The 72089-nt window shown below is 44.3% G+C and overlaps 1 protein-coding gene and 1 non-coding gene across 9 annotated transcripts; both read right to left on the bottom strand.

Moving 5' to 3' along the window:
• Positions 1-5657: 5657 nt before the first annotated feature.
• Trnap-agg2 (transfer RNA proline (anticodon AGG) 2) lies at positions 5658-5734 on the bottom strand. Its single transcript has one exon. It is a non-coding gene; the product is annotated as a tRNA-Pro (tRNA).
• A 10354-nt stretch (positions 5735-16088) lies between these two features.
• Kmt5b (lysine methyltransferase 5B) lies at positions 16089-65459 on the bottom strand. Of its 8 annotated transcripts, NM_001108512.2 has the most exons (12): positions 65147-65459; positions 64551-64856; positions 47466-47701; positions 41130-41277; positions 37377-37445; positions 32246-32411; positions 31592-31701; positions 29835-30001; positions 29581-29600; positions 29363-29499; positions 27000-27196; positions 16089-20314 (listed from the first exon to the last, which is right to left on the bottom strand). In NM_001108512.2, the coding sequence occupies exons 3-12, from the start codon at positions 47623-47625 to the stop codon at positions 18837-18839; spliced, it is 2652 nt and encodes an 883-aa protein (NP_001101982.1). In that variant the 5' UTR covers positions 47626-47701; positions 64551-64856; positions 65147-65459; the 3' UTR covers positions 16089-18836. The 8 variants fall into 8 exon arrangements, with proteins under 8 accessions (NP_001101982.1, XP_038939567.1, XP_038939570.1 ...); XM_039083639.2 differs by lacking the exon at positions 65147-65459 and having other exon boundaries at positions 64539-64676; XM_039083642.1 differs by lacking the exons at positions 64551-64856; positions 65147-65459 and adding an exon at positions 64197-64333.
• Positions 65460-72089: the final 6630 nt, after the last annotated feature.

Genomic DNA, 72089 nt, shown 5'->3' with positions numbered 1-72089 from the left:
ACACCGGCTCCATTCATCCTCCTCACATCCTTAAAAACACTCTTGTCGGGGTTGGGGATTTAGCTCAGTGGTAGAGCGCTTGCCTAGCAAGCGCAAGGCCCTGAGTTCGGTCGCCAGCTCCGGAAAAAAAAGAAAAAAGAAAAAAAGAAAAAAAAAAAACAACTCTTGTCCTTCCTGGATGAGATGCTGTGGGGACTTTTGCTCTCTGGGTGCATTTCTCCTTTCTGAGCCTGCCAGGAGACTGTCCCCTCCCAGTCTGCAGTGAGGTAGGCTTGCTCATTTCATGTGGCTTGCTAGGCTGTGGCTTGCTGTGTGGGTCACCTCTCTCTCTTGGCAGATTAGCAGTGCCCTCTAGAATCTAACTAGTGTCAACAGACAGCGGTGGAAGGTGTAGCCGGGTGTTAGAGTGCTGGGCTCACATGCCTGCATGAGATCCTGTTTGATGTCAGGTCTGAGGAAGTGGTAAAGGAAGGGCCAAAAGAGTTGCCAGTCTTGAAAGCCCAGGTGCTCACCCCATGGAGGGGTGTCTGCCCATCATCAGAACAGGCTAATGGAGAGAGGTGACTGAGAGCTATTGTACTTTCCCTAAACTTTCCCTTCTTAGGGGCCCAGGCAGGTACAAGATGAAGAGAAGGAGTGTCATGGAGTCACCAGAGGACAGGTACCTAGCCAGGAGCACCTGCAGGCAGGGATTCTGGGTGAGCTAAAGCAGAGGTCTGTGACATTCAGCCATTAACAATGGGGCTCCTGGGGCTGGGGATTTAGCTCAGTGGTAGAGCACTTACCTAGGAAGCGCAAGGCCCTGGGGTCGGTCCCCAGCTCCGGAAAAAAAAAAAAGAACCAAAAAAAAACAAAAAACAAAAAACAAAAACAAACAAACAAAAAAAAAAACCAATGGGGCTCCTGTTACAGTAGAGGGTTCTTTCCTCTGTCACGCCTACCTGACAAACCTGATGCCTGGGGAACAGGCTGTGACTGTCTCCCTTCTCCTCAGTTCCTTTCCTGTCCTCATCAGTTGAGGACAGGAGGGAGAAGCAGGAAATGTCCTTATTTCTCTGGCCAAGAATGCCAAAAGGGAGCACCTGGTTTCTAATCTCCTCCTGAGTGAGCACCTTGCCTGCCTGGAGCTTTACGCAAAGGTGTGGTTGAAACACTACTCCGGAGACTGGTCCCTTCTGCTGTGCAGCTTTGGAATTGTGTGGAAACAGGTTATCTATTTTCTCCAATTTCAGCTCTTTCTTGCGTCTCTCCTCTCAGGGAGTGTGTGTCACAGCAGTCTCGAAACTACTGCAGATGAATAGCAGGGCTCTATAGAGGCTGCTAAGTGAAAGTTATTTCCCCCCAGATCAAAAGAATGGAATCTACCTCTGGCCCCAGGGTGAAGACCTGGCATTCTGTTCCAAAAAGAACATTACATACTGTTGCTTCATTTCTCAGGAGTTAGTCCATCTGGGCCTGTCAGTCACCTAGCTGGGAAACCACTCCTGGGGAAGGCTGACTCCCTGAGGCAACACTGAGGAGATGACAAGAATAACTACCCCTTAGTAGGATCCTGGACCCCTCTTCCCAGACACCTCACTCTCCCCCTTTTTCTTCCTTCTAGTCTTTTCTCAGAGTCTAAGCACACTTCCCCTAATGCTCTGAGTTCCTCACACTTTCTCCCCCCCCCTCCATGTATGTGGCTGCTTATGAGCAACATGGCTTCCTCTCTTCCTCTTCTCTGTCTTCCTCCATGCAGCTGCCACGAGTCATAGCTCACCTATTCTGGTGTTCCTCTCTCAACACTAGTAAGCTTGTCCTTGAACATCTGTCCAAGTCCATTTCTAAATTTTTTTAAAAAGATTTATTTATTTGTTTATTTAACATATATGAGTGCTCTGTCTGCATGGCAGAAGAGGGCACCAGATCCCATTACAGATAATTGTGAGCCACCATGTGGTTGCTGGGAATTGAACTCAGGACCTCTGGAAGAGCAACCAGTGCTCTTAACCTCTGAGCCATCTAACCCCTCTAAATTATTTTATTAATAAGATTGAGTGAGAATCCTAAAGAATGTGTTGTAACCAGTTAAAACTTGTTTTGTGGGGCTGGGGATTTAGCTCAGTGGTAGAGCGCTTACCTAGGAAGCGCAAGGCCCTGGGTTCGGTCCCCAGCTCCGACAAAAAGAACCAAAAAAAAAAAAAAAAAAGTTTTGTTTTATGGTTTTATTTTTCCTTATCTTGTATTAGAGACAGGATCTCACCATGTAACGTTAGCTGGCCTGTGACTCACAGAGGCCCACCTGTGCCACATATCCTAGTTTTTATAATGGGAAACTAGATATGTCCCCATACTTCCCTTGTATTAGTCAGCTTGCTGTCATGGGACAAAATACCAGAGATTTAAAACTTACAGGGAGGAGCAGTAGGTCCTGAGGGAGAGGAGCCCCTATCTACAGACACTGCATCTTGCTCTAGCCCTTTCCTCTGCCTCCCAGTTGCCAGGGTGTGAACAGCTCTGTGCTTCCTGCCCTGAAGGACTGAACCCTCTGAAACCATGAGGTAAAATAAAAATAAGTTAAAAGGGAAACACAGGGCCTTGGCATGGCGGCACACGCCTTTCATCCTGGCACTTAGGAGGCAGAAGCAGATGGAGCTCAGTGAGTCCCAGGTCAGTTCTGGCTCTGTGAGATCCTGTCTCAAAAACCAAACCAAACCAAACCAAACCTAAAGCAGTAAAGACCCAGGCCCTTTACAGAGACACTTCCACTGAGCATTGTACCTACCGGGGACGGTCCCTACCCGAACCACAGCATCAGGCATGTAGACCACTGTGTCTGTGGAACAAGACAGATTCCTTTCCTCTTGGTCCTGGTGCCCGCAGGGATGGAAGGACAGGTCTCCGTTCCTGTTGGAGTTTCCTTGTGAAATGCCCCCTAGAGGCTACATGTTGAGACTTTTGTCTGCACCTCTGACACAGCATTGGGACTGGGACAAGGTCCTTAGGGACTTTATCTTGTTCTGACTCTGACCCCTCTCCCTCTGATTCCTGGCTACTACAAAGTGAGAAACAGCATCCCTGACACTCTTCTGCCTTCAGAAACAGCAGGGCTGAAGGGAACAGAAATCTCTGAGAGCATGTGCCAGCTAAGCCTTGCTTCCCCTGCCTGTTCTATGCTAGCATTTAGTTGCACCAACCAAAATCCGACTGACATAGGCCCTCACTTCCCCAGGCCAGCACAGTGGAGAATTCCACTTCACAGACAGGGCATTAGGAACGGGGCAGCTAAACAAAGCGGTTGAGGCTCCTAGCCAGAGCATTGTGGTCATTTGACCATCAGAGCAGTGCATGTGTGCTAAGCACTCACAGGCACCCAGGCCCTGTGCTTAACTTGCCGTACACAGTAAACACCATCCTCACTTTGCCCTGTAGGGAGGGCATGTTGTCATTCCAATTTTCCAGATAACCAGACAGAGACAGAAGAGTTTGTCCAGGGCACCAAGGGTTGGGTTCAGCATGCCACCATACACACACATGCCAGGTTGGCAGACCTTTATAGTCCTGTAGAGCCAGAGGACCTGCTAGTAACTCAACTGTCTCTGTAGCTGCCTGCCAGTGAACCACATTTCCCAGAACCCCATGCTCTAGTGTTCTGGTTATAGACTGTTAACCACAGGTTCTTGTCTAATCTCTGGAAGGCTGGGACAGGTGATGGCAGGCACAAGTGTGGGTCTTTCCAGATGTGACACTACATCTGTGACCTCTGGCAAGGTGGATCTCCCCTAAGTCATCAGCGTCCTTTTGAAATACTCTAGGTTTAGGGCTCACAGGTGACACCGAGAAGGATTGTCTTTTAAAAAGCATTAAGGAGAGCTCAGCTATTTCTTTTTCGGTTTTTATTTCTTTTTATTTTCTGCGTATGGACCCTTTGCCTGCATGTATGTGCCGCATTTGTGCGTGGTGTCTGCAAGGCCAGAGGAGAGTGTTAGATCCCTGGACCTGGAGACAGATAGTTGTGAGCCACTATGTAGGTTGAACCTTGGTTTTCCACAAGGGTAGCCAGTGTTCTTAGCCATTGAGCCATCTCTCCAGCCCCGGGTTGTCCTTCTATTAGAGATTTATTATAATTAGTAAGACATACTAATGCCATCCACAGGCAGAGAGCAAATGGCAGGAGAGGTACAGAGGGACCAGGCTCATATGTCAGACTCTGTGGGTCCCTTCTTTAGGGTTCCAGAGAAATAGGGGAAGAGAAGAAAGTTGAAAAGTTTTGGGGGGGGCACAGTTAGTTGTTGTTAGGGTAACCAGGGGCGTTCAGTTGAAGCATGTCAGATGACTGCTTACACCAAGGCCAGGAAGGCAAGTATAGAGAAAACTTCTTTAGTCATGCTAAAGTCAAGTAAGTCAAGACAACTTACCATCAATGCAAAGTGTCTTATCATAGTTCAACCAAAGTGGAGTTGTTGTTGTAAAAATATAAAAAATAGGGGTTGGGGATTTAGCTCAGTGGTAGAGCGCTTGCCTAGCAAGCGCAAGGCCCTGGGTTCAGTCCCCAGCTCCGAAAAAAAGAAAAAAAATATATAAAAAATAAAAAGCTGTCTTTTATCCCGCTCCAGGTCTTGAACTGTAGTGCTCCAAGATATCTGGTAGATATCTTGCCAGAAGCACACATTCCAATTCCATGGTGGCCTAGACTCTCTAGTTACTGCACACTCTCTTTCACTTAAATCGCTACATGAAAGAACACACAGCACAACCTCTGATCCAATTGATAAGATATAATTGCCCACCTAAACATACAGCCCAATACACATCCACCCCTTAAGAACATTCATAACAACCTGTAAAGGTACTAACGTCAGCTTCCATATTGTCCCGCCGCAGCTTCTCTCTCTGTCCCTCCTGTCTCCTCTTCCCTTCCAGTCTCCTGGAATGACAGGCCTCCTCATATCCTGTACCTGCCCTACCTATATTTTACAAATTAAATGGGGAGAAGGTTCTGGTGAATTCACCTGAATCCTAAGTACGGGACTAGGCAGCCATCCTTGAGGCAATGAAATTAGCATCAAGATACAGATAACTCCGGGGCAAATCACAACATGGAGGAGCCTTACATATGTTGTCACCCTGGCTGCCACCTTGGCTCCTGGATTTAGGAAGGGGTCTAGTGACTCTCCCTATTCCTTCCTTCTATGAGGGAACATCAGCAGGCCTCAGCCCATACCCCTCACCATGCCTTGTGAGCATGTGTACTCCATAGGACAGGGCCATAGCCCATGGTTGACAGAGCTTTAGGACTGGACAATGAATGCCTGGCTCTGAACCACACAGACAAGCAATATCCAGGCTGACCTATGGCTCAACTTGGGTTTCTGAATCCCATCACCAGGGCTGGTTGTGGAATACAGGTGAAGGATTTCCTCTGTGGTGGTATTCAAGGATCAATGCTAAGAAGCAGATGACCCCAGTAGGAGAGGACTCTGCTTCCCCAAGCCCCTGCTAAAGTCCCAAGATTGTATCTGTTAGCCCATCTTGTTTATGTGTTCAACCCTGGACCAATCATGGTGTTTAAGTAATGCTCCTCCCTCCCCCTGCCCCAAAGCCTGGTGTAAAGCCAAGTAGGTGGGAAGGCCTGTCTGTCTCTCTCTCTCTTTTTTTTTTTTTTTTTTTTTTTTTTGTGGGGGGGCTGGGGATCGAACCCAGGACCTTGTGCTTCCTAGGCAAGCGCTCTACCACTGAGCCAAATCCCCAACCCGGCCTGTCTGTCTCAAACCACATCAAGGAGAATGTTGTGTGGCTTTCCAGAGAAGGAAGAGCCCAGCCCAGGAATCAGACCCCAGAGGGAAGTCAGAATGGAGACCACTCACTGTTTCTCAACCCTACCAACGGGGGCTAGCCTGTTCTTTACCAGGTTGGCAGAGGCTCAAGTAGGGGTCGGGGGCTCTTCTGAAGCTGAGTCCAGGAGACAGGAAAAAGCACTGTCCTCCTGTTTGTCTCCTTCCTTATAAATGAGAAACCTCCCAGGCCACCTGTGTCTCCCACCTCGCCCAGCAAATCAGATGCCAGACACAGCTAAGAGTCATCTCATTTCAACCCCACCTAAAAGCAAAACCACCTGTTTCACATCTGCAGCCACTAGGACACACAAAAGCAAAACCAATAGCCAAGGACTGGATGTGGTTCCACAGTGTAATGGGCCAATGTCTGAGGGCTTGGACTTGACTCAGCCCGCAGCACTGATACCGAGTAAGATAATACATATTACAGTATGGGAGCCTGGGTAGATAGATAGCTCAGTAGATAATGTGCTTATCAAACAAGTACAAAGATCTTCATAAAAAGCTGGGTGTGCCATGCATTGTATGCATGCTTATAATACGAACACTAGGGTGGGGACAGACAGGCTGACCCCTGGAGGTCTCTGGACATCTGGCCCAGCCAAGAGCAGGAGCTTCGGTTCAGTGAGAGATGTAACTCAAAACGTAAGGTGGGGGAACTGGAGAGATGGAACCGTGGTTAAGAATACTTGTTCTGGAGGCTCACAACCCTATGTGACTAATCCCGAGGGAGCTGACATCCTCTTCTGACCTCCTGGCACTGTACACACATGGTGTACAGACACACATGTAGGTAAAATGCCATACACATAAAATTAAATAAATCTGGGCTGGAGAGATGGCTCAGTGGTTAAGAGCACTGACTGCTCTTCCAGAGGTCCTGAGTTCAAATCCCAGCAACCACATGGTGGCTCACAACCATCTGTAATGGGATCTGATGCCCTCTTCTGGTGTCTGAAGACAGCTACAATGCACATTTATATATAATAAATAGATAAATAAATGTTTAAAATAAATAAATCTTAGAAAAATCTAAAAAGGAAGAGTGATAGAAGACACCAGGCATCAACAATGTTCAGATACACACACACACACACACACACACACACACACACACACACACACACACACACACCTAGGAGCACCTACACACACCTGCTGACAGCCTTGGGCAATTGTAGCTTTATAGTCAGAAGCAGAGTGTGTGTGGGATGGAAGTCCTTTACAGTTCCTGAAGCCAAGTCCAAAGTCAGCCTGTCTGACTGGGTTCCCATCAGTCCAGCCAACACAGAGGCCTTCAGAAGTCATTTGGCAATCACATTCTGCACCTCCATTGCCTCCTAGTTACCTGACCTAGTGACTAAGGACTGGAGGGCCATGACCTGGTGCCTGCCACGCTCGCTGCAGTTTTGTCAATTTGGAACCACATTCTCTGCCTCCCACTTCAGGGAAAGGATTTGGGGTGAGGATAGAGAGCAGGTTCTCTACTCTCTTGCCGCATGCCCTCCCTTACCCTGCTTAGTTTCCCTCTCTGCGTTTATTGGCTATAAACAGGCAGGCCAAGAAGGTTCCTTGCATTTGGATGATGCTGGGTTGAAGGCTGTGACATTCCCAGGAATCTGTGTTGAGAGGTGGGCCAGCAGAGGACACATCCTCCGGCAGTGCTCTGTCAGGCACCAGGGCTGTGACAGTGACAGGGTGAAGTGAGAAGGTTATAACACAGAGCAAACTTCTAGTCTCTCCTCTGCTGGGATTCAATAGTTAGAATGGGTTCTGGATCCAGTCCTTTACTCAGAATGGCTTTCTGGACAACTGCCTCCCTGGGACAGAGGGACAATGACAGGTGCAGGGCTCTTAACCATGTAGCTATAAGACTTTGACATCAGGTCTTTCTGAGCCCTGTCAGGCTGTGGTGTGGAGACACTGGGGAGCTGGGGTTGCTGGAAGTTTCCATCTCCAGTGAAGGTACTTGGATGTATGTTTACCAACCCACGTATGCTTCCCTGGGTCAAGGCCTAGCCAGGCCCAAAGGACTCTGGGTATCTTGTGATATCACGACTGAGTGGGGGGAGGTGAGTGTGTTTGAGAGACATGAAGTGTGGGAAAGGGAATGTTTCAGAAATGATACTGGGAAGGCCCAAATCAGAGAAAATAGGTAGAAAGCCGTTTTTGAGCACACCTCAGACCTGTGTGCCATACCTACCTCCACCTGCACCACAGTTCAAGTGCCAACCAGGGTCCCACAGAGCTCCTCGGACCTCAGGTCTTCACAAGGCCTGTGAATTAGAGTCTGTGGGCTGAGTGGTACTGGGTCACATGCCACTTTGAAGCTCAGGTTTCTTCTAGAAACAGGTAAGGGACCCACAAGAGGCTTGTCTGAACTTTAAGGCACACTCTCTCTCTAAGGCAAGAGCTGACTCATGTCTCTGTTACCATAGTTAGACCCTGTTGCAGCTCCAGGGTCTAGAGGAAGTTGAATATTAACTCTTCTGGTGGGTGGCCCCAGGTAAGCAAACATAGCTGTCACATGTCAACAGCAGTTTCCTCCTGCTGACCTGGCCACTTGCCTGGCATTGCCTGCCACGCTGGCATAGGGTGGGTGGCTCAGGCAGCCAGATAGGAAGGGGAAAAGACTGTCTGCATCCAAGCCACTTGCCTGGCCCACTCAGCCTCACTACTCTAATGACTCTGGGCAGATAGAATCATGGGCTAGAATGGCTTCTGCAGTCAGCCTTTCACCCGACGAGGCCTCCTGTGGCAGGACCAGGCTCCCATGCTGGTGGCCCTGAGGCTGGGGCTGGGACAGATTGTGTGAAAACATAGACATAGGAATTAGGTCACAGGAAGCTGTGTGACCTCCCAGCTTGTCTGGGCACACAAAGCCAAACATCTTTCTATTGTGTGCACCTTTTTTTTCTTTTTTTGGTATACCGGGTTGATTTATTTTTAAATATTATTTACTTATTCGTTAAAGTTTTCTTTATTGTTATTTTATGTAAAGGGATGTTTTGCCTGCATGTATGTATGTATGTATGTATGTATGGTATGTATGTATGTATGTATGTATGTATGTATGTATGTGCACCACATGTATGCAGTGATTGAAAAGGCCATGGGAGAGCATTGGATCCTTTGGAACTGAAGTCATAGGTGGCTGTCATGTGGGTGCTGGGACTCAAACGCTGATCCTCCGCAAGACATTTAGGCAAATGTTTTGTTTTGTCTTTTAAAACTTTATGTGCACTAGTGTTTTGACCATATGCATGTCTGTATGAGGGTGTCAGATCCCTTGGAACAGGAACTACGACAGTTGTCGGCTGCCATGTGAGTGCTGGGAATTGAAGCTGGGTTCTCTGGGAGAGCAGCCCCTACTCTTAACCACTGAACCATCTCTCCAGACTTAAGCAAGTGTTCTTAATCATTGAGCCATCTCTCCAAACCCTTAGCTTTTGCTTTTTTTTTTTTTTTCCTTTTGGAGACAGGGGCCTACATCGTTTAGGCTGGTCTTAAATGTGCTATATTGTTGAGGATGTCCCTCCAAGGTTTTCACCATCATGTGAGGCATTCTCTTGTTTTAGTTATCACCATCATCTTCATCACCTTTGTGTATGTGTGTGTGTGCACATGCACATTTTAAAAAATTATTGGGGTTGGGGATTTAGCTCAGTGGTAGAGTGCTTGCCTAGCAAGCTCAAGGCCCTGGGTTCAGTCCCCAGCTCCGAAAAATAGAAAAGAAAAAAAATTATTTATTTATGTAGAGGTCAGAGGAGAACCTCAGGGATTGGTCCTCATGTTCTTCTACCTTGTTTGAGACAGGATCTCCTATTCAGTGCTTTGTATACCAGACAGGCTGCCCTTCGAGCTACAGGGCTTCTCCTCCCTGAGCCTCCTGTCACCATAGGAAGGCTGTCATTACAGATATGAACTATTTTACTCAGCTTTTCATGAATTCTGGGCATCCAGACTCACTGCTCTTTTTCTTAGTCTCGGTACGTGGGCTGTGCCGTCACCCCGCTCACAAGCTGTGATCTATCTCACAAGCTGTGATCTATCGCTATGCCATATTAGGAAGTGTTGGAGAGTCATGTGCCTCTAGGATGTCTGACCAGGGTCCCCACCTTTCCCTTTGTCACCCAGTCTCCTGAGGGCCCCAAGCTGGGCTCCACCTTCTGTCCTGGACAGCTTGTCTAGCCTTATCTCCAGGACTCTGCACACACCCCCTGCACCTCTGTGCTGGTCCTGGACTCCTGGAGTTCCAGGGGGTGGCAGATAAAGAAGGGTCCCACCTCTTAGGGCAGCAGCAGCCTTTCCCTTCCAGGAGATGCCAGGGGCACCCAATGTGCCTCCCCCACTTTGTGGGCTTCTCGGTTGTATTTGACTAATGGGTGGGTCGCCCTTCTTTATCTGCACACTGACCTTTGGACAAGCTGCCCCTGGCCCCACTGAGCCCACGGAAGACAAGTGGAAAACAATGAGCGGTTCTTAAAAACTGTTACTTTGAAATTCACTTGCAGAATAGTGAGTTCCCACGTGTATGTGTTTCACCTTCTTAGCAAGTCACTTTGGTTCACTCTTCTTCTAGCTTGCCTCACGAAACCTTGTCTTCTTCTTCTTCTTTTTTTTTTTTCTTTTTTCTTTTTTTCGGAGCTGGGGACGGAACCCAGGGCCTTGCGCTTGCTAGGCAGGAACCTTGTCTTCTTTTCCTACCTTATATGTCTCCCAGTTTCCCATTTATTATGGATGGGTGGTCAAGGTCTGGACAGGATGATGCTAGGTTCTTTTTTTTTTAATATGTATGTATGTATGTATGTATTTATTTAATGTATGTGAATACACTGTAGCTGTCTTCAGGCACACCAGAAGAGGGCATTGGATCCCATTACAGATGGTTGTGAGCCACCATGTGGTTGCTGGGAATTGAACTCAGGACCTCTGGAAGAGCAGTCAGTGCTCTTAACCGCTGAGCCATCTCTCCAGCCCTAAGTTCTTTTTTCTTTCCTTTTTTTTTTTTTGCTTTGTTTTATTTTTGTTTTTGTTTTTTTAAAGATAGGGTTTCTCTGTGTATCCCTTGCTGCCCTGGAACTCTCTCTGTAGACCAGGCTGGCCCTGAACACAGAGATCCTCTTGCTTCTGCCTCCTGAGTGCTGGAATTAAAGTGAGTGCCACCACCACCTGGTGAATACATTCTTTTTTTTTTTTTTTTTTTTTTGGTTCTTTTTTTCGGAGCTGGGGACCGAACCCAGGGCCTTGCGCTTCCTAGGTAAGCGCTCTACCACTGAGCTAAATCCCCAGGCCCTGGTGAATACATTCTTGACCTCTTATCCGGGAATGAAATAAGGGGAGACAGCCCATTGTTTAAAACACTTGCCATTCCAGTAACCCCAGAATGCATACAATGCCAGGTGAGGTGGTGTCTCTTCTGTACATTGGTGACCTGGCACCCTCAGATGTTGTAGCAGTTTCTTCAGAGATAAAACCCCTCAGTGGGGAGAAACCCTCCTTAAGGCATTTTCTTCTAGAGGGAGGTAGACCATTGCATCCTTCAGCAAAGCCCTATAACCTGAGGAACCCTGGCATGGAGGGCCCACCTTTACTCTCAGCACTCCAGAGGCAGAGGCAGGGAAATCTCTGTAAGTTCAAAGCTAGCCCGGTTTGCATAGAAAGTTCCAGACCAATCAAGGCTGCAGAGTGATACCCAATCCCACAACAACAGCAACAACAACAACAACAACGACAAAACTGAACCAACTTTAGGAAGTCCCTGAAACTGACTAGATCCTCTCCGGACTTCCCAAGTAGTGGGGACTGCTGAGAGATACGCTGAGACTACCTGGAAGAGATGCTGAGTACTGAGCCCCCTGGAGTAGATGTTCTCCAACCTGCTGATCTGCCTGTGGGCTGTGCAATGAGCTACAGGTTTCCAGTCTTCGTGAGCTGTCACCCATGCTGGAGTGGACTCTGGTGATACAGCTGTCCTTGAGTCATATCTGCTCCTGTGAGTAACCCCAATAAAGTCACTTGTTGGCCAAGGCAGACTCTGGTTGTGTTCTTCCTTTACTCTGTTGTCAATTCCCTATCTGGGGTGAGTAGCCATTTGGGTCACATCTTTCAGGAATTCGGACATACAACATCAGAGTAACCTGGACTAGAGAGACTAGCTTGATTTGATTGAGAGAACCTGACTAAGTGCTTAAGGCAGAAGAGCAGTGGATGAGGATTCCTCACATCAACCTGAGGGCGGGAGGGGGGTGGGAGGAGGAAATAAAAGCCTGCACTGGCTTGGCGGGTGGTGGCGGCGCTGGCCTTTAATCCCAGCACTCAGAAGGCAGAGGCATGCAGACCTGAGTTTGAGGCCAGCCTGGTCCATGAAGTGAATTCCAGGAGAGTGATGGCTACATGGAGAAACCCCGTGTCCAAATAGCAAACAACACAAACAAAAACCACCAACAAAAAAACCCCTGCACTGTTTGTAAAGTTGTGAGGAAATTTGATTTAAGCAAAGCAATGGAAGATATCCAAATGTACTGGGGAGGAGCAGTGGCCTCATGAGTGAAGAGACAAGAACCTCATTTACCTTTAAGAGTGCCTTTTATGGGGTTCAAGAGTAGGAGTTTAGTAACTAGAGACATACTTTGGGGGGCTCTTCATTTTGATTGTCAGGCTTCTACCACATAGGTCTTCACTCACTGCACATGCCCTTCCCATAATGCATCTGACTGTGATCATATGCACACCCAATTATGCATAGGCATAACCTGATAAATAAGGGGTTCTCCTTAAAAGTCCACAATTTGCCTCATTTGAATACACATCCAAACCAGTTTAGGCCAGATTGGCCGTTCTATTCTACCTGGATATATATGGAGTATGTTTGACTATAAACAGTCCAAGTTCAAGTGTCATTAAGACAGTGGTTCTCAACCTACAGTTGTGACAATTTTGGGGTCACATATTATGATTCAGTAGCAAATATTATAACAGTAGAAAAAATACAGTTGTAAAGTAGCAAGCAGGGCTGGAGAGAAGGCTCAGCGGCTAAAAGCACTGACTGCTCTTCCAGAGGTCCTGAGTTTACTTCCCAGCAACCACATGGTGGCTCATAACCATCTGTCATGGGATCTGATGCCCTCTTCTGGTGTGTCTGAAGACAGTGACAGTGTACTCACATATATAAAATAAAGACATTTAAAAAATACATAAAATATAAAGTAGAAATGAAATAATTTTCTGGTTGGGAGTCACCACAACATGAACTGTATTGAAGGGTCACAGCATTAGGAAGGTTGAGATCCACTGCATTAAAAGGTTCCAGTGTGGATGACAGGTTGCTAGGCACATTGTCTGGAGTAAGATGTTGTCATATATGTGCAGGTAAAACTCAGGTTGCCAAGTGCATTGCTAGAAGGTGGATGTGTGCACAAACCCATGCAAGCTACGGAACTGCTTCTACTACTTGTCTGCCTCATTTTCACTTAGACTGTCTGTCCCTTGTCAAAATTTATTCCCACCTAGACACTCATATTTAACAGGCAGAGGTTAGAATCTGAATGTGAGGGCTAGAGAGATGGTTCAGTGGTTAAGAGCACTGACTGCTTTTCTAGAGGTCTTGAGTTCAATTCCCAGCACCCACATGGTGGCTCTCAACCATCTGTAATGAGATCTGATGCCCTCTTCTGGTGTGTCTGAAGACAGCTACAGTGTACTTATATATAATAAATAAATACTGAGGAGCTGAGAGAGAGAAGGCCTTCTCTGGGAAATTTAGGCAAAGACCTCCCCCTGACTGCAATCCTTGTTGAAGGAAATGGCCCTTGCTTGTCCAAACTGCTTTATTTTTATGGTGGATGTGAATGCATATGGCTTACTAAGGATGAACCAGGGACTAAATACTGTTGCAGGAAGGGAAGCTCATTGGCCAAACACTTGGGGCCTATCTAGCCTCACATTAGCATAGAGAACTCTATAGTTTTTATGCTAAGTGACCAGTTGTCATGGTTCTCTTAGTGGGGTGTCATGGTTACATGTTCCAGGACAGGTAGAGTCTGGCTGGGCGTTGGTTCCACACCTGCCATTCTCACTTATGAGATTTACTGGGGGCTTTTGAACCTGCTTTGAACTTACCAGTTCTTCTGTTTGGTGGCATGGTCCACTTGCCCCCACAGATGTGGAGTTTTATGCCTGGCTCAACGTTTTTGACACCCTAACCTCTATGCCTTCTGACCCCACTATCTCTGGAGGCTCCTGCTGGTCTTAGATTCACTGATCAGTGCAATCAGTTGGAACCCCACGGATGTTTGGATGCTGACTGTAAATACTTAACCAATTATACTGGGAATCTATAGCTAGCTTACATTCCTACTGTCCATTTCACACTTCCCAAAACCTCAGACCTCACCTTTCCCTCAGATGACCTTGCCTATTGCTTGTTTTTTTTTTTTTTTCTTTTTCTTTTTCTTTTTCTTTTTTCCTGGAGCTGAGGACCGAACCCAGGGCCTTGCACTTGCTAGGCAAGCGCTCTACCACTGAGCTAAACCCCCAACCCTGCCTATTGCTTATAGACAGGGCAGAGCTCTGAAGTGGCCTGGCTCTCCTCCACGCCCTTAACCTTTTCCTCTTGGTAGTCTCATGGGAAGCCTGTGCTATCCTGGAAAGGTGTGGACCTCCCACTTACACCTGCCTCATTTTTGTATTTTTGAGTCTCAATGTAGCTCTGGCTAGCCCAGAACTCCCTACATAGACCAGGCTGGAACTGAACTCAGAGATCTGCCTACTTCTACTCCCAAGTGCTGGGATTAAAGGCATATGCCAACACACCCACTCCTTTTTATACAAAGATGTATATTGTCATTTTGCTTACATGTATGTATATATGTAGTGTGTGTGTGTGTGCACATGTATGCCTGTTGCCCATGGGAGCCAAAAGAGGGTATTGGGTCTCCTGGAGATGGAGTTACCTAAGGTTGTGAACCACAATGTGGGTGCTGGAAACCAACCTGGGTCCTCTGTTAAGGACAATTGCTCTTAACCACTGAGGTATCTTTCCAGTCCCGTGGACTCCTCTTGTAGCTGCAAGCCAGAAAGACAGTTTTTTTTTTTTTTTTTCGGAGCTGGGGACCGAACCCAGGGCCTTGTGCTTGCTAGGCAAGCGCTCTACCACTGAGCTAAATCCCCAACCCCCAGAAAGACAGTTCTTAATCCCTCCGTTATTCTTAGCTCTGAATAACTAACTCCTCTCACCTCCTTTCTTACTCTGTGGTAACTTCCATTGTCCTTGGTTAAACTTGCAGTCTTTTAATGAAAGTAGTGATTCCCCAAGCTAGACTTCTCCACTCTCCCCCACTAGCCTGGTCCTCCTAAAATGACTCCCAACTGCTATCTAAGGTCACAGAGGACAAATGGTGTCCAGTGCAGCACTTCCTGTGTGGGAGGCCTGGGCTGTCTATCCTAAACAACTCTCATCTTTAACTCAAATCTTACCTAACTTCAGATGCCTAAAAGGTGCTCAATGTATTTGGAAAAAAAAAAAAAAAAGCCATTACTCGTACTAAAAAGGACTTGCCTGTTCATGTCTCAGACTGAACCTATGTGACCCAGCAAAGCATGGTTTCTTTTCAGTAGAGCAGACTATGGTGGGCCACTCCCATCTACCATGGCTGAGCCTGGGCAGTAAACTGATAAAGACACAGAGAATCTCTTAATCTGTCCTCAACTGGCAGTCTGGGTTATATAAAAAAAGCTTAAGTGATCTGGGAGGGTGAGTGTGGCAGAGGTGGGTTGGAGGGTGGTCATTCATCTACCCTCTGGTCATTCATTTGGTCCTTTGCTGCTTTCTGGGATCTATTGCTGTCCATCGCCCACGGGATCTAGGACACTGGGGAGGGAGGCTATAGCCTTCTCGTTCATGCCAAGAGCTCACTTGCCCTTTCATAGGGGCTACAAAAGTTCCGACCCACCTGAATCTGACTGGCAGCCTATGTAGCAGGACATATACTGGACACAAAAAGTTGAGATTTGAGGAGGGAGTCTCAGGGTTTCCAGGCAACTTGGTGAACTGTGGAAGCCCGGTAACACACTGAGAAAAAAAGCCCTGATGTGTCTGGGGTGCTGAAAGCAGCCTTTCTGGGGTGAAAGACATGGTCCCTCCATTCTGAGGGAGTGAGTCAGGCCCCTCTTACTCATGGTCACAGGTACAATGGCTCACCCCAATTCACAAACTGCTTCCTGGAAGCACCTGGTGGAAGACTTCTTAAGACACAGTGGACACTGACCAGATCATTTTAATTTCCGAATTTATTAAAATGATTAACCTCAATACTGCAAGTGCATGTACAAAATATTTGTAAAAAATGTTTTTTAATGAAACGTTAAAGAACTTACCTCAAATGCTGAAAAAGTCCTTTTTCATTCTTTCAGTACAAGGAATACATTGTATCTCAAAAGTATTACAACTCAGCAAAACAATTTAAAACAGTAATTTGAAAAATGATTGAAAATTGAATACTTTACATATATTTCTAGGATCATTTCCTAATTCTTACAATTGCCAAAAACTTTACCAATCATTGCATAAGCTCGAGCTGAGAGTTTTATTGAGTGTAACCTCTTCCAGACTGGTCAAGAGTGTGGGGTTCTGGCACCCCCACAGTGAAGTTCTACAGCAGATCGAGAACAGTCTGAGGCCCCTGCCTTGAGAAACGGAAATAAGGTTCCCTAGACGGCATCAGCAGCACTGCTGAATGCTTGTGCATACAACTCCTGAGAGGCAGCAACTCCTCACAATGTCACTGCTCTTAGACCCATGGGAAGGTCGGCCTCCAGACGAGGCCACAACAAAACTAAAATAAACATCATAAATAAGTTACTAAAATTAAGCTTAAAAATGGAGAAAATGGGAAATATGTTATTTTGTTACTTTTTCCTTAAGATTGAAATTCCTGAAATGGCTATTGTTGGTATTCAAAGAAACGGGAGGATTTAGTCTCAACAGCCCAAGAGAACATGGGAATGCAGGTGACCAGCTGCCCTGTGCAGGCTCCTAAGCTCACCTTCAGCTTCCTGGAGGTGGCACGTGGCTCACACTTACACTTGGGGATCCCATGGGGACTGGAAGCATCATGGAAGGTGTTCTGGATGCCTTGACACAGGAGATCTTGAGACACAGGGCTGCCTTTCTTCACGGCTATAGCAAATGGGTGTGTGTGTGTGTGTGTGTGTGTGTGTGTGTGTGTGTGTGTGTGCGCGCGAGCATGCTGTCTTCCCTTCTGCTTACCAGTGAGATAGACACCCAAGAGGGTGAGACCGCATGGCAAGGACAAGACTGTACAGGACCACAGCAGGGATTCTATCATGCACAGGAGCAAAGACATCGTATCCTAGAAACACTCATGAATCTTACTAATTTGTAACTGGAACCTCTAAGCAACGGTTTTAAGGATCCAAGTGTCCCCAAGCTGAATACCATAGTGTCGTCAGCAACAGGGAAGCACTGAGAAGCTCTTTGTTGGACCTTTCCCTCCCTGCAGGTCCCTTCTGACACGCCGGAACAGAGTCCACTAGCTTGTGTCGTTTAGGAACACTATGTATCTATCTGAAAGGGTACCTACATATTTCCCAGGAAATAAACAGACCCACTGGTGTCAAACACCTGCTACAGACTGACTGATATTCTCAAATTCTTTGATTTGTAAAATAATCCAGAGAAACAAACAAGCCTGTATCGAACATAAAGCAGTAATCAAAAATTGCTCATTAAGTTAAAGTTAATTTCTCTTCTCAAAGTGCTTCAAAAACAAATTAAATCTGACTCCTCTTTTTGTTTGACTGATAATATAATCAAAAAAATCTGATACTTTCATAATAAACTAACATAAGCCAAGAACGCCCACTGATGCAGTGCTTACACTATATATTTATAATTTCCTATTTTATTGGCATGAATATTTCTAAACTTAAAAACCTTCCTGGTAAGTTCTTTTAATTTCTTATGACAAAAATTTCTCACAACACACAAATATTTACAACATATACATCGTTTTCAGCTCTTTACATTGAATCCCAAAGACAAATGTTTGTATAGGTTACCACAGAACAAAAGCTGTGACTCAGGTTCTTATTTCATAAACTATTATAAGTTAAAGTGAATAATTTCTTTTAATATTCCTTGTAGCATTTTACAAGTGCAACAGAAACTTGAAGACCCAAATTAAGATAGCTGGAGTTCATCAGACAAACGCTGCTCGCTGTCGCCACGCTGTTCACAGCAAAGGTTTGAAAAAATAAGCACCAATCATTCTTGCAAAGAACAATTTTATCTAAAAGGATTGGAAAGTGTTAAATACACGGTCTTTAATTTACAAGACAAGCAATAAATAAGTTGCTCTGAAAACTCATCCTGCACACCACCAGCCCGTACATATAATGTACTGAGAAGGAGCTGTCACGCAGAAGACTGCATTTAAGTTAATTTTTTCTTCAAAGAAATCAATCTGACTTCCAGCCAATGGTCTGCTATGATAACGAAGGCCACGGACAGGACACCTGGGCCGGTAAACAGTGTGAAACCGACACAACTCCAAGGGGGAAACATCTAGCAAATAAACCAAAAGCCAGAGGTCAATGCTGGTGATAGGAGCAGATGCTGGAAACCCTTCCCACAAGGCTGCTCTGCTCCGCCCTAACTACGGCTTAGTCATCTACGGAAGAAGGCTGGCTGGCGCTTGCTCTCATAGGTGACAACATGGTGTAACCACATTAGTGTCTGAAGGTCCTATGTGGAGAGCTGCTGTCACTGGATAGTTTACTGGAGCCTCTATCTTACAACAGGGCTTTCCCTCGGAATTGCACATAAGAAGGCTATTTAAAAAGTACAATAAAAATTTGCACAAATCAGACTTAAGAGTCAGGATGCTGTACACTTTCTACAGTATTATGCCTACAGGTGATGAGACCACAGAAGTGCTGCGCTGAGAAGCTGTGGCTGGGATTTTTACTTTTTAGTTCCCCAGGACAATGAGTGAGCGCTCATGCGTTCAGTCTTAGAGACTGATCTTCTCTTCTCCTTGAAGAAATGTCGATATCTATGGAGTCTTTACCAACAATTAGCCTCAGCCGCTTTGCGGGAGGAAGAGGGATGAAGTCATCATCGAAGTCATCCTCACAGTCCTCCTCTTCCTCCTCCCCCTCAGAAGATGACGAGTCATCTGTGCTGTCCTCCTCATACTGACTATAGTCATCCACCTCCATCTGGGACTCTAGCAGGGACAGGGGGTCACTGCAGCACACACCGTTCTCATGAAGCCCTTCTGCACATGGCCCCCTGCTCTCCTCATCCCGCTTGAGTTGAATCTTGAGCTTAGTAGAGCTGCTGCCTGGCCCCGAGCTAACCCCATTGCTAAGCTTTGCAACATAGAGGTTACTGTCACTTTCATGGTCTTTGCTGAGCTTGATGCTGATTTTTGAGGAGTTTACACTATCACTCTCATGGTCATTTGTCTTGCTGCTGCTGTCATGCCGCCTGCGAAGCGTCAACTTGGGGATTCCAGAGCTGTTCTCTAGGATCAGCTGTGCATCGTACCTGGTGACCCGCCGCTTCTTTTTACTTTGTGCAGTTCTGAAGCTGTCTTTTGTTGTGAAGCTGTCGGGTGTGACAATGGAGCAGCCAACAGGTGAGGGAGCAGAGTCTGTGTAGCTCACAGGCACCCTGACCGTGCCACTGGGCTCACCCTGGTCGGGATGGGGCCCTGGCAAATCTGGCAGCCCGTCTTTCCCAGGGAAGCTGTGCTCTGGACTGCAATCCTCTGTCTTTGCTAAGTGTTTCACGGGTTTCCCTTGTCGAAATTTCTTTCGTGAAGGGCAGGAGTCACTCTTGGGACACTCCTGGGATGCTTCCTCCCTGAGAGCAGTCTCAGGAGCCAGTTCTTCCAGCACCTCTGGGGTTGGCTGCTGGCCACTGTCTGGGTAAGGTTCCAGTATACCATTTTTATAGCCATCCAAGGGACTTGGTGCAAGCTTGATGTCAGTGGTCTCCTTCAGACCTGTCCTTGTCCTCAAAGAGCGCCGGGTTGTGTAGGTGCAGGGCAAACTGTCGCCCTGCGAGTGAGCACCTCTCCCAGGGTTCTGCCTGTGTTCTCTCGCAGCATGTCTAGTCAAGCACCCACTCCCCACTGCAGCATGGACTGGTCCCTCTGCCTCCCTCTCTTTCTTAATTGGCAAATTTTTATATAGCACAACTTTGGGCTCCTTAAGCACTAAGTTCCCCATCTCGAGCTTCCGGGATGTGCTCTTCTGGTCCAGCCGCTTGCAGTGATTCCTCAGTTTGATCTTGGAAAGTAAAGGCTTCGCCGGCTTTCTCAGTTTCTTTGGTACCCTGGAATTGTTCATGTGCACTAGCTTAGGTGAGGTAGAGTTGGAAGCCGCTGGGACTCTTGGCATGGACTGCCTCGTCAGTGCTCTGCTCTTGCTGTTCTTTTTCACACCAACTGAAGACTTTCGGTTAGAAGCTGTGAAGTTTACAAGAAAAAAAAAAGATGAAACCAGCTTGGTATTGCAACAGGACATAAATAATCTATCCCCAAAGCAGACCACCGGCCACAAACTGCTGACACACACATATGCAAGGCAGCCCTCCAGGGGCAGTCTCAACAGAACCCCATATTGTCTCTACTATGGTTCAAGGGTCTTAGCATGTATCTCCCATGTCAGTGCTCACTGGTCCAGACTAAGTATTTTTCTTACATAAAAGATTTAAAGGGAAAGCAAATGAGTTACAGTTTCTACTCTCATCCCCCCCCCAACCCCATGTGTCTTATGTACATATATCCTGGCTGGTCTGGAACTTGACAGACCAGGCTGGCCCTGAACTCTCAGCACTTCTGACTGTCTTAAGTGCTGGGAGCATAGGTGTGAACTGTAATGCCCAGCTTCTCTCCTGAACTCTTAGCCACTGTTTTAAATTTTCCCAAAGTATGTTATTACTGACTCAGTATAGCAACAGAGCTAAGATGCATTGAGTGCTGGACTCTAGAAGACACGTTCTCTCCAGTGGTTTTAACAGAACAGATTCTAAGAGGTATACATTGTCCTCGCTAATACTCATGCATTAGTAACGCATGCTGTTTGCATCACAAGATGGGAAGCTATGCAGGTGGCTATTAGCTCAAGAGCTGCAGAGATAGTGTATTCTTGATGGTAACTTGGGACAATAGATCTAAACAGTACAAAGGCTGCAAGACTCAGTTGACAGCTAAGTGCCTCTCGGGAGGCTGTGACCCAAGGACATGTTGTCCTTGCCCTGTCTTAACGTTTCCCTTTACATTTACACAATCATGAAATCTTACATTAGTCAAATTTTTTGTCTTTTTTTGAGACAGGGTTTCTTTGTGTAGCCTTGGCTGTCCTAGAACTAGCTCTATAGACCAGGCTGGCCTTGAACTCAGAGATCTGCCTGCCTCTGCCTCCCAAGTGCTAGGATTAAAAGTGTGCACTACCACTCCACCCATCCCTAGCTCATTAGTTAATTTTTAATTATTTAATTCTCTGAGTTCTGCAGGTAAAAATGACAAAAACAAACAAACAAAAACACAAAGCAGCAAAAACTCCTTTATTAAAACTAGTCAGCAGAAAGGCTGTGGTGACCAAGTGATCAGCACCCTCAAAAGGCCAGGGGCAGCCCACAAAGAGCCTACCCAACAGTTGGTTGGGCAGCCACTCCTTCTTTCCACACAGCAAAGCAAGGAGCTAGCAGTGCCAGTACTCTCATCACTAGAAGTGAACGAGAATGTCTAACAGACACTCTGAAATGACCCACCAGAAGTAGACGACTTTCTACTTCAGGGACTGGTTTGCCAGTAGCTACAGTCTACCCAAACCATCTGAGCCCACAGTGATGAGAGCTGCTGAACGGACTAAGAATCCACATTTCTGTGGGTTGCTGCCAAGAATATGACTTATTCCTAGAGCAGTTCAGTCCAGTCTGGATGGGATTCCACTTGAGGCTGAGTGACTTATAGATTGGAATGACTCACACCTGTGTACACTTACACTCCTGCTCTTTCTCTCATGTTAAAGGTAGGATGTCTAGGGAATACTTTAGCAAACAGATGGCTCTAACAAACCACATAAACACATTAATGTTCAATGTTCTGGTTGCTTCCAGGCACAACCCAAGGGACTGCTTTTCTCATTTGTCATGCTTCCTCAAACATGGCTTCTTCCAGAACTATGTATAACCAGGCTCTTCCGTCTCCAGCCTTCCATTTTCCCATTTCCATCCCACTCTTCCTTTGAATATGGAATTGATCCACACATTGACCCACAGCATGCTCTGGTCAGCACCCTCTGCAGCCTGAGCCCTGCCCCTCTAGTGGACTGCAGCAGGCACAAAGCAGTGTGTACTCTGCAGCCCTTTTCTGTTTTTATTTCTATGAACTCGAGTCTGGTAACCGCTTTCTTCTCCCCTAGGTGAAGAATATATGATCCTGTCTTCCTTTAGCCCTGGCAGGCCATCAGTCATCCGCCAGCCCAAGCCCGTTGAATATAATTTTCCTGGCCACAGTTGCTTCCATTCAGATGCTAGCAGTCCCTAAGCCTCTAGCCCTGCCCTCCTGAACCACAGGTCTAGACTCATAAACACTGATTAAAGCTGCTCCAGGGCTGATAGGCCTACATTGTCCCCTAGAGCTCTGGCAGGTTCTCCCTTAGTTCTCCACCCTGTCAGTAGTAAATACCATCTGCCCACTGCACAAGCAAGGAAGCTGATCATCCCCGATTCTTCCTTCCTTAACTGCCTCATAAAGTCCTGCAGTTATCTACCTCTGCAGTCACTGAAACCTACTGCTTCTGTTCCACATGCCACTACCTCCTGTTGGACCACACATGGCACTTGTCCAGTCTCATTCCCTCCAGAGCCAGAACGACTTATCTCATGTCCTTCTAGAAGGTAACCCTTGCAATAACCTGAGACTACTAAGACTAAAGCCTGAAACCTTCAACTAAGTCACATTCCTTCTTTCCATCTGTGAAGCAACAGGTTTCCTGATTAAAGGCCTTCCCACTCGTGTCCCTCTGCTGTGGACATGCCTCACCTGGCCAGTTTCATCCTTTAGGAGTCTTTTCTGACTCTTGGCACCAAAGGCTCTCTTTACTTAGTCTTTAATGTAACTCATTAGCTGAATTCCATTTTAAGGTGATTCTGAGTCTGATGTCTCCCAGATCCTCCCTTTCTTAGAGTCCCTGGTGGTAGCAATGCCAATCACTGACAAAGTGGTTCTTACGTTTGTGATCTGAGCACAAATAGACTGCACTTGATAACATAGTTCCAGAGAGTATTGTTGTGTCTGTAAAGTATTATGTGTCTGTAAAGGGACTCACAGTTTATTTGAAAAGCATCGTCTCACCAAAAGTCCAGTGAAAAGGCAAGCTCACTGAAAGAATGAATCAGAAAAGTGTGACTGAGACTCTCCTAGAATGCCAGGGCGAGTTGCTATGCAGACATTTAAGGGAGATGGGGCATCCATGTTAAATCTAGAGGAGGAAGTTATGGGATACAATGGAAAACTGTGAGTCAACCACTTCAAAGAGTATTGAGACTCTGTCAGGGTCTTGAAATCCAGAGGCAGGAGTGTCCTAGCTGCCCCTGCTGAGGGCACTTTCTCTCTTTTGTAATGGTTAAGTCCCAAATGCATAACCTGGATGGTAACTTTGGTATCGTGTACATTTCTTCTGACTGCTACCTGCTGGACACTGCATACAAGTCACATGATGACCTAAAGTGATTCTTAACATACCTATGAAGGAGCCAAGCTCTCATGGGCTAGTGGGTCTGCTGAGAAGTGATATTTGTAGCTCCAGAACCTGAGTTCCTTATCACTGTTATGCTACCTGCATTATAGCTTCAGTTCCAACTCACAGAGGACACACTGGATGGCCACTGACTGAGGTTGCTCCAAGGTGTCATTTAAACCATAAGGTAGTATACTCTGTGTGCACCATAAAGAAGCATGACGAACGAACACGAGTGCTGCCTTGAGCTCTTAGGCGATGCTGGCAATGCATGCGGATCAAGTTTGTACAAGGGCCATTTGTAGCTTAGAATCCAGAAAACCCTAGGCAGCACATGAAAGGCTCCCATTATCAGGCACAAGGACATTTGCCTGTCATGACTGACTGGCAAGGCCACCTGAAAGGAATGATGAGAAAGGCATAGAAAGGCAGGCCTGGCAGGAAAATGAATCAGTGAGAGGTAGCCCTGTCACAGAGAAGGGGTGGCTCTACCTTCAGGCCTAGCCAGGTGCTCCTTTAGTCCACATAAACTCATTCTACTGCCCGTGTCTGCTGGGTCCTGCATCGGCTTGTAATAAAGGTAGTGACTGCTGGTTTTGGGAACCGTTTGAGTCTTCATGTCTCACATACCTTTATCACTAACTATAGGAGACAGACAAGCCAATAAGGCACCAAGGCCTAGAAACCCATGACTCTCCAAAGGGCACTGGAACTCAGATTGGAGGACTCATTTTTTGGACATGGAATGTCTTGTTTTCATTCCTGGGTGCTAAAGCAGAAAGCCAACTTGGACCTTCTTAGATACCATCTCTCAAGCCTTGTTTAGAGAAAGAATGTTTTCCTTGTGCCTAGGGAGCAACGCTGCCTAGTACACCTGTTACAGCAGTACCTCTACCAGCTGCCAAACTGCAAGTGAAGGCAGGAGAAAGAGAAGCATGCAGGCCAACAGCAGGCCGTGGCCACACGCTAGGCGTGCCTGAAGCCCTGGGAGAAAGTGTGATGCTCTGAACTATGACCTGGACATCCTAGTACAACCTTGACTTTTAAAACAACACTAACTAGGTGACACTTGCAGGCACTTGAGTTCCACTGCTGAGAGCAGCATAGTGGAAGGACAGCACCGACCTGTCATCCAACCCCCACACATGTGCTATGGCCACTCTCCAGGGTCAAAGAAGTAAAAATAAAAAAAATTCACAAAAGAGATAAAGCATAGGTAAGAACAAGGGCAAAGGACCCACTATGTGCCTGTCCTATACACTTCTAGATGTACTAAGGCACTATGGCACCATTTCCTGCTAGGCAGGAGAGTGGCAAAATGATACTCAAGCATTGGCTCTTGCTGGGACCTGGGCCATGCCTCCAAGTCACTGACAATAAGCCTTGGCTTACTTAACACTCATGTTACTAAAAGGCATTCTGACTAATAACCCACACACCTAACACGAGCAGTCGCTACCAAGGTTGAGCTTCCTATTCTAAAGTGCTGAGCTCAAAGTGCTGCTTATGCTTGAGGAAAAGGAGTCAGCTCTGCAGCAACCCTGCCCTTGTCTTGGAGCTGAGGCAAAGGTTTCCCAGGAAGGGCCAGAAACACCACATCTTGGTATCTCTCTAAAAACTACTGGATTTAGTAATAACTATTTCCCATGTTGTAACAAGCTACTAGTATAGATAACAACACCTCCAGAAACTATTTGTATTAAGTATTTAGGCTCAGTGGTATACTGAGTTTATAATGGATATTCTAGTGATCAAGTTCATCCACAACAACAGGGACTCTCTCATTCATCAGAGCCATTCTCTGAGGATAGCTTTGTGGCTGTCTAGAGGGCAGCCCACACCTCAGTGTTTCCATGTAAGCATTTATGAAATGGGCTTCACAAGCTACAGTGTCTTCAAGGAACCAGACTCAAGAAAACGAAGTTCATTACACTGCCTTTATTAATAGAAGCAACAGTCAACAGTGAATGAGAGACTAATACTTCCTCCTCCTTGTTCACTCTGGGCCTCAGCTAAAAAGTGTGAACTTGAACTACACTATTGCTTTCATACTAGAGGTCACGCCTGGCCTTGGACTTCAAGTAGATTCAAATATCCACGCAGTGGCATTTACCATCATGGAGGAGACAATTTCCCTTTTCTTCAAAATTTGCTGTAAGGAGGAGTACCCAAGAGTGGGTTGAAAACAGCTGAAGGCATGGAGAAGATCCTGGAACAGCCAGTACCTGAGGAGGATCCTAAGTGCTCAGTTACTGGACACTAGAGTGCTAGAAGACATACTCTATAGGCAACCAAGGCCAACCTTTCTCACAGATGACTCTAGCAGAGACAAGTCAGACAGGAGAACCTGCTGTTGTAGCGACATCACAGCCGCCACAGAGGTCCCAGCACTTCAAGCTCCACCGTGCCATCTTTGGCCTCTGTGACGTTTCTTCTCTTCCTTTTTTTTTTTTTTTTTTTTGGTTTAACCCCCTCCCCAATTTCCATTAGATACACTACCAAGATAAAACTGGCCTCTTAGAGCCTGCTACCTTCTGTAGTAGCCATCACACACATCCTACAACAGCCACATCCAAATACTCATGGCACATTTCTGAGCCTAGTGAACTAGCTTGATTCACTTCAAAAATGCTAATCAAGCAGTTAAATGATGGAAGTCTTGAAGCTATAATGAACTCTGGGTCTATCTTGTTCCTAGATTGGCTGGAGATGAATATGGGTAGCCTGATGAACCAGCCAAGCTCTTTTCTTTCTTTCTTTCTTTTTTTTTTTTTTTTTTTCCGGAGCTGGGGACCGAACCCAGGGCCTTGCGCTTCCTAGGTAAGCGCTCTACCACTGAGCTAAATCCCCAGCCCCCCAGCCAAGCTCTTGCAGGGCCTAAAACACTATTACACAATCACCAAGGACTTGAAAATGTTTTCCTTGAGCACAATAGTCCTGGAACATATACTGAATATTTCAATGTCAAATTACCAAGTATTCAACAATACATATAGAGGTTTGCTCTAAATTTGGAGTGGATGAAAACTGCTATGGACTAAAAGTGTATACTGCCAAGTGCATTTCTAGCTGAAATGCCTCAAGTCTCAGTTTCTATGAATTTGGGACTTCAAAACTACTGATGCTGGGCTGGAGAGATGGCTCAGCAGTTAAGAGCATTGAACTGCTCTTCCAGAGGTCCTGAGTTCATTTCCCAGCAACCACATGGTGGCTCACAACCATCTGTAATGGGATTTGATGCCCTCTTATGGTGTGTCTGAAGATAGTGACAGTGTACTAACAAATATAAAATAAATAAATCTTAAAAACAAAACAAAACAAAACAAAAAACCCAAAAAAAACTTCTGGGGCATTCTACAGAACTGAGGAGTGTAACCGGCACCTTACAGTAGCTCCCTTACTTACTTGCATTGTCTTTTTCCTGAGTGGTGTCTGCGTCTGTATTAGAGCTGACAGACTGACTGTCTGAGCTTTTGCTGCTGTCACCTAACTTTTTAAGCCTATTTAAGCGTTTATCTGTTTCTCTAAGTCCGTATTTGCTATTGATAACAGGAGCAGGCGCAGGCAGTCCTACTCGTGATTTAAAAGCACCAGTTCCCCGTCTGAAAGAGAAAACAGCAAAGGTCAAACAAATGGAGCACATTATTTAAAACAAGCTTAGCTGCTGAGGGTGTGTGGCCAACAGGGCTGACATGAACTGATAAGGCCTCCACCACAGAGAACTGCTAGCTTTAGAGCTCTCAGAGAGGGCCAGCACACATCTACCAAAACTCTTTTGAAAGTATACTTACAATGTCTGTCTCATTCATTTTCTGCCTGTGGACCTGATCTGTAGAAACACTATGTAGCGGATTCTTCAATTTACATTATTTCTTTTAGGAAGCAAAACTAAGATCCTACATCACAACCATCTTACCAAGCATTCAATTTTCTGGCACCATGTCTGTCTAAGAGTAATCGTGCATTAAACACATGCTTTGAAAGCTCACATTTACACAGAACATTCATGAATGTATTCAATGTTCTATGACGTGTGTGTGTGTGTGTGTGTGTGTGTGTGTGTGTGTGTGTGTGTGTAGATACTCACATATGAGCCTATAAAAGCCAGAAGTGGCATCAGATCTTTGGAGCTGGAGTTACTGGGGGCTGTGAAGAACCTGACACAGGGGCTAAGACTGGAACTTGGATCCTATGAAACGATCAGTATGAACTCTTAGCTGCTGAGCTGTGTATTCATCTGACTTTGACTTAACTGGGTCATTTGAGCATTTTTTTTAGATTTACTACTTAAGTCATGACCTTTAAAATCCTAAAGTTAGGTAGGAAGAGCTTTCGGGATGTGTGTCTGTCTCTGTCTCTCCCTCTGTCCCCCCCCCCCCTTTTCTTCCTTTCCCTTCCTTCTTTTCTGACACAGGGTCTCTAGTTCTAGCTGTTCAGGATCTTTCTATGTAGACCAGGATAGCCTCTAAGTCACATGAGATCTGCTGCCTTCTACTTTCTGGGTATTGGGATTAAAGGCATGTGCCACCACATTCGGCTTTGGGTAAAGATTTATTTTCTTTTTAATTGTGTGTGTGCACGCAAACACACACAAACCCTCAGAGGACAGGAAGGTTGGGTGTCAGTTTCCCTGGAGTGGCTGAAACAGCACAACATGTGTGGTGGGAACTAAACTTGGGTCCTCTGAAGAGCAGCACATGCTCTTACCTCTCAAGCCCCTAGGCAGATCTTTTCCTAATCATTTTATATTGTTTATTTAAACTGTATTTGGGAGTTTAGCTTGTTTTTTCCCCGGAAGCAGTAGTACTCACTTCCCATATGCACTTTGCTTGTTTAGAACTCTGCTCACTATTGTTCATTCCTAAGCAATGTATCTATCAATCTGACCATAACCACTTTATAATCATCTTTATATCTGTTAAGACAATTCTCTTGTTTCTTAGTCTGGTCTCAGATGCTCTATGACCAGAACTTCTGATCTTCTTGCCTCACTTTTGAGTACTGGAATGACAGGCATGTGCCACCACAATAGCCACTCATGCAGCTCTGGGATCTATCCAGGCTCCCTGTACTTTAGGCAGCTCTGTATCTACTATATCACCAACTCTCCTCTAACCTTTGCTGTGGTCGCCATTGTTCAGTGCCAAGGACTAGATTTCTTTCATGTTTGTTTTGAGAATGAGCTTGCTATGTGGCCTAGATTTACCTACTTTTCCCAGTGCATCTGGCTCAGCCTCCCAAATATTGTAATTATCGGCATAAACTACCTTGCTGGGCTACCCCAATGTTCTTTTTTGTTTTTCTTGGTTTTCATCAGGCATACTGTTTCATAAGCTTTAATATAGTTTTGGTCAATTCCAAAAATAAATGTATTATTATGAAAGGAGTGACATCTATGTGCTCACAGCTAACATCACAGTTCTTTTTACTCAGATACTTATCTTGAGGGCCTGTCATCAGATTTTACCTTTTAAAATTCTTCTAGTGAAATTAGTACAACTTAAGTAGAAACTTGTAACCTCCACTGCATCTCTCCTTTGCACACCTTCAGAGACTACATTTATTGTTGCTTTCTCTTAAGCACTTCTGTATCGTGACCCATCAGTAACAGTTCTATCGCATCTAGTCCTGCTTTTCCCACTTCACTGGGTGCCAAGCTACAGAGCACATGCTAGCTCTACACTCAGTGATGTGGGCGGTTGGGCAGGGTAAACAGCTCACCATCATGATAGCTACATGCTGAATAGGAAGGGAGTCTGATCCTTTACCTTTCGCAAGTGTAACATTCGCAGAACTCATTATTTTCTCCAAAAAACCCATCTCCATAATAACAAGAAATTTCTTCTCCAGGTTCAATATCTCTCAGAGCCTTAACACATGCTGTATCTCGGCCAGTTGACACAAACTGAAATAGAAGTAACTTGTTAAGAGTCTCACACCCAAGGCAAACAAAGAATCTCTGGTATTTGGCTTCATTTATGCTTACCTTACAGTTAGGTCTGCAATCTGAAAAATGTCCAAAAGAGAAAGTCAATTAACTGCTGATAAGATCTGAAACACGAAGTTACAGAATCTGAAAAGGCTTTCCAGACAACATCACAGTTTAGGTCTCAAGTCACACTGGGCATATTTAATAAATCTGAAGATAACGGCCATTCCAAACTCCCCTGAGTATGGCCAGGCCACACTAGCTGTGGGCAGCCAGCCCACACAGCGTAGACGCCTCAGAAGGCAGCTTACCATGATTTATAAATGCAGCAGGACCGAGCCAGAGTTGAGCACAATTTTTCCTTGTGGAATACATGACACTGAAGTCGTTTTCTCCGTGTCTAAGTAGCATGTTCTCCTCAATTTCTGAAAGTTCGGCAATACAACCCACCAGTAATTCTATTTTGTCATTTCGTTTCCTATTTAAAATATGTGATAAAAATTACTAGTAATTATAATAAGGCTTCTTTTAAAAAAAAATAAGCCTTCCCACTAAATATCAGAACTGAGTAGCCCTGGCTCCACATACTTTGCTGACTGACCGGAGTTCACCTGAGCATGCTCTTCCTGATTTCTTATCTACCTTACTCCCACAAGAAAATGGAAGCTTCTCTAGGTAAGGCACGGTTCTGCTTGTAACTCTCAACTCCCTGCAGAGCCTGAATCAGCATCTCATGGGAGGCAGGGGCTCAGCTACTTGCTGTTGTGCACTGTATTTGCAAATGGGTCCCACAGCAGTGGGGTCATGGAGGCCCAGACTGTTGTCATCCTCCAGTAGGGTGCACCACTCACTAAAAGTGATAAGTGATAAAAGTGATAAAAGTAGTAAGCCCAAACTACAAGCTCAAGTTTCCTAGTAGTCACGCCAAGGAAGAAGAGGTGAAATTCCTCTTAATAATGTACTTTAAGTCCACATATCCCAAATAATACTTCAGCAGGCAGTTACTATAGGAACTATGAAAGAGAAAAAGAACACAATGTGAACTCTGGTGAGGATGTATACAGCACCTCTTCATTGAGACAGGCTATATTTCCAAGACTCCATGAAGTTGGTGGCTACTTAATTGCAAAGTACAGTCCTTGGGCCCTAGATCTCAAGCCTGCCATCTGCAACACTGGAGCCACAAGAGTCAATCAGTAAGTAGTTCAGTCCAAATCTGAGGCAGAATACCTTTGTGTACACCCATCCCAGGAGTCTACTTGGGAATAATGCTCTTTTGCACATTCTATTTTTAGGTACCTGACCCCTGAAATTTTTGCTATTAAAATACTAAAGAACCATTGGAGGGACTGCCTATTTCTCTTGGAATAAAAGGTAAGGAACAGGCACTAACAGGGAAGAGAAAAACACCTTTCTTCTAATCTATTGAGACTTTTAAGCCTCAAACTGAGATTTGACTTTACTTTTGAGACGCGACATCACTGTGTAGCTTGGCTGGCTTGGAACTCACTATGTAGATCAGGCTGGCCTCGAACTCAAAAAGATCTGTTTGTCTGTCCCCTAAGTGCTGGGATTAAAGGTCATTACTACTTTTCTTTAAGCATGCATGCTGGGGTTGGGGATTTAGCTCAGTGGTAGAGCCCTTGCCTAGGAAGCGCAAGGCCCTGGGTTCGGTCCCCAGCTCCGAAAAAAAGAACAAAAAAAAAAAAAAAAAAAAAAAAAGCATGCATGCATGTTTTAAAGCAGGTTCATGTATTCAAATGTTTCTTCTGTAATACTTAAGACCTGTCATACTGACCCTGGAAGTAGGTCATAAACCTTGGCACCCTTCTTCAGCAGTCCAGCACAGAACAGCTATTTAAAATCAACATGCTGTGGCTTAGAGATGGGACCAGGTCACCCAGATTTCTGATTTCACTTCTCCCTGAATCAACAGGTCAGAGCTTGGAACTGTACTGATTCTCAGGGAAAGACTGGCTCACCCTGACCATGGTTTCTTAAGTACTTCAATGACAATTTCAGAACTTTAAACAGATATACACTGAGTTTTGACTAGTGTAATAATTACCACTCTTTTGTTGCAACTATCTTGGCTCCATTTTGTTCTGAAGAGTATCTATTACAAGGCAATATTTCAAATCCACTGTCAGTTGCAAACATCCGCAAGTAAATAAAGACCTAAAGCAGGAAAAAACGTGACTATTATTCATTCTGCTAGACTTTCTCAAAATCATAAAAGTATATCACCACCAACAACAATGTAAACCATTGGATAGCCAAGTGAAAACCTTTCCTGTTAGTCTTAGTGTTCACACATGTAAGTACTCAATGGCTTGGCTTTGCTGCTCTAGAAGTACACAAAGAACTTCACTCCAGATGAGCAGCCAGGTCACCTTCTGTATTACAGATCTTTACATTCACTCTTGGCTGGTGACTAGTCAAGTGGCAGAGCATTTACCCAGTGTGTGCCCTGGATCCAAGCTCTGTAAGCCATTGCCACCACTGTTAGACATAAAACCTCAGTGCTTACAAACATTCAGGCTTCAGTTTATATATAAATCTTTGTTTTTCTGAGATAAGAGTCTCACACTGTAATCTAGCTAGCTAAAACTCGTGTAGCCCAGTCTGGCCTTGAACTGGTAGCAATCTTCCAGCTTCAACTACCACAGTTAGCTCCTACTTATCTGGACAGAGGTTAGCAGCATTAATGCACTTAACTTACATGTTCTTTGAATAATTTCTCCTGCATTTTGTTTTTGTTGAGAAAATAATGTCGTGCCCATTCACCTGAAGTCAAACATTTAAAAGCTTTCTCTAAGTGTTCATCTTTCTTAAAGCGTTCAATTACTTCCTTTAGCTCTTCCTGCCTTCCTTTTATAGGTCGAAATCTGAAAGAAATCAAAATAGCAAGTTTAGTTATCTATCATAATTCTTTAAAAATTTTAACTGACTTATTTTATAAGTATCATGTATTTGGCCTGCATGCATATATGTGTGTCTGGTGCCCTTGGAGTTACAAGAGGACGTCAGATCCCCTGAACTGGAGGTACAGACAGTTATAAGTGCTAGAACTGAACCAGAGTCCTCTGCAAGAGTAGCTAGTGCTTTTAAACTCTAAGCCATCTCTCTAGGCCATCTATCACAATTCTTGAGCTACTGATTCAATTGAAGAGAACTTAAGGAAGCTGGTATTCTACAGACAGTGTGGTTATCACACCAAAGATTTAAAAAGAAAAAAATAATCTTGACAGTTAAATCATCAATTAGTACTACAATCACCTGAAAAGATCTTCCTTTTTTCTCTTTTCCTCTGTATGCATGTGGTATATATGCATGTTTGCATGTGTAGATGCATACATGTGTGCATGTGAAGGCCAAAAGTTGGTACTAGGCACATTCCCCCATCGTTCTCCATTTTATGTATCTGAGTCGAGTCTTTTGCTAAATCCAGAGTTTGCTGATTGGGCTAATGCAGTGAGCCACCCGACTCTTGAGTGTTAAGCTCACAGTCAGGCTGCTAGATCTATCTGGCTTTAAATGTTTTAAATGTGGGTTCTGGGAACCAGAATACCAGTCCTCATACTCATATGGCAAATTCTTTATCCACTGAGCCATCTCCCCAGGGCTCAGCTTCCTTTTTTTCTTCAAACAACACTTTAATCTTTTGACTGTTATCTCAGTCAAATGAGTGGACTCAAAAAACTGTCTTGCCTCACACATCCACTAATCACCTATTTTGAAAGGCACAAAATGAAAGGCCTATGATAGAAAAAAATCCAAGTAGAGGTAATAAGGGTAAGAGTTTGATGTAGACTTAAGGTAAAGGACTTAAAAACAGAGCAATGAGTTCAGAGATACATTGACATAAACAAAATAAAGTTATAATGTCTTTGTGCACAGCAGAAAACTCCATGCATTTCAATAGGACTTCTTTTTTTTTTTAAAACATTTATTTATTTTATGTATCTAAGTACACTGTTGCTCTCTTCAGACACACCAGAAGAGGGCACCTGAGCCACCATGTGGTTGCTGGGAATTGAACTCAGGACCTCTGGAAGAGCAGTCAGTGCCCTTAATCACTGAGCCATTTCTTCAGCCCTCAATAGGACTTTCAAACACACATTCTAACCACCCACCTGATGTTGGACAACTTCATCCAGAGAACAGGAGAAATGCCAAAATCTTTTTTTTTTTTTTTTTTTTGAGACAGGGTTTCCCTATGTTGCCTTGGCTGTTCTGGAACTTGGCTCTGTGAAACAGGGTGGCCTGGAACTCAAGAGACCCAGCTGCCTCTGCCTCCCAAGTGCTGGGATTAAAGACATGTGCCAACACTCCCTGGCAAAATGCCCAAATCTTAATTTGGAAAATGAGACTATTTACATTGGTGAAATTTATTTGGGTTAGAATTTTAAAGGATTTAGTTGTAAAATTAGCCATAAAAAAAAAATAGTTGGGGATTTAGCTCAGTGGTAGAGCGCTTGCCTAGAAAGCGCAAGGCCCTGGGTTCGGTCCCCAGCTCCGAAAAAAAAAAAGAAAAAAGAAAAGAATTTTTTCAGAGGCTGGAGAGATGGCTCAGTGGTTAAGAGCCCCGACTGCTCTTCCAGAGGTCCTGAGTTCAATTCCCAGCAACCACATGGTGGCTCACAACCATCTGTAAAGAGATCTGATGCCCTCTTCTGGTGTGTCTGAGGATAGCTACAGTGTACTTATATATAATAAATGAATAAATCTTTAAAAAAAAAGAATTTCTTCATGTCAGGCAGTGGTGCTGCACCCTTGCAGAGGCAAGTGGATCTCCTGAGTTCTAGACGAGCTTGACTTATAGAGTGAGTTAGGACATCCAAGGCTACACAGAGGAACCCTGTCAAGAAGCAAATAAACAAAACAAAACAAAAATAATTTCTTTGTATGTCAATTTCATTTGGTTAATTTTCTCAAATAGGGGTTTCCTGTTAAAAACAACCATCACCACCCACCCAACAGAAAAAAAAACCTAAGGATTTCTGCTCAAATAAAACCCATGAAAAGATAGAGGTGATTCAAGAGAAAAATATTTGAACTATGCACTTATGATCTAAAGTGGTGACTTTATGCCTGACAACACTGAGATAAGACCTAGCACAGACTCCAACCAAACTCAGCATGCAACAGAACTCTATTCAAACTAAGCCATCACAATGTAATAACTTTTTTTTTGAGACAGGGTCTCATGTAACCCAGACCAGCTGCTTGTCTTGATCACCCAATGTAAATGAGGATGGCCTTGAACACCAAATCAACTTTCTTCTACCTCCCAAGTGCTGGTGTTACATGTGTACTGCCATGCATAGCTTCCATTAACATTTCAGTAAGAGTTTAAACTGTAAGATTTCACCAAGGCTTAGTTCTTAAGTTTTCTATGTACAGCAGCATAAAAGAGGCCAAAGTGGGAGAGACTAGAAGAAAAGGACATCATCATTGTTCTGGTTTTGACATCACTGTTTTTGATTTTGTTTTGTTTTTTTGAGGCAAGGGTTCTCTGTGCCCTGGCTGTCCTGGAACTTACACAGTGGGATGGCAGTGGGGATGTAAGTCCAGGTAGAATATATGCCTAACCTGCAAGGTCCTCAGTTCCATCCTCAGCAACATGGAAAAAGCTAAACTCACTCAAAGACACAGAAAAATAAGCTAGACATGACTGAAATGAAGGTAGTGCACATACACACCGAGAGTCAGTAAGAAAGTAAGAGTGGTGTGTGTATGTAGGTCCGAGGACAACTTTTTCCTTCCATCATGTGGATTTCAGGATCAAATTCAAGCTACCAAGTTTCACAGCAATTGCCTACCACATCTCAAGCCATCTCATTTGACCGAGGTAGGCATTTTTTAAGATTTATTTATTTATTATATATAAGTACACTGTAGCTGTCTTCAGACACACCAGAAGAGGGCATCGGATCTCTTTACAGATGGTTGTGAGCCACCATGTGGTGGCTGGGAATTGAACTCATGACCTCTGGAAGAGCAGTCGGGTGCTCTTAACCGCTGAGCCATCTCTCCAGCCCCCGAGGTAGGCATTTTTAACAGTTTGTATGTCCTTGACTTTCTGAAACATGTTCATTCCAACCTTAAATGTCCTTAAGTACCCTAGTTTTCATTGTTCACAATGTTAAACTACTAAAAGCTAAAATCAACATAAAATAACTCTACTCATACTATTTTCCCTGGGATGTATCTCTCCTGAGATGATCTCTGTCTCTCATTCTCTAGTTCTGTCTCCTAAAGGAAACCACAGCATTATCCTTTGTTATCCCCCAGCAGGAATGTCTAACTCAGTTAAAATGTGAAAATTTACTGCCAAAGCTGACTCCTGTATGAAGGAAAGACGATGTGAGGAGGTCCTCTCACACGCCTTTGGTCCCAACACTCTGGAGGCAGAAGCAGGCTAATCTCTGAGTTTGAGGCCAGCCTGCTCTACAGTGAGTTCCAGGACAGCTTGGACTACACAGAGAGACTTTGTCTTGAAAAGTGAGGGGGGAAAAAGGAAAGGAGACAGTATTTCAGTGACCCTTCAGATACATAGTAGTAACAGCTGGCCAATACTGTGGGAGATAAAAATTATGCAATGACACAAAACTGTTAACAAACATTAAGGACAAAGCAAAAGCTACTTCGGACTTGAGAAGCAGGAAAATAACTTCCTATTACACCCCCCTCCCCCACATATGTATCCTTGGCTGACCTGGAATTATGTTGCCCAAGCTGGCCTCAAACTCAAGAGATATACCTCTATCTGCCAACTGAGTGCAGATCTGAAAAGGATTTGACTTCTGTTTGCCCTTAGGAACCTGCACTTAGGTGACTTTATCTAGTTGTAGGAGTTAGATATCTTCCCTTACCATGTGGTCCCGGGTTTAACCCCAGGCTTACACTGTTTGGTGGCAAGAGCCTGCTGAGACTCTAGGCTATCCAGCTTTATGCTGCTAATCCCTACAGTGTAAGGGACAAGGGCAAGAGTGGGTGCTGACATCTATGTCAGGAGGGAGAGGGAAAGAGTGAAAGAGAGGCACTTGGCACCTCCAAATGGACATGCTTACTCTTTCTGATTACAAAGTCTACTACTCACACAGAGGTCCTTCTCTCCCAGACCTTGGTGGCTACGATACAAAATAAAACATGTAATTTACAATCAGCTATTAAAAGGGATAGGGAACAAACATATATTCACATTCTCACACTCCTGTTCCTACTCTCTAAGATTAACTTCCCAGAATTTTTGCTATTTCACTTTTCTGTCTTCCAAACACAAGCGACCACTGCCACCGCCGCCGCCAACAAGCAAATTTGTATTAGTTGAACTGCTACGATGCCCTCCACTAGCATGCACAAGAGAGTAACAGAGGGCGCTGCAGGGAGAGAAAAAGAAGGAAAAAGGCAGGAAAGAGGAAGAGAAAGAAAATGCTCAAAGAGCTGCAAACCATAGCTGCAAAAGGTTCCTGGACCAGGCTGGCCTCCAACTCACAGAGATCTCCCTGACTCTGCCTCCAGCAAGACCATACAATTTAAAAGAATTACTAAATGCTTTAGAAGTCCTATTTGGGGGGCTGGAGAAATGGCTCATTGGTTAAGAGCATTGGTTAAGGTTCTCTTCCAGAGGACCTGAGTTCAAATCCCAGCACTTACAAGGCAGCTCACAACTGTCTGTTAACTCCAGTTCCAGGGTGATGGAACACCCTGTACAAACACACATACAGGCAAAACACAAATTCATGAAATAAAAACGAATACTTTTAAAACAAGTCCTATTTCAATGAAATGGCCCAGGACAGAACCACAGGCTTATGCCTTGCTTATTTGAAATGCACGCTACATACCTCATAGGGTTGTTGTGAGAAAAACTGTCAGCTTTGGAAATATGTCTCGAGCTCCTCGAAGGAAAGGCGCTATACAAACACAAAGCAAACAACAGTGAAGACTCTTCGTACAACTGCTATTTGTCATCCCTAAACATTCACTGAGCACAAATCTTTAAACAACAATATTTAAAACTTTATGAATCCACAGGGATATTCCACAGATACCAATGCCAGATTGTTAAAAACCTTTTGTTCTCACAATACAAATTTTCCACAAATTCACAAAATTCCTTTATGTATTCTAGTCAAGCATCAAATCCTAAAATGATATTACATATTTATAAATGAAATTCAGGAGAGGATATGCATAAGCAAACCCATAGCAGGAGAAACCAATTCAGCTATAACGATGGAAAGCTAAGACTGTCAGGCAACTTTAGACTGGAAAATCAAGCACAGCTTTAGAGGAACAGTTCCCAGACAATAATTCTTGCTTCATAAACCACTTTTTTTGACCTACACCTGACTTTTTTGTTGTTTTCGTTTTTGTTTTGGAGACAAGGTTTTTCTATGTAGTCTTGAATAACCTGGACTTGAGTATGTAACCAGGCTGGACTCAAACTCAAGCAATCCACTTGCCTCTGCCTCAGACTCTTGAATGTTGGGATTAAAGGCATGGGATTAAAGTATAAACGATCCAAGTGAGTCATGCTGCCTAGATGAGGGGACTACTAAAGCCACCCACCCATCCCTTCCTTACACATTTGCTCCAACTCCCCCCTTTTTCCTACCCTGAGACAGGGTTTCTCTATTGTGTAGACTAGACTATCCTGGAACTCCCTTGGTACACCCAACTGGCTTTGAACTCAGATATCCACCTGCTTCTGTTACCTAAATGCTGGGATTAAAGGATTAGGCTACTGCCTGGCCCCAAGTCCCTTTTTAAAAGTCAGAGGTATTGGGGCTGAAAAGATGGTGCAGTGATTAAGAGTACTAACTTTCCTTCCAAAGGACTCGGGTTCAATTCACAGAACCCACATGATAGCCCACAACTATCTGTAACTCCTGTTTCAGGGGATCAAACACCCTCACACAGACATACATATACAGTCAAAACACCAATGTACATAAAATAAAAATGAAATAAGTTATATAAAACTCAGAGGTTGTGTCCACAGCTCTAGTCTCCTAGTATAAAAAAAAATTAAGTTTCGCATCTGACAAGAAGCAATTTAAGGGTTGGAGAGATGGCTCAGCAGTTAAGAGCAATGGTTGTCTTCTAAAGGTCCTGAGTTCAATTCCCAGCAACCACATGGTGGCTCACAATCATCTGTAATGGGATCTGATGCCCTCTTCTGGTGTGTCTGAAGACAGCTACAGTGTACTTATATATAATAAATAAAGAAAGAAGCAATTTTAAAAATTCTAGCAAATGTAAATTTGTACTTTCTGTTTACTCAGCTCTCATGATATAGCTCTGTTTTACTGGTGGGAAAATGCTGAGGAACTAAGATCAAAATATCAGCACCTGTGCCAAGTGTGGGGCTGCACACCTTTAATATGGCACTCAGGAGACCAAGGCAGGACTGAGTATGAGGTCAACTTTGGCTACACAGCACAACCCTGCCTCAAAACCAAAACCAACAAATAAAAAGGCAAAGCGCAAGCATTCCAATCAGAACCGCTGCTGTAAGTTCTCAAATCCCACAACTGCTACTGCTTCCAAACACAAACACAGGCCGGGAAGCTCCTGGGAAGAGGGAGAGAGAAGGCAAGAAGAGCTGTGGTCGCAGGCCAGTGGTAGTCTTACTTAACGGGTATGAGGCCCTGACCTATCCCCAGAACTATAGGCATGCAGAGGGAGAGAGACAAGGAGACAAGAGATTGTGTATTCCTAAACACAGCTTGCAGGGAGCTGCTGAAACCTGTGTGAGGAAGCCGTCACTATGCATGGGAGTCTGGGGCCATTCTATCTGGAGTAGACTAGTCCTGCCCACTCCCCAAGGCTGGTTCAGCTGAGTGGACTAAATGTTGCACCGAAACACTTACTTAGGTTTTCCAGTTTCTGTGGAAACAGAACACAGTTAACTCAGGAGTCTTGCCATACAAAAAGGTTACAAGTATCAATAACTGTGACAATACTGAGATTTTTTTCCCCTCTCTTCCATTTTCTCTTCCTCACCTGGATTCTCTTATGATAGGTGAGCACTTCACTGAGCCACACCCTTAGGCCTCTGAACTTTATGATCACATCATTTTACGTGAGCCTCAGGAAACTTGGGTTTAGACTAAATTATTCTAAATACAGATCAGGGGCTTGTTAGAAATGCAAAATCACAGTTTCCATCCATAGGCTAAGAAATACCAGTGTCCTGGGGAAAAAAAACACAATACTTTCTACCACAGAGCCACTGACAGTTATAACCCTTTATTCTCTGGAATAGTCTGGGGTTCAAAATAAATATTCTTCCATAAGCAACTAAAACTTTTATTCTGACTCTAATGGAATAGCTTTCTAAAATATTTCATTTACCTCTGTATCTTAATACATAAGATATAATCAACAGGGGTTGGGGATTTAGCTCAGTGGTAGAGCAACCGCAAGGCCCTGGGTTTGGTCCCCAGCTCCGAAAAAAAGAGAAAAAAAAAAAGATATAATCAACATAGACAACTTAAGTAATCCACTTATTTAAAAGGGCGTGGGGGGCAAAGATACAGAGGATGACTGAAATCCTATCAGATCATCTTCCAGGAGAACGGGCATCAATCTCATTGAATGGGAACTGGGATTCAAGCAGTATGAGGTGGTAGGCTGGCACAGGGTGTAGTCAGCTTAACTACAATGTATATAACATTTAGTTCAGTGAGTGACTCAAAGGAATAGAGGTCATGGAATTCCAAAGACACCTTTTACTGCCATTCTTTCTAGATATACAATAAAGCTGGTAAGTAAGAAAAACTAGTCCTGTTTTACTTCTAGAAAAGGGAAATTTTTAAAGGGAAAAGGGTGTTCAAGGCTTCCTTCCAGTTCCTGTCTCCCCTAACAATCAGAGCTTATTAAACGTGGTTTTCCAGTTCTCCTGGATGATCACAGCCATAGGGCTACAGGAAGCCTATATATGATGGAGATGAGAAGGAATGGACCCAGAGTTCATCTCATCTCTAAATCGCTAGTGGAATCATTTCCACCAGATCCAAAACCCTTCGCCACAGAACCAAAGAGAGAAAGAACTGTAAGATGATCTTAGTGTCTTTCCCAAGAGAAAAATGGTTCTTAAGAGGACTACAAGAGTCAGAGACCTCAGACTCGAGTCAAAGAACCAGAGCAGGCATGGTAGTACATGTCTTTAGTCCCAGAACTCAGAAGGTGAGGCTTGCATTGTCTTCTCTCCCTCACACACTCATAGCCCCGAGACTGTAGAAGCAATTTCTGACTGACAGAGCATTTAGACTCTAAACAGGTTCCTATCTGCATATGGAATATACAAGTATTACCTGCTGAGTTGCAAGGGTTACACAAGAAGGCAAAAACACCAGTGGACATTATTTAAAACAGGAAGACTCCATACTGAAGCCATGGAAAAGACACCCCCCCTCCAGTGCAAGGTGGAAAAGTGGACTTTCTTTCCAGATTCTGCCTGCTTCTCTTGGCTCACAGAAAACTGTTCTGTATCAAAGAATGCTATTGTCATTTATAATTCAGAGTCATCATCTGTTTTCTTAAGTTGGACATCATTATTGGTTCTATGCAGGAGAAAGAATAAAAATTACCTAGTGTTCATTTTGTGTGTTTGAAAACCTAAATAGGGATCAAGAACCAAACTGGTTGCTAAGTCATCGTTCTCACAGAGCTCCTTGGCGGACATTCCAGAGGATGGCACATAGCGACTCTGCCCTTCAAATCCCGAGTTACCATGACCTGTGAACAGCAAAAGAAAAAAATATAACTTGGTAAAACAATTCAATCTCCTTAAAATCCCCACTGCATCCAAACTGGCATCATCAGCTGGAGTTACTATTCATGATTAGAAATTAATATTCTTGGGGCTGGGGATTTAGCTCAGTGGTAGAGCGCTTACCTAGGAAGCGCAAGGCCCTGGGTTCGGTCCCCAGCTCCGAAAAAAAAAGAACCAAAAAAAAAAAAAAAAAAAAAGAAATTAATATTCTTTATGCTAGACAGAAAGAAAACCAGATACAGGGGTTGGGGATTTAGCTCAGTGGTAGAGCGCTTGCCTAGGAAGCGCAAGGTCCTGGGTTCGGTCCCCAGCTCCGAAAAAAAGAACCAAAAAAAAAAAAAAAAAAAAGAAAGAAAACCAGATACAGCACATCCAACCATTAGGAGAATGTGAGCAGCTGACAATATTTTCAGGTTTCCTAACAACAGGGTCCAGGGATTCGGGAGCTTATTCAACTCTCCACTCCATCAACAGTGGAGACAGCACACAGGGCCATTACAGACAGGGATAGGGAGAAGAAAACAACAGGGATGCAGACAGCCATCAAGAAATGCCATAAATGTGGATCCCAAGAACCAAAGGGTCTCAAGGAATTAAGATGGGCTTCTTGCTTTTGGGTAGCTAAATGACCAATATCCTTTTTATGGATAACTGAGGACCAGAAGTTAAAATCTTACCTGGGTTTAAATCTTGCCTGGGTTTAGTTACACAGAAGTGGAGAAAGACAGGGAATGAAAAATGAGAGGCTTATTTCTATTGTACTTCTGTTTGAGAAACTTCTCAATGAGTGAACTAAATGAATAACGTAAGTGGCTGGGTTTCACTGAGAAGCAATGCAGAGAAGGCATATGCAGAAACAAAAAGCTCCCATCGGTGTTGGTGGCTCATGAGTAGTGTTCAGTCGGCTCCAGGAATTAGCACATAATTTACAAAGTGCTGATGACAGTGTAAGTTTAAGCTCTCAAAATCAGCACATTGAGAATGGGAGGTTTAACCTCTTTATCCATTCTTTCACAAAATAAACCATATGGGTCCTTTCCAAGGAAGTGGGTATATGACTTCTGCAATCAAAGTATTTGCATATAAACATGTGAGAAGGATCTAAGAGGCTGGGGAGATGACTCAGCTATTAAGAGCATTGACTGCTCTTCTAGACCCTGGTTCAAGTCCCAGCACCCATATCATTATAGCTCATAACTATTTCTAACTTCAGTTCTAGAAGATGTTTTTTTGTTTTGTTTTTAATTGGATTTTTTTTTTTTTTGATAGAGTTTCTCTGTGTATCCCTGGCTGTCCTGAAACTCACTCTATAGACCAGGCTGACCTTGAACTCTAAGATCCACCTGCCTCTCCCTCTCAAATCCTGGGACTAAAGGCATGTACTGCCACCACCTAGCATGAGATCTGACTTCTGAAGGCACCAGGAATGTATACAAACATATATGCAGGCAAAACATCCATACAAATAAAAATTAAAACAGTAATAACAGCCACAAACTAAATAGTTGTCTGGGTCCACCTAGTACCTTACGAATACAAGGTATGCACTGAGTTATACATACCCTTAACCCTTACCCTGCTACATTTTCTAAGGTGTGTTGAAATATAAACTCAACCAGGCAAAACAGACAATTCAATGATTAACAGATTGACAGCGTTGATCTCCCGTCACCACCCCCATGTGGACCCAAAAGAAGGCTCATTGTCCCCAGCAACTGCTCAGACTGAGGCAACCAATGACCTACTATGTCTCTTTTCAATTTGCCTGCTCTGAAAACTTTACATGCTGCAATGATAATATATGTGATGCTCTGTGACTGGCTTCTTCTAGCTGGCACACTTCATCATGTTACACTATGTATCAGGATTTTTGTCCTATGGTTAAAAATTACTTTGGCTAGCAGACATACCTGAGCTGTTTCCATTTTGGGACTATTCTGGATAATGCTGCCACAAACCTCTGTAAAAATATCATCTATCCACAAAGTCTTCCTAGTGGGGGTCTCATCTCTACCAGACTGGGAGAGTCCAAGCCTCCCACTCCTTGCCAACAGCCTGTCATCCTGATTCTAGCTGTCTTGCTGGCAGTGCTGACAAATTAAATATGCTACTGGCTACTTGCATATCTCTGAAGCAATATGTCTACTTCGGTCTGTAATCTATTTTGAAATTGGGTTCTGTCTTTCACCTTGGCTTTCAAGAACTCTTTGTATATACTGGAGATGGCCCTTTGTAGACATATGATTTAGTTCCCCCACTCCATTCTATGGTTGTTGTCTTTTTACTTTTAGGTGATTTTTTTTCTTGTTCCTTGTGTTTTTTTAAATGTCCTATTAAAAAAGAACATTGCCCCTTGTGAGGTTAGGAAAATGTTGCCTGTGTTTGCTTTAATGTTTCACACACATGGTGTGCTGGGTTCACTTCACTCTGGATACAGAGACCTAATTCTCCTTCATCATATTTTTCCTGGTGGAAGAAAGGAAGAAAGGAAGAAAGGAAGAAAGGAAGAAAGGAAGAAAGGAAGAAAGGAAGAAAGGAAGGAAAGGGAAGGGAAAGGAAGGGAAGGGAAGGGAAGGGAAGGGAAGGGAAGGGAAGGGAAAGGAAGGGAAGGGAAGGAGAATGCAGCTTAGTGGAGAAACACTTATCTAGAAGCCCTGAGTGTCAGTCCTAGCAAACCCTTCTACCCTTGTTGAAAGATCTAAACTGTGCTATTATTCTTGTTCTTAAATGTACTCCAGGAGCACAGATGTGCTGGACACCCTTGTGCTGATTACTGCAGCAGTGAAGGAAGCTTTGAAACAGAGGAAGCAGAGTTTCCTAACTTTACTCTCCATGACTCCAATCAATGTTTGCTATTCTGTTGTGACAGAATCACCTGGAGAGTATTGCTGTCTGTTGCCTAATCAAGAAACAAGCAACATGTTACTCCATCCATTAGGCCTTCAAGGTTTAAGAAAGGTTTACTTACTTTACATATGAGTGCTCTGTCCGTATGTTCACCTACATGCCAAAAAAAAGACCATCAGATCCCAGGACAGATGGCTGTGAGCCACCATGTGGTTGCTGGGAATCGAACTCAGGACTCCTGGAAGTGCACTCATTGCTCTTAACCACTGAGTCATCTCTCCAGCCCAAGTCTTCAATCTTTTTCAACAGCATTTTTTAGTTTTCAGAAATATATGAATACTTTGTAGATTCTCATTGCTACTGTTTTGGACGGCACTGTAAATGAAATGTTTCTGTTGTGCTTGAGGCTGAACCTGGAACCTCCTACACCCTAGCTGAATCACTTATCATCAGGCTACATCCTTAGATTGTTATTCTTTTGAGCAAGGTTCTCTTCACGAAGTCTTGGCTGGTTCTGAACTCTTAGTAATCCTCCTGTATCAGCCTTTAGAATGCTGAGAATAATAAACAAAATTTTCTTTAGGAGATTTATTTACATATTTATTTTATGTATGAGTGGTCTATCTGCATGTGTATCTTCATGCCTAAAGGGGCATCAGACCCCATTACAGATGACTGTGAGCCACCCTACAGTTGCTGGGATTTGAACTCAGGTCCTCTGGAAGTGCAGTCAGTGCTCTTAACCGCTGAGCTATCTCTCAAGCCTGTCAAGTTACAGACAGACAGACAGACAGACAGACAGACAGACAGACAGACAGAGAGACAGACAGACAGACAGAACGAACTACCCCCCAAGGCCCTGGAGATGGGATTCTAGGAAAATGGTCTCCACCCTTAGAATGAATGATATGCTGCTATTTTGTGAAGAATATTTTTGTTCATATTCAGATATAGTGCCACACTCTGTACTTTTGTGATGTCTAGTTTTGGCATCAGGGTAAGAAAATAAGTTACAAGTATTCCTAAGATTTTCTCAAGTACTGGTGTCAATTCTTGAGACATCTCAGAGAATACAACAATTAAACCCTCTGAGCCTGAGGCTTTCTTTGTGGGTAGGCTCTGCTGATTTTAAATGACTACTTGTTACAAGTTTATTTGGGTTTATTTCTCCCAGGGTGCCCTTGAACTCACAGGACCTTTTCTTCTTCTGCCTCCCAAACGCTGGGATAAAGAGGTATGTGCCAACCTGCTCAATTTGGTTTCCCTTTTAATTTCTTCTTTGAATCAACAGTCATTCATGAGTGTGTAGTAGTAAAATTTGTATTGACTTTAATATTTACTCTGTGTAAACATTTAAATGAGTTTACCCCTTTTAAGTCTGCTTATTTGTTACATGGCCTGGCATAGTTCCATGTATACTTGAGAAATAAGAATGGAATGGAATGTTATGCTGATACCTGATTAGTTAGCTGATTTACAGGGCTTTAAAAATCTGGGGTTGGGGATTTAGCTCAGTGGTAGAGCGCTTGCCTAGCAAGCAGAAGGCCCTGGGTTCGGTCCCCAGCTCCAAAAAAAAAAAAAAAAAAAAAAATCTACCCTGTTCCTGTTCACTTCTGGCCTGTTGTTGCACCCATTACTGAAGGTGGACTGCTCCAGTACCTGATTTCTTGCTGCAGTGTCTACTTTCTCTCCAGGGCTGTCAGCATTTAGCTTTGTGTGTTCTGGGTCCTAGTTTTAAGTCGGGCTGACCATCTTCTTTGATATAGAGCACTTTATGTGATCCTTCTCTGTCACTGGCTCTCTCTCCAACAACATTCAGCATAATGCTGTCTTCTCTACATTCTGTATCTCCCACAATTTAACTTAAAACTAAAAACTTTTACAATGTGCAAGAAGCCAGCAATTTAAAAACTTCAAAAATGCCTGTTTTCTGACCACTGCAATGCTACTGAGAGGGCATAGTTTTAGCCTATGTTGACCTCAGTCATGAACATGGGTCCCTGCAGAGAAGAGCTAGTTATTTGTACTCCCTCACATTCTTAATTCCAAGCAAGAATTATGCCCCACTTTCTACAACACATTGATCTGAGCTCATCTGGAAAGAGTAAAGGTGCCTGAGCCCAGTAAACAGCATCTGCCGACAAAGCTGAAGAGCCCGAGGCAGACCCAACCCAACTAAGGAACTTCACAGTGGCTGACTAATGTTAGGAAAAGCACAGACTGAGAAAGTCATCCTTAACATGGATGTAGACACTTCTGGATGATATTCCTGTAACTCTCTACTCACACATATGTTTGTTCTAGGGCATTTTATTTTGGAGAGGGGACAAGAAAAAGAAACTAATCCTATAACTTCCTCAATTCTCAAAAAAAAAAAAAAATGGCCTTGGGGTTGGGGATTTAGCTCAGTGGTAGAGCGCTTGCCTAGCAAGCTCAAGGCCCTGGGTTCAGTCCCCAGCTCCAAAAAAAAAAAAAAAAAAGGCCTTGTCGATTGGTTTTGTGGAGGCTTGATGCCCCAGAAAAGAGGGATGCTAGAAGTGGGAGGCAAAGGGAAGGGGGGATGAGGTGGGGGATTGTAAAGACTGTGAAGGGGGACACTCGGAATGTAAACAAAACAAAACAAAATGCCTCATCCCCACCAAGAACCACAGAGGTTTGGAAGTGACTTCTCATCATAGGGTTTCTTGAATAGACGGCAAGGATCGTGAGGGTGTTCTAAGGACCATCTTTGATCCATCCACTCCTCATGGAGTATGGTTCAGCTTGCTCCATGAAGCACTTTTGGAAGTTACAGCAAGGCATTTATTTATACTTATAAGAAATTCAGCAGTAGCATTTTTTAAAAACTCCTACAGAACAAATCAGCTTTCTACAAGCTATGGGTAAAAAAAAAAAAAGCATCATATATAAAGTGGGGAGGGGAGATGGGGTGAAGAACTCTGGGAGGGGGGACCAAGAAGGGGAGTAACATTTGGGAACTAAATAAATAATTTTTAAAAAAGATTACATAAAGCATGACACTTAAGTTTTACATTTTACATGGTAAGAACCCAAACTGCTAGTGTGTCTGTAGTGCTAGCTACTTGGGAGGCTGAAGCAGAAGAATCACTTGAGGCCAGGAGGAGAACCTGAGCAACATAATGGAGCATACCCTACCCCCAATGACAAAAGGAGAAGAAAAGAAAAACAAACAAACAAACAAACAAACCAATCTGCTGACTGTGAGAACAAGGGAGTGTAACAACAAGGAAGCTGAGGGAATATGGGCGACCGCCAGCAAACCCAGTGAGACGAAGGTACGTACATCTGTTGGGCCGCCTCTCAACAGCGTTTCTGCCAGTCTTCAGGGCGTCCTTGCCCGCGTGCTGTAATTTGGATTGATTCTGCTGATGGTCATTAGACAACTTGCTTCCATTTCTCCTGCCATTCACCACCATGTTCTTGGAGTCTCCCAACCACTTCATACCCACAGACAGCCTGACCCAGGAGCATTTAGTCACTCTCTTCAGATAGCTTAGAGAATAATTTCAATGTTCTCTCCTGACAGAAACAAAACATGAAAACAAAACAGGAGGTAAATATATGAAAGACCATGTCAACAGACTGTAATAAAGACACAGACCATTCTTGTCTCCCTTCCACCATATATCAGTCATGACTGCAGTGCCCCACGCTTCCCACAGCAGACCTCTAGTTCCATTAACATTTCCCTTCTCAGTTACCAAGAACTGAGAAGCATCTCTGCCTATGCACAGCTCAAGAACCCACTGATACAGTTTGGTAACACTCTATGAACTCAGAGTAAAATACAAGGGAAGTGCCTCCTTTGTTCATAGGAAAGCTTAAGAAAAGCCATATAAGTGAAGTTCTGTTCACTCCCAAAAGGGACAACTGAAACCTAGGAATTCTCTACTTACGTGTAAGAACCTGACATGCACCAAGCCTGATGTCTCAAGTCTGATTCCAGGCCCCATAGATTGAAAGAAAAGAATCACCTCTCCCAAGCTGTCTTCTGATCTCCAGAATCATGATATGAATTTCCTATCTTTCTGCTGTTTGAAGGCATTTAAGGACCCATATCCATACCCATTTGGAAACATGTGTAACTGTGCCTCACAATGGCAAGCAAATTTAAGGAAACAATGTATATACAATATTCTTCACTTTCTGAACATTAATGAGCTGGATTTGGGAATGGGGATTTATTTGAGGGTCTGATAGGTCACAGTTACTGCTGCTAATGTTCCTCACAAGGGAGTTGCACTGTAGTTCAAGAGAAACTAAAGCTTGCAAATGAGAAAAATGCAGAACTGAAGACCCTCAGTACTGAAGGGAATCTGTGAGTACTAGCACAACTCCACTAGTGCGGATGAAAAGCTGCAGTGCGCTTGCAAGAGAAACAATGCAACTCAGCGCTTCTAGCCATGGCTCTCCTGATAACAGATACTGGGTCTTTGTCTTCATAAAGGCATAGAAAACTACAAGTGATAACCATTACTGAGAGCAATGGAACTGACACCAGGGTCTCACACAGGCTAAACATGTATTCTACCACTGAACCACGCCCCTAGCCTCATGATAAATAATGAAGGACTCCAAGGAAGGTAAACCTTTAATGATACAAACACAACACATCAATTTCTATGTGTCCTCAGAGTTCTTTGTATAACTTCACAGAGGGCTTTTTAAAAAAAAGCAAGCAGGCTCAGCTAGAAGGTGAAGACGCCTAGATGATGTGAAGATAAGCGTCTCTGAGGTCCTTCCCTCTGGGTGTTTCTATCTAAATTCAGCCGCTGTTTAGCTTTTATTTCACTGTCTTTCAGTTCTCACAGGATCATCATTAAACTCATTTTGCTTAAAGACCTTTTTTTTTTCTTTTTAAGATTTATTTTTTTTAAAGATTTATTTATCTATTACCTATTACTGTCGCTGTCTTCAGACACACCAGAAGAAGGCATCAGACCTCATTACAGATGGTTGTGAGTCACCATGTGGCTGCTGGGATTTGAACTCAGGACCTCTGGAAGAGCAGTCAGTGCTCTTAACTGCTGAGCCATCTCTCCAGCTCAAAGATTTATTATTTTTAAGTTGTGTGTCTGTGTGGATGTTTGTGCAAGTTCTGGTGTCCTTGAAGGCCAGAAACGTACAGTTCTGAGAAGATGGAATTATAGGAGGTTATGAGCTGCCTGATGTGGATGTTGGGAATTAAACTCCGTTCTTCTACCAAGAGCAGTACATGTGCTAAACCACTAAACCATCTCTTCAGGGCTGAATTTTGTCTAAAGACTTTACTGATGATCAAGTACCATGTACAATGTTTAAGCTTGGGAAGAAAGAAAGAATTACATTACTGTATGCCACCTGTGGGTAGTGCCCTTGGGAGATGCTGGATACTCTTTAGAGCTAGAATTAACAGCAACTGTAACTGTGAGTGTAGGAACCAAACTCAGATCCTCTAGGAAAGCAACAAGACAGCTCAGTAGACAAAATTGTTTGGCACTAAAGCCAGCAACCTGTGTTTGATCCCAGAACCTACATAGTAAAAGGGAAGAACCAACTCCTGAAAGAAGACTGTCCACCTCCACAGGAGCACTATTCCATAAGACCACTCCCCCCAACCCCCAAATATGTTTTTAAAATTAAAGAACCAATTAAAACATACTTATTTTTACTTTCTGCGTATGGGTATTTTGCTTGTATGTATGCAATGCATGCATGCCAGGTACTCAAAGTCATTAGAAGGTGTCAGACCATGTGGAAGTGCATTACACACTGACAGTTCTTTTTTTTTTTTTTTTTTTAAGATTTATTCATTTATTATATATAAGTACACTGTAGCTATCCTCAGATACACCAGAAGAGGGCATTGGATCTCTTTACAGATGGTTGTGAGCCACCATGTGGTTGCTGGGAATTGAACTCAGGACCTCTGGAAGAGCAGTCAGTGCTCTTAACCACTGAGCCATCTCTCCAGCCCCACACTGACAGTTCTGAACTACCATGTGCATGTTGGGGATGGAACCCAGGTCCTCTGAAGAGCAGCCAGTGCTCTTAACCACTGAGCCTTCTTTTCAGCCCAGAATCCAGACATTTTGTCTCCACCCTCAGCTGGGACAACATACTGCGGGTTGATGATCTCCCTTAGCTGTTAGGAGGGTCTAGACCACACTGCAGTGATATGTCCATATTGTCTTGAAATTCTAATTAGTTTTTGCCTGACCATTTCAAATCTTCTATTAGATACCCACAGTGCTAAGGCTCAATCACATATTGTGATCTGTCAATCACAGATAAGGTAGGATATACATATACTATGACTTCCCTATATTTTTGGCTCAGCATTTAGCTTAAATTTGTTTTGGGGGGGGGGGGGAGAGCTGAGGACTGAACCCAGGGCCTTGAGCTTGCTAGGCAAGCGCTCTACCACTGAGCTAAATCCCCAACCCCTAAATTTGTTTTTATTTCATGTACATTGGTATTTTGCCTGTATGCATTCTGTGTAAGGGTGTTGGATCCCCTGGAAGTGGAGTTACAGTGTTGAGCTGACATATAGGAGCTGGGAATTGAATCCAGGTCATCTGGAAGAACAGACAGTACTTTTAATTCCTAGGCCATTTCTCCAGTCCTCTGCTCAGCACTTTGTTTTAGTTCTGTACCTCTAGGAAAAACAAAACAAAGACAACTAAAGCACTTTTGATCCTTTTGGAAACTCCCAAGAATGTCCCATGTGACAGACCACTTATGAATAATAACTCAAGAATGTGTTTTTAGGAGTCCTAAGTGTAACTGTAGAAGAGGATAGACAGACATGGCTTTAAAGACTTTATGTGATGTGTGTGCAGGTGCCAACAGAGGCCAGAAGGGGGCAGATCCTTTAGAGATGGAGTTAGATTTGTGATGGATGCATGACTTGGGTGCTGGGTTAGAACATGGGTCCCAATGGGACAGCAACTGCTCTATGCAGAATCTTTAAATTATGACTTATAGTCCCACTCACAAGATTTGAAGCAGGAACCCCAGGTGTGACAAGACCTCTGTGTGGTGCACAAGTTAATGTGAGAACAATTGCTCTAATCATTCCTTCACTGTACTATCTGCCAGGAAAAAGATAGACCAATTTTCTAAGAAAATTCACAGAACAGAATTCACAGAAATTTAACCTGCCAAAAATTCTACCAAGGATTCTTTCTAAGTTTTAGGAAAAGCTCACCAGCAAATCATTCCAGGAAGAGCACTTTAGTCACTGCAAGTTGCTCTCACTATAACTGAATGTAGGTTAACTACCAAAGAACAACAACAGGGCTGCTACAATGTGATCAACCGAAGCTGCTGTCTGAACAGGTCCACAATGTAGGCAGTGTGTCAGTCAAGAGTAACACAATTTCCAAGACACAATGCTGTGTATATAGCTCAGCAAAGGATCCTGAATGGGACTCTGTTGGAATTAAAGAATTTTGTATAGGAGCTTGCTGTGTAGACATGGCTGGCTTCAAACTCACAGATATTTTCCTGCCTCTGCTTCCCTGATTAAAGGAATAGATGGTTTGTTACCTAATTTTGTAATATATTGCTAAATCCAGCTTTTACATAGGTTCCTGAGACCTGAACTCAGCTCCTCATGGGTGTGTGCCAGGCACTTTACCAACTGATCCATTTCCCCAGGTCACCTGTGGGAAAAACATACTAAGAAATGATAAATTAGTAATCAAAGCAACTGAGATGGCCCAGTGGGTAAGAGGGCTTTCCTTATAAGTTTGGTAATTTGAGTTCCATTTCCAGGATCCACACACATAAAGGCAGAAGTTGGCCTCCACTTGTGCACCATGGCACATATACAATAATTTGAAAAACAAAAACCAAAAATTCAATCAAGAGGGTGAAGAAATATCTGATTAGTTAAGAACATTTGCTGCGGGGTTGGGGATTTAGCTCAGTGGTAGAGCGCTTGCCTAGCAAGTGCAAGGCCCTGGGTTCGGTCCCCAGTTCCGAAAAAAAGAAAAAAGAAAAATTTGCTGCTCTTGCAGAGGACCCAGGTTCAGCTCTCGGCACCCAAATGACTCAGAACTCTGCTACTCAAGTCCCAGGGGAATATAACACTCTCTTCTAGCTTCCTAAGGCACAGGCTTGCATATGGTGCACAAACATATGCAGGCTTAACACTCATACACATAAACCTTTAACTTAAAGCACCAACTACACAGATACCTATACACTGGTATTCATAGGACAGCCAGAGCTACATAGAGAAACCCTGTCTCAAAAAACGAAAACAAAACAAATGAAAAATAAACACCTTAGTGAAAAGAGAAGCAGAATAATCAGGAGTGTTCTGGTCAAGCAAGTGTGATAACTTTTTTTAAGAAAGCTGAGGGGAAAACAGGAAGCCAGCTGCAGCAATCAAAAGTGTACTTTGAAGGCAAACACTAGCCTAGAGCAGAAACACCTTCACAGTCTAGTGTGGCAGGGTAGACAAAAGGTTAGAGAGGCAGGGTAGGGCAGAGATGCTGAAAGGATAGGCAACAGAAGATAGGTTTTAGAAAGCACTTGGAGACAGAATTTATTCTTTCAGAAACACAGGAAGCAGAGTGACGTTAACATCATTTCAGTTTTAAAGGACCATACTAGCAGGTTACTGTTGTGAAAAGCTCACAATTTAAAAGCAGAGATGCAACACTGGCCTGCATGGGTAACAAGAAATGGCTGACTCTGGGTCTTCTCTGAAGGTTTCATGAACAGCACTGAGACTAAATGTAGAGGTCAGACAATGAGAACTCATACTTCCTATAGAAGAATCTTGAGGCAGCTGACAGAAACTATAGGAATCTTAGGCTTTGGTCATTTCTAGATGCCCAGGGTTGAGAAACAGGCTGGGGAATACCACCTGGTACTGTGGTACTTATAGGATTTCAAGCCACAGATCCAAATTTATCTAGGCCTGGTGTGGATAAAGCAGGTCTAAGAGCTAAGAAGACTAGCTAATAATCAAAAGTCAAGACAAGGACAAAGCAGCCCATGAAGGAAGAAGGAGCAAAAACAGCCCAGGAACAGCACTTAAGTCATCTTGGGGGGTTGGAGATTTAGCTCAGTGGTAGAGCGCTTGCTAAGGTCCTGGGTTCGGTCCCCAGCTCCAGAAAAAAAAAAAAAAAAAGTCATCTTGGGTAGAGGGAGCAGAGATTCAGAAGGCAAGTTAGGACAGACCACTGATGACTGAGGCAGCCCTGCTAAGGAATGAACATCGTACATGGATGCAGTGTCTCTAAACATGCACTCAGAAATACAGTCTGTGCTAAAAAACAATGGCAGGACAAAGAGGAAGATTAGCCAAAGAAGAAGTCTTAAATGCCAGGAAAGATAAATGTCAATTAAATTGAGGGACTGAGGAATGCTAGAAACACTGATTAATTTGAGATTGTTTAGGGTCTCAGTTAAATTTCTAAAATTTATTTGAGAGGTTAAAATGTAAATGGCTCACAACAGTTAAAATCACACACTACTCTTTTAGTAATTTTATTATTATTTTTAATGTATGTGAGTATACCCTCCAGACATACCAGAAGAGGGGATCAGATCTCATTACAGATAGTTGTGAGCCAGTCTGTGATTGCTGGGAATTGAACTCAGGACCTCTGGAAGAATAGTCAGTGCTCTTAACTGCTGAACTATCACTCTAGCCCTAGTAATTTTATTTATTTATTTTCATAATACCTGAGTGTATGCATATTTATCATATGCCTGTAGAAGCTGTTAAAAGTGAGAAGAAAGAGATGGATCCCCTGGAACCTGAGTTACAGTTGTGAGCTACCAAACCCAGATCCTCTACAACAGCAGTAAGTGATTAACTACTGAGCCACCTCTCCAGCCCCACTTACTTTTATATTAACACGAGTATTTTGCATGTATACCTTTATGTATACCATGTGTGTGTACCTAGCAACCTTGGAGGCCATAAGGCGGGAGCCACCAGTCCAGTCCCCATGTTAAAACTTTTTAACATCTGGTGGACATGGTAATGGATGCTTATCATTCCAGTACTTGTGGTGCAGAGGCAGGAGGATTGGCAGTTAAAACAGCAGCCTCAGGGACATAACAAGTTTGATGTCAGTCTGAGCCGTATAAGACCTGGCCTCAAAGGAAAAAGGGGGTGAGGGTGGTGGGGAAACCTACTACTGTTGACTTGCTAGATGGACAGGTCAAACTGTTTCCTAAATATTTATGTTTACGCACACAGGTTAATGTTGCACTCAGCTTTGGGCAGACAAGTTTCTTTCTTCAATGGTTAGCATTGAATCCAGAGTCTCAAAGTGGTCCAAAGTGCTGAGTGTTCAGCCCAATATGGGACATCTATATCAAACCCTACTCCATGGCTCAGAGAGCATCAAGGAGGAAGAGGTGGAAAGAATGTAAAAATAGGATGATGGGGGAGTGCTGTGAACCAGGAACTCTCTCATGGACTCACTACCATTGTGGTTATCTGTACAAGATCAAGACAGCAGCAACAGTCAGTATTCCAGCAAGTGATTCTATACTAACAGGACTCAGGGGCTTACAGATAGAGAGCCACACACCTCCCCTCCCCCCCAAAAAAAGGAAAAGAGGAAAGAGTATGTTGGGGGGGGTTGCTGGGAGGAGTGGAGGGAAAAGTTGGAGGGTATGATCAAGATACATTGTTTTATGTATGATATTGTCAAAGAATAAATCCAGAATACTCTATTTAAAAAGTTAATTCTCTGGGCTGCAGTGACATGCTTATCTAAGTGGAAGATGATAAAGTCCCAAGGGGTGACCCTGCACTCTCTGAAAATGATGCAACTAAATTCTGAGGAACGGTAACTAGGGATGGCAGCATCATTCTCAAGAGGTTGGTTCATCAACACAAAGGAAGAGTGTCACTGGATCAACAAGTGGGGGAAGAGGCAATGGGAAGAGGCAATGTTTCTCAGGTTCTAGGACCAATCACAAGGTTGGATATGGAGGGTGCAAATTAGGATCAGCATGAAGCACATTAGAAAACTGTTTAAATAAGAAAGTACTTAGGAAATTCAGAAGGCTAGTCTGGAGGCTTAAAAAGATGATAAATTTGAGGCCAACTACATAGTGAGATCCCCATCTCAAATAAAGTACAAAATAATCCATCCCTCCTAAAAAACTGAGGTAGAAATGGGAACTCATACTCACACCATGACATAATATCAGTAAGACGGAGTGCCCCTCCACCACCACACCTCCCTGCATGAGAACACTACAGCTGCATTTAGGGGACAGGGTACCATTTTCCCTAAATGCTTACTTACTTATATTCAGAAAAACACTCAATTCAGAAGAAAACATAGTTGTCTCAGTAAATGTACTCGACTCAGGAAGTATCCTGTGCCCAACAACAATGGGCATCTTCCCACCCAGTCACTGGATGAAAGCACAGTGCTGGTAGGTTCCTGAGTTTGCAGTCTTGGCCATTTGGAGGACACTGCTTCCAAATGTAACTTCAAGATGGGAGAGTTTAACTTTGTACAAAACTACTTTTTAAATTCTGCAGAGAGGACTTGAGAGATGGCTGAGAGGTTAGGGGCACTGGTTGCAGAGGACCCAGGTTTAGTTCTTAGCACCCATATGGCAGCTCAGAACCTCTTGTAACTTTTAACTTCAGTTCCAGGGGGATCTGATGCCCTCTTCTGGCCTCCACAGGCACAAGGCACACATGTTTCGTACAAACATACAAGCAGGTTAGACACAAATTGAAAGAAAATTACTTAAAAAAATTTTTTTTTCCCGGAGCTGGGGCCCGAACCCAGGGCCTTGCACTTGCTAGGCAAGCGCTCTACCCCTGAGCTAAATCCCCAACCCCTAAAAAATTTTTTTAATGTTGTAGAAATAAAAACATTCATTCTGGGACTGGAGAGATGGCTCAGTGGTTAAGAGTACTGACTTCTCGGGGCTGGGGATTTAGCTCAGTGGTAGAGCGCTTACCTAGGAAGCGCAAGGTCCTGGGTTCAGTCCCCAGCTCCGAAAAAAAAGAACAAGAAAAAAAAAAAAAAAAAGAGTACTGACTTCTCTTCCAGAGGTCCTGAGTTCAATTCCCAGCAACCACATGGTGGCTCATAACCATCTCTAAAGGGATCTGATGCCCTCTTCTGGTGTGTCTGAAGACAGTGACAATGTACTCATATAAATACAATAAATAAATAATTAAAAAAAATTCATTCTGAGTGACTATAAAGAATTTTAACATAATTTCTATGACATTACCAAGAACTCCTGAACAAGTTTAACATGCTGAACTTTCTGTGTGTTTTATCTTAGAGAAAGCATACAGTGGCAGGAACAATCCCAAATGGCTGAAAAGAAAACAGAAGTTAAAAAGCAGATTGCAGTACCAGTGACATGACTCACTGGGTAAAGATGTCCCACCTGATGACCTGAGATCAATTCGTGGGACCCACACAGTTATCTTCTGCCTTCCTATATGAACATTATGGTATTCATGCACTCAAAGAAACATAAAAAAATAAAAAAGGCTCTATCTCGCTGAAGATTCTGGAAATTAATTAATTAATTAATTAATTATTAATCAAGAACCAGGTAGTTTGCTCCAATACCCAAAGGAAAACTGCTACAAAGACCATGACAAAGTACACCAAGGTAAAAACTTGTCATCAGACTAGAAGCATACAAAATGCCACTACAATCAAAAGTGTTCTTATAGAACCAATATATTGAAAGTATCTTCAAAGTTATTTCCCCTGTGATTAGAGGTATGAGACATAGGTACAGACTTGCATGGGTTCTAAAAATACAGCTGGCTTCTCCGCTATACAATTAGGTACTAAAGTGGTGAGTGTTAAGCCAAATAACCACTTCTGAGCAGTGTCATGGCTGACATTATTCTATTTTATCAAAAGCCTGCTTAGATAAAAATTTTGATTTAGCAAAACATGTAAACACTAAAACCCCTCAACTGATAAGTTCTGACTAGGCAGCTACAGTATTTGGCTGTGGATCTACAGTTGGACCTGAAATACAGTCTTCTCCAAATGCTTCAGGAGAAAAAATACTGACAGTTTCTTCTACCTCCACATTTGGAGTGTTCGACCATAGTTTATGTAAAAGACACTCCTTGACTCCAATAGCCTCAGTAAGTATTTCTAAAATGAAAGTTTTAGCTATGTTATTGTAAAGAAAGTCCACAAAACCACTGTCTCCATTTTTCCACCTGATCAGGGCTCACTCAATAGTAACACCCAATACAAACAAGGGCCAATACAACCAATATTTCCTTTGCTGTACTTTCGGTCCCTTTTCTAGAAATAGATGTCACCTACTGCCACATTCCAGTAAGTACAGCTTCTATAGCTCCTAGCTCCAAACTTCTGAGCAAAAAAGGTGGAGAGATGGCTGGAGATGGCTCAGCGGTTAAGAGCACTGACTATTCTTCCAAAGGTCCTGAGTTCAAATCTCAGCACCCACAGAGTGGCTCACAACCATTTGTAATGGGATCTGATGCCCTATTCTAGTGTGTCTGAAGAAGCGACAATATACTCATATACATAAATAAATAAATCTTTTAAAAATATTTTATCATCTCTACTGCAAAATGTCTCAGCCTCAGGGGCTAAGGGAGATGGTTAAACAGTTAACAGAACATAATGTTCTTGCAGAGGACCCAAATTTAGCTTCCAGCATTCACATTGGGTAGCTGACTGTAACTTCAGCTCCAGGAGACCCAAACCCCTTAGGAGACACCCTCAGATGTAGCATAAATTCACACAAACACTCTGACAGTTTCTTTGACATGGGCAAAAATAAAAACCAAAGGAAGAAACTCAGTTGGCCACAATGGCCCACACCTGTAATCCCAGCTACTCGGGAGGCTGAGGCAGGGGGCCTAATGTTTGAGGCCACTACTTAGTGAGATGCTCTCATAAAATAAATTTAAAACCCATGCAGACTTAAGTAGCAAGTTATTTGACTAATTATTATTATTGCTACATGACACACAAGAAAACAACGTACTCTGAGCTTTATCATAGGAAGTTCAATGTCAAGGAAGGAAACAAGGATGAGCAAGATACACAGGCACTAGACAAGAGAGCCATGTCTTACAAAGCAGCACCTCACCTACAGTGAGGGAACAGGGTCTATGTGGCACAATAGATGCAATCTCTTAACTAGTGTTCTGGGCTCTCCACACCATGGCTTCACTTTGACTCAGAGCTGTACCAAAGACTGAGTAGCACATCACGAGTCCACACACAACCCTGTAATACAATGCTACCACTGTCTTCCTCAATGTATTAATGAGAACAAGGCCAGAAGAATTAGGCAAGATAGCCAAGGTCAGATTGTACATTCTTAGTAACATACAAAGAAGCGATAAAGCCTCAATGTAAATCTTTGGATATACTTGCCCCATAAGTGAAGATAGTAGAATAGAATGGTAATAGCTTCTGCCTTCATAGAGCTTCAGTGTGTGAAGAGACTACATATGTAGTCATCTAAAATAACCACGATCTGGTAAGAACTACAAAGATGTGAAAAAATTAAAAGATACATTGAGACTTTAATCAGGAAAAAAAAATGAAAACATAGAGAGGATCATGGTGTGGGGAAAGCACTTTGGCTATTTACTTCTATTCACCAAACGTTTTTAAAAGCCAATTAACTTTGAACTTTCTAGGACCCTGAGTGAGGCTGCTTCTGCTTCTTTCTGGAAGGGGAAAGGTTTCCTACTAGGCTCTCTAGTCACAGACACTATACTAGTTCACTGGCTGAAGGGTCAAGGACCCTTTATTCTCAGTATGTGGGCTCAGTATAAATATATACTCTATATGATGCAATGCAGGCATTGCCTTGAAAATAAAAATACTCTTCAGAGATCACTGAGTCATTCAGACACATCAGATACTTCATCTCGTCCTATAAATCAGATGAAATGATTCATTCTGCAGACCTGGAATCCATTCATTCCACAAACACAGCAAAAGCCTGCTGGCATTCAGGCACTGTTCATGGTGCTGGAATAGTTGTTGTGGCCATGGAACACTAGAGGGCCCACAAGAGCTTCCACCTTCAGAAAAAAGCTACAACTCCAAGGTTGAAAATACTCTGTGGGTAAAAGCACTTGCTGCTCTTTTAGAGGACCAGAGTTCAGTTGCCAGCGCCCACATCAGGTACTATCTCCTTCAGGTATCTCACTATCAACTTCAGAGGATCCAAAACCTTCTTTTGGATTCCATGAACACCTACATTCACACACTCAGACACACACAAATAAAGTAAAATGTTTAAAATGCTGTTTGGAAAAATGCTGACCTGGTGCTTCTTTAAGGGGGAACACAAATGCAGGTGGCCTACCACCTGTACCAGGGGCTATAATACTCAGAGTAGCATGTGTGACTAAGGGCTCATGGCTCAGCTACTCCACTGATATTAGCATCACAAACAAGAAGGCTCAGGAGTGAATTTTGCTGCTCAAATACATTTCTATCACAGGTAGCAATGCTGGGTCTCAAACTCTTGTTGAAATTTAGTACAGGCTGAGCCACAATCAAAACAGTAAAAGAGCTGATCACAGACAAAAGCCTCTGGGTCTGTTTACTTGTTTAATGTGCCCTATTACACACAAATGAAGACATGCTGCTGAGATCCTAGCAAGCAGGAGCCATGTGAGGCTTAAATATCAAGATTTTCAGACCACTGATGTATGCTAATATCTCAATCTGAAAACCACCTGCACTGTGTAAAGCCTCTTCTGACACTTCAAAAGACATAAAACCATGTGACGCCTGAAGATGAGCTAAGTAAACCAAATGTATATGGTAAATGTAACTGGAGTGGTTCTTAGAAATGGGAAGGTACAGGAAGATGGAGTAGAATTTAGGACTAGAAGTAACTTTGGAGAGAATGTCCCCAATCATTCTTCAGAAACAAACACCTGGCCGCATCAGTGCCTTGAACACAGTGAGTGACAGCAGAGACTGCTGTAACACAGTACCAACTCTTACAGTAAGAGTCCTCTGGGGGTTGGGGATTTAGCTCAGTGGTAGAGCGATTGTCTAGCAAGCGCAAGGCCCTGGGTTCGGTCCTCAGCTCCGGGGGGGGGGTGTCCTCTGACCAGCCCCGAAATTATATTTATAAACAGCATCATAGTTTATACACAACCCTAGAGTTCAAAGGTGTCTGAGCTTGTGCCATTTCCACACCAGCTAGCCTCAACTCAGGGCCTGAGGCCTGAGGCAGCAGATGCTAATTGGTTTGACTGTCCCTGGGCACTATGGGATGAGAATGGCAAAATAAAATGTCACTTAGAGACTTATAGAGTGTGGGTACTATTTTTCCTCATTGTGAAACTAAGATAACAAAGGCTGATACAAAGCTGTAAATGGTTTCAGGCACATGAAAATTCACTTATTCTAACTTTCTGGCTTAAACAATATAATATGGGAAATCTGCTTTCTCAAAAAAAAATTTAAAAAGAAAAAATATCACTAGAAATTAATACAAATTTATAAAAAATAGGCTAGGGTGATTATTGTATAGATGGAGTTGCTATAAAAAAAACCCCTACAGTGCATTTAAAAAAATATGCATATAACTAAAAATTAGGGACTAAAACAAGTTGTATGTGTAGCTTTAAACTATGTTTGTTTTGGCTTCTTCTCTGGGGGGAGAGGGGTTGGAGATAAGAGTTTCTCTGTGTAGCCCTGGCTGACATGGAATTTGCTCTGTAGACCAGGCTAGTCTCAAACTCAGAGATCTGCCTGCCTCTGCCTCTCAAGTGTTAGAATTAAAGACATGTGTCACACCGACAGACCTTGTTTTGGCTTTCCGAAACAGAGTCTTACCAGGTAGTTTAGGCTGACTTTCAATTTGAGTCTCTTATCTCTAGAGGGCTAGGATTATAAGCACATGCCAGACACCATGCTCAGACACTTTAGAAAGTGTTTGCATAGGAAAAAATGGATTTCAGATTATACTGAACAAAAATAGTTTAAATATTGATCAGGCACCTTTCCTCTCATTGGTACTTCTAATCTTTAGGAAGCATTCAATTATTTGGAGGGGGGACTAAAATGATACCTACTATAAAAAATTGTATTTAACAATCTCCTATTAGAAGGAAGAATGCAGATATGGACAATGAATTTTAAAGGAGGTTGTTCACAACATGCCTCTCCCCCTCCCTGATTGAAAGCTCCTGGACTGCTCACTAAGAACACTTGTCTATACAGTATGTTTATAGAACTTGGCCACTTAACTCCAAAGTTCAGGAGCTGCAGAGACAGCTCAGTGGTGATGCGCACCTGTTACTCTTGCAAAGGACCCAAATTCAGTTACCAGAACCCACACAGTGGTTCCTAACCATTGCTAACTCAGGTTCTAAGGGACTGGATGTCCTCTTTGATCTCTGGGGGGGGCGGGGTACTAGAGGCACATATCTAGGTAAAACAACTCATACACATAACTTTGAATATATTTAAAAATCTGCAGGGATTTTAATTCATACTTCAAGTTTAAGAGTATTTTTTTTTTTTTTTGGGAGCTGGGGTCTGAACCACTGAGCTAAATCCCCAACCCCTTAAGAGTATTTTCTAAATGATCATTTTACTACTTTTAATTATGTGTGAGTGTGTGGTTATGTGCACATGAGTACAAGTGCTCTTAGAAGCCAGAAATGTCAGATTCCCTGGGGCTGAAATGAGTCAGCTAATGTGGGTACCAGGAACTGAACTCAGGAACTCTGGAAGAGCGGAACTCACTTTGCTGCACTGAAGTCCATCAGTTAGTCAGAAACTTTGATTTATGAGTCTTTCCTTTTTCTCCACTGACACGCTAGTAAATCAAGTGTTTTATTCACTCCCAAAACAAAGTCATTAAAGCCAGAAAATGCAAAGGTCACACATACACATAGAGCTAGTATCTAGCTCTACCTGAGATACAACCACCCCGAGTTGTCTCTCCCTACAGTTACTCAATTTATGCTAGGCAAACAATAATGTGACACCATATGATCCCTTGTTTTTACTAGTAAAGAGTGCTCTAGAGCTAGCAAAGTCCCAGACCTTTTGACCAGAGAAAAGGATTTTGTTGAATGGAGAAGATAAAGTTCACATGTGACAAACAAAAGCACAAAATAATGGATGGAATCATAATGATTTGCATTTGTTCTGCAAGCCACTGTAAAAGTACTCCTGAAGACAGGGAGCTTCTCAGATGCTATACACTAATCTGTTGTACAACCCAGACACATAGCTGAGCATTATAAACCTACAAGCTGATAGCTGCATAGAAGATGACTGCATAGGAGGTAAGATCCACTGATGACCCAAAGGGAAACTTAAAGAGACTGCTCCACCCACCTATAAAACACCTGTTCAACCACACAAACATCCCAGGACACACCCCTCTCATCTCATCTGCATACATTTCTGCAGCCCAGCCTTCCTAGGCACTGTCCACTGGTGTCTTCTACAAGTATGGAGAGCTCAGAGTAGTAGTAGCCCAGTGTCACCACAGTGAGTTAAAACACATTCAAAAGAGCACTTGGGAGAAAAAGGAAAGTCCTTGGAAATGGTACTTGAAAGAGTTAGGTTTCAATCACAGGGAAAGAACGGGGGCCTACTGTCCTCTTGAAGCATAAGTTCTCTAAAGGTAAGAGTTCTGCTTCTTTTCTTTTTCTCTTTTATAACAATTTTTAAAAAACTTTCAATGACACTGACTGGATACATTTTTTAAAACTACAAAGAAGCTTGACAAGCTAGAAATTAACAAATTATCTCTTTCATGAAGTGACTGCTGAACACCTGTGCTAAAGTGGACCAAATAAATCTTAGTACAAGACTCAACAGGCTCACAAGAAAACCAATGTATGTACAAAGACGTTCAGGGAACAGAGGAATCCTGCTTTCTGTTGAGGGCCAGCCAGGATGCTTGTTCAAAAGACCGTGCCAGCAGCAAGCTACACTCTCTTGGGGATTTTCTGTATTCTGGGACAGAAGAAAGGGTGTGGGATCGCCGGAGACTGGACGGCCAAAAGGCACCAGGTATGGGAAACTAGTGTGGGCTTGGGAGGAGTAGAATGTACGATGTCAAGAGGCTAGACTCAAAAACTATTGTTTTCCCACATACGACATCTAAACATTTGCACACTTTAATCCAAGAGCGAGCTTCTAGTGAGGTCAAAACTGCATCTACACAGTAAACATGTCTTTGACAATTCACTCTTAAGGCATGGACTTCATGCGCAAAATCCGAGATCTTTTCAGGCAACAAGTAACTTCCTCCTCGCCTCTGAAAGGGCTTATGTTTTGTCTACTAATTACCCAAACTGGCTGGCGTTGCTGTCAATTTAAAAAAAAAAAAAAAAAAAAAAAAGGACCCGGGAAAAATTACAGGGAGAAGCGAGTTCCTCTAAGGAATCCATCCACTCCGCAGTCTCCCAACCTCACAGGCCTCTCTGTGTTAAATAGTTTTAAGTTTAGAAGGCAGGTTTTTTAAAAAAAAAATCATCAATTCAGGTGGTTCATCTTGTCTGCTCCTCTGGAGGGAACTCTCTCAAGAGTGAACGCCGTCAGAAAGTTCAAGATGAACTTCACGTCTCCTCCTCGCACTCCGGCCGAATGAGCGGATGACAGATCGAGAGACCCCAGTACCACAGCGCTCCGCTCGAGCTTGGTCCCCCTCACCCCCCGCGACGCCGCGGGACAGCACGAAGAGGGGAGGGAGCGAACTGAAGAGCGACAGGCTGAGCCTGGAGCGACAGGAAACGAGGCTCGGGCCAAAACAAAAACAACCGAAAGTTCGGCGCGCCAGCGCGAGCAGATTGGGCGAGACGCTCGACAGCCGCCCATTGGAGAAGAGGAAAAACACAGTCCCCCAATCCCGAGCGGCCGAGCAGCTCCCCTCGTGCGGCCGCGACCCGGCCCTCGCCGACCGCTACTGCTCCCTTCCGGCCGCCTCCACCACTGCAGGCCGCGCTCGCCCGGTCGTCCCGGCCCCGCAGCCCCGCCCCGCGGCCCGGTTCCCGCACGCACGCACGTACGTCCTCCGCGGCTCACCGCCAGCACGGCCCGTCTTCCAGCACCGGGCCCATCCAAGAGCTCTTCTACCGAGCTTCCGAGGAGCTTGACTACACTTTTTCGTCCCTCCAAAAAATTAATCACCAAAAAATATTTCCTCAGAAAAAATTGGAGAGTAAAATCCAATATGGCGGCATGGACGTAGCACCGCCCGCTGCCTCCGCTGACGGGAGGGGGGAAATAAAGGAGTCCGCGTCCGCCGAGGGCCCCCCCAACACTGCCGCCACAGCCGCCACCGCGGCCCGCGCCCAGCCCCTGTCCCCGAGCCCTAGCTCGCAGCGCTGGGCCACCCCCGCCTCACAGACCTCGGGCCTCACCTCCACCTCGCGCGCAGTCGCGGGATCTGGGGGGCATCCGCCGGCTTCGGGGCTTCGCGTCCTGCGTTCTCGCGCAGCGCCGGGTGCCGCCTCCGGTCCCCGGGCGTCCTCACCTCATAGCCCCCGTGCCTCGCTGCCGCGCCGCAGACGCGTCGCCGCCCCCGGTGAGCCACCCGGACACCGCCCGGGCTCGGTGGAAGGACACGAAAATGAGTCCACGGATGACGGCGGAGGGACACCACGCCGACACCGAGCGTGCGCGTTCCTTTGCCCCGCGCTAGTGGCCGTGAAGGCTTCGACGGAATTCTGCGGGAAGAGGCGGAGAGACACCAGAAAAAATGAAGTTCTCCGCCGCGGCACCCGACGGCGGAGGCACAAGGGCGATTTTTCCAAAGAAGCCGCGTCGTTGCCGTCGCTGAGCCTCGAGGCGGAGGGATCGCACCGAGCGTTGTTCGAAGATCCCTCCGCCCGGCTGCCCTTTAAATCTCGGTGGAGGCGGCGTCGCCGCGCGCCCGGCGGGCGCCACCTAGATTGCCGGCCGCTCGCTGCCCCGCGGGGTTGGCCCCCGCCCCCGTCCCTCGCGCACCTGCACCTACCAGGGACAGCTCCCCATCTGCGATTTCGGGGGAGGGCAGCTGCGGGCGCACGGCGATTCGGTCCCGCTGTGCCTCCGGGGTGCACCGAGGGGAGGCGGCTTGGGATGGCGAGTTTCTTTGTTGTGGGGATGGGTGTCGTTGGAAGCAGAAACACCCTTCAAAACCATGTGGGCCACCGGAGCGTTACCACTCGGGAGGTGGGGAGGGAACGTGCGTTGGGTCCCCCGTGCTGCCACCGGCCGCTCCTTGAGCACCTACTGAGTGACAACCTCTCCACGACTTGGCCACTCTTTACTCTCTTCGGGCTCAACCGGTGCGAGAAAGGCGGTTTGGTCCTCCGGGAGCTTGGGGCGGAAGATCCGGAGTGGCTTGCACCCACGCCTGGGGTATGGCGAAGCCCCACCCCTTGGATCTTTCAGTCGGATAAGGGGTGCCGCACAACAATAACTAGGGTCACATCCTGAACCCCTAACCAGGCATCGTTCATAGCGATCTGGTATACCGCCTTATTTGTCCCTCAGGGTAATCCCCAGAGGTCGAAAGCATTGTGGGTCCCAATTTACACATAGGGACATTGAGGCACGGACTGGTTAGGTGACTTTTCAACCACTCAGGGCTGGAGCCAGAACCTCTTGTACACTACTCAATGAAAAACAAAGGCTTTAAAGTAAAGCAGGTGGTTGGGACCTGAAGGAGACATTTGAGGTTGTCACATCCATACAGAAGTAAGCACCTGCCTGAGGTGGAGGGTGTTAAGGAAAAGTACAAAAGTGTTCAGGCAATGTAAGGAAAAAAAGAATGCAACTCCAGCCACACATGGGACAGGGAAAGCAGTCGAGGGACCATTCCAGGAGAGCCCCAGCCTGCCTTGGTTCCCTACAAACACCACTACCACCCTGCACTCTCACATACCCTAGCACAGTAGGCACTTTCTAGAGGATGGCTCAGCGGAGTCCAACTAATACTGGGACTCTGTACTCCTTTGGAGTCCCTGCACCTGGGGCTAAGCCTGGGATCTCAGGTTGGATGATTTACTCCTCAACGTCTACTTGTAACGCAGTTTGGGTGTCTGGACTCTTGCATGCACCTCTCCAGCCTCCTCCCCCAACAAATACAAGACTGCTCTGCTGCAAGCAGCTCTCTGAAACTGGTGGGACGTGGAGATGGGTTTGGGCATTCTGGGAACCCGCTGGGCGGCTGGCTGCCTTCCTGGTCTTGGATATGGGCACCGCCAGGCCCCTGGACTGCCCTCTCCCTCTCTGTAACTCGGCCCCGCACACTTTCCACCCTCCCTTGTGACTGCAGTGGCCCAGCATCCTTACCTCTCTACTTCTACCTTAGCAGGCTCGCCATCCTGCCCACTAGCCAATACTCTTCGAGCCCTTACTTTTCTCCGCGAAGGGAGAAGGGCTTGTTAAATTGCTGCCTGTGAGCCTGCACAGCTGCCCGAGGAGCGCCACAGAGAGAACAGGCTCATGTTCACTTCTGACTCCTGGAAGGGATGCAGGGGAGGCTCTTTAATCATTCAGACTTGCTTCAGGGATGAGCTCATTGACCCCTCTCCCTGCTCCAGGGGTTCGAGGTTATTCAGATGGTGACGTGTCTTTTTCACACCGATGAGCTTGGAACAAATGTACAACATAGGAGTTTTGTTCAGAGCATTCACCTGGAATAGTCAGACACCCCGCGGCTGAAAGACTTCACTGAAAGATTCTCACACAGCATCTTTTACCACCTTCATTAACCACGGACCTTCTGAAGCTGTTTGAATTCTTTGTATCTGTCACACTAAATTTTACATTATTTGCTAATTTACTCTCAATAAGATACTTTTTTTAAAAACCCACACTCCATTCTTCTTCTATTGCTGTAAGAAAATACCTGTGGCTAAGCAGCTATGTCATTGACAAGAATAGGAGTTTAATATTAGACTCCCAGTTCTGGAGTTTGGCAAATCTGAGACCCTGATGTTAATATTAGGTGTCTGCCTTCTGGATGGCTCTTCACACAGTGAGACAAAACAACATTTAGTTTAAGTCTTTGCTCTTTCTAAAAAAAAGATGTATTATTAATTATGTGCACTTCTGTGGGTGTGTGCCTATGAGTGTGTGCCATCGGAGGCCAAAGGAAGGTGTCAGATGCCCTGGAGCTGGAGTTAACAGGCAGTTGTCAATACCTGACATGAGTATATGAACTGAACTTGAATCCCCTGGAAAAGTGCATGTAATCTTAATCATCCTTCCAGCTCTCCAGCCCTTCTGTTCCGATTTATATAAAGCTCCTCCTGTGCTGGGGCGATGTTCTGCTAGTAAATGCTGACCGTCAACTATGAGGACCTGAGTTTAACCTCCAGGACCCATGGGAAAAGGTCAGGTATGATAATCGGTTTGTAATCCCAGCATTCAAGGTGACTTGTGGAGCTAACTGACCAGCCTAGACTACTTAACAAGTATCAGGCCAGTGAGAGACCCTGACTCTAAAACCAAGATTGAGGCTGGAGAGATGGCTCAGTGGTTAAGAGCACTGGCTGCTTTTCCAGAGGACCCAAGTTCAATTCCCAGCAACCACATGACAGTGTACAGCCATCTGAACTCCAGTTCTAGAGGCTCTGATGCCCTTGTCAGTACCCTCGAAGGCACTGTACACATGTGGTTCATACACACATGCAAATTAAACACCCATAAACATAAAATAAATCTTGTTTTTAAAAGGTTTATTTATGGGCTGGAGAAATGGCTCTGGTTAAGAGCCCCGACTGCTCTTCCAGAGGTCCTGAGTTCAATTCCCAGCAACCACATGGTGGCTCAACCATCTGTAAAGAGATCTGATGCCTTTTTCTGGTGTGTCTGAAGACAGCTACAGTGTACTTATATATAATAAATGAATAAATTAAAAAAAGATTTATTTATTTTATATATGTGAGTACACTGTCACTCTTCTTTGACATACCAGAAGAGGGCACCAGATCCCATTACATATGGTTGTGAGTCACCATGTGGTTGCTGAGAATCAAACTTAGGATTATCTGGAAGAGCAGTCAATGCTCTTAACTACTGAGCCATCTCTCCAGCCCGATAAAATAAATCTAAAAAAAAAAAAAAAAAAGTTGGGCATGGTGGCACATGCCTTTATTCTTACCTTGGGAGGCAGAGACAGGTGGATCTCTGTGAGTTTGAGTACAGCTTGGTCTGCAAAGTGTGTCCCTGGACAGCCAGGGTTATTTGAGACCTTGTCTTTAAAAAGAAAAAAAGAAGTGGAAACATTCCAAGGAATGAATGACACCTGAGGTTGTTCTATGTCCTCTATATGCACAAGCACTTACATATACATGCACACACATGGACATGGACAGAAACAAAGCCAATCATGTCATCAAAGTCCTATCCCCCATGACCTCTTCTTACCCTAACTCTGTTCTGAATCCCCACCTCCAAATACAATGAAAGTGTGACCCTGAAGATTAAGTTCTAATGTATGGACTGGGGAGACACACCAGTCAGTTCTATTAACACACGCCTAGACACTCCAGGAAGAGTAACCACAACTGAGGAATTGTCCCCTTGACATTGACTTGTAGAATCACTGGGCAGTGGTGGCTCACACCTTTAATCCCAGCGCTCAAGAGGCAGAGGTGAATCTGAATTCTAGGCCAGCCTGGTTTATGGGGACAGCCAGGGCTACAGAGAGAAACCCTTAACAAAACAGAGAGAGGGAGGGAGTGAGAGGAAGGGAGGGAGAGGGAGGGGGGAAGGTAGAGGCAAGAAAGAAGGACAGGGACAGGAAGACAGGGAGGGACAGACAAACAGACAGACAGACAGACAGACAGACAGAAGCCTGAGCAAGCATGGAAGCAAGCCAGGAAGCAGCGTTTCTTCTTCAGGTTCTCAATATTCCTGCCTTAAAGTGTAAGACAATTAATTCTTTCTTGCTCAAGCTGTCTTGCTCAGTAATTTATCACTGCAACAGAAGATGTTACCAAAGACCAGGAGAGTTAAATGTGGAGCTCACACTTGTAATCTCAACACTTAAGAGGCTGAGGCAGGAGGGTTGCCATCAGTCTGAGTCCACACTACATTGTGACAATTGTCTCAAAAGAACTAGACAAACAAACAAACCAAATACAAAATAAACAGAGTCAGTGTGTGTGTGTGTGTGTGTGTGTGTGTGTGTGTGTGTGTGTCTGTGTGTACAATGAGCATCAGAGGAAGTGTTTATGCTATGGCACACATGGAGGTCAGAAAACAATTTGGAGAGGTGGGTTTCTCCTTCTACATGTGGCTCCCAGGGATGAAGCTTAGGCCTACTTTTATCCCCTGAGCAACCTCGAAAGTTATCTTGAAGCAAGCCCTTCAATTTAGGGTTCTGATGTTTCCTTGTGATCAGATCAAGGTCGGGATCTCTGACCAGAATTTCTCAGAAGTGGTGTCTTCTGGCTGCATCTTGGCAGGTGGCAAAAGGCCTCAGCTTGATCCTTCCAGGTGAGATTCCCTCGGGTCTCTTCATGATGCTCTGTCCTCTGGAAAGTCATTTATTTTCTGTCTTAGTTTTCAAAAGCTTGGAACTTAGGAAGATGTAGTGTTCTGTTCCCACTGTGCTATTTATTTTATTTATTCATCATGTCTTATTTTATATTTTTGAGACAAGGTCTCATTCCGTAGTAGATCAGCCTGGCCTAGAACTCACAGAAATCTGCCTGTTTCTGCCTCCCTAACATTGGAACAAAAGTATGTGCCACCCTGCCCACATCCACTTTATTTACATTACTGCACTTCTGGTGGGTGATGCTGTAAGACCTTGGTCTCCAGGTTTATGCTGCTGGCAGGTGGTAGAAATAGTAAAAGATGGGGCACCAATGTTATTCCCTTAAAGGGGATAGAAGATCTTTCCTCCTCTTCTCTTTTCCTTCCTGGCCATCCAGTGAGTGAGGTTTTGCTCTACCATGTGCTCTTGACCTTACCCAAGTGAGGTGATGCACTCTATTATCCCAGTACTCAGGATGCAGTGGCAGGTGACTCTCTGTAAGTGTGAGGCCAGCCTGGTCTACAGAGCAAGTTCCAGGACAGCCAGAGCTACACAGAGGAACCCTATCTCACAAAACCAAACCAAACCAAAGACAACAGTGACAACAACAACAACAAACACAAGTACTTCTGGTCTTGATGCTGCTTCAGCAGATCCAAAAGCAACATGGGGGCCAAAGGTGAACCAAAACCTGTAAAACTGAGGCAAAAGAAACCTTTTCTCTTCGATTGTCTCAGGTATTTTGTTATAGCAACAGAAAGCTAAATAATCATTTTCTCTCTTTCCCTTGGTTCTCCTTTCTTTTTATCTTAGGTACTCTCTCCTCAGTTCCTTTCCTTACCTCTTTCTTCTCCCCTCTCTTCTCTTTCCCTTCCCTCCCCTCCCTTCTCCTCCCTTCCCTTGTTCCCCTTCCCCCGCTCCTCTCTCTCTGGTAGTATCTTACTATGTAGTCTAGGCTAGCCTTAAACTTGCACTTCTTTTGCCCCAGACTCTTAAGTGCTGGGGATTGCAGACATGTAGCACCATGCCTAGACTGTTTTCATATTTCTATTTATTTGTGATTGCATTTATTTTAGCTGGAAATAAAGAACCCAGATGCCAATAACAAAAGGACAAATAAACCATTTGTGGTCTACATAGAAGATAGAAAGCTGACACAAAGGACAGAGCGCCTACTACAAACAGCATGGGCAAAAATGAAAACACCATGTTGATGAACAGAAGCCAGGAGTCATATAAATAAAAAAAAATAAATAAAAAGGTTTGATGTAAACTACACAGCATCCTAGAGCTAAAATCCACAATGTGTGGGAAAACCTGAGGAGTCATTTGTCCCCTGTCTCCAGGTGCACTGAAGGGAGCAGCTGGGGATAGTGAGTTTCTTTGTTGTGGGGATTGGGTGTCGTTGGAAACAGAAAGACCATGTGGGCCACTCGGAAGGTGGGGAGGAAACACGTGTTGGGTCCCTCGTGCTGCCACGGCCACTCCTTGAGCACCTACTGAGTGCACTTGCCCATGTAAATGCCAGACTTCAGATGGGAAGTGTCTCTGGGGTTGCAGGAGAGCATGTTGGAAAACTCTAAAATTGAAATCTAAGTTCTATGAGCGCTATGTACTCGAAATAGAGAAGGAAAAAAAAAAGCTAATTGATTTTGGATCTCACTCAACCAAAACATCTCCAGTCTTTCCACAGCATGTTTTTTGACCCAGGGAACTTTGCAGTATAGTTTCCTCTTGAGTGCTTCCTGTCATTTCATCTAGAACTGACCCTGGTTAACAAGTCAACTCCAGGTTCAAGGTGAAAAACTGAAGATTCTAGGTCCTTTGCCAAGGTACTGTTGGTGCCTCTAATACAACCAATTTCAGCTTATCCCCGACTACTTACAAATAAATGAGCCTCAGAGTATGGTTACTTTATTTGCTGTATTTGGCTTTGCCAATTACTGGGGGCGTCACCCCTAATCTACTCTTGTAACTGCTGGCCTGGCTACCTCCCCAACAGTGTAGCCCAGACACTTGCTGTTTTTCCTGTCCACACACTCATCTCCTGTTCACAGCAGCTTCCTCTCTCCTCCTCTTCTCCCTCCTTCCTCTCCTTGTCTCTCCTCTTCCATTCAGGTCACTCCAAACCCACCTGCCTCTAATCCCTCCAGTAATAGCCAGTAGCCAACTCTATTTAACCAAGAGTTTTAAATCAAGGAACAAGGTTTGCACAACAAAAGCTTGTAAACATGAGAAGTCACTCTGGGGCCTAGAATTCCAGTATAGAATTTAACATAGCAATAGACCAAACCTCAGCAGGTGCCAGTTATTACTGAGCGGGATTTAGGAAGGAGGAGCACTGTTCTAGAACCTTCTATAATCACTAGAGACTTTCCTAAGGCACCTCCCCACTTCTGCATGGACTGAGAGTTAAACCTTT

Source organism: Rattus norvegicus, chromosome 1, assembly GCF_036323735.1.
Source record: "Rattus norvegicus strain BN/NHsdMcwi chromosome 1, GRCr8, whole genome shotgun sequence".
NCBI classification, from domain to species: domain Eukaryota; kingdom Metazoa; phylum Chordata; class Mammalia; order Rodentia; family Muridae; genus Rattus; species Rattus norvegicus.
This window is presented reverse-complemented; position numbering and strand designations above follow the sequence as displayed.

Bases quoted from the DNA above. Each gene is read 5' to 3' on its own strand.
- Kmt5b (NM_001108512.2), bottom strand. From the start codon at position 47,625: ATGAAGTGGTTGGGAGACTCCAAGAACATGGTGGTGAATGGCAGGAGA. The intron at 32,412-37,376 runs GTATGTAGCGTG...GATTTCTTTCAG, and splicing joins TCTCACAACAACCCTATGAG to ATTTCGACCTATAAAAGGAA. The intron at 20,315-26,999 runs GTAAGTAAGGGA...TAAACTTCACAG, and splicing joins TCAGGAAAAAGACAATGCAA to CTTCTAACCGAAAGTCTTCA.